At 38.0% G+C, this 72089-nt stretch overlaps 4 protein-coding genes across 4 annotated transcripts; 3 read left to right on the top strand and 1 right to left on the bottom strand.

The window, feature by feature from the left end:
- Positions 1-14318: 14318 nt before the first annotated feature.
- LOC131851587 (uncharacterized) lies at positions 14319-18350 on the top strand. Its single transcript, XM_059202099.1, has 2 exons — positions 14319-16862; positions 17868-18350. Exons 1-2 carry the CDS (start codon positions 14319-14321, stop codon positions 18348-18350), a joined length of 3027 nt encoding a protein of 1008 aa, XP_059058082.1.
- Positions 18351-19912: 1562 nt separating this feature from the next.
- Positions 19913-22967, bottom strand: LOC131851586 (uncharacterized protein K02A2.6-like). The gene is made up of 4 exons (XM_059202098.1): positions 21944-22967; positions 20993-21730; positions 20340-20470; positions 19913-20017 (listed from the first exon to the last, which is right to left on the bottom strand). Exons 1-4 carry the CDS (start codon positions 22965-22967, stop codon positions 19913-19915), a joined length of 1998 nt encoding a protein of 665 aa, XP_059058081.1.
- Positions 22968-27001: 4034 nt separating this feature from the next.
- Positions 27002-29559, top strand: LOC131851583 (sterol carrier protein 2-like). The gene is made up of 2 exons (XM_059202095.1): positions 27002-28151; positions 29335-29559. The coding sequence occupies exons 1-2, from the start codon at positions 27045-27047 to the stop codon at positions 29443-29445; spliced, it is 1218 nt and encodes a 405-aa protein (XP_059058078.1). The 5' UTR covers positions 27002-27044; the 3' UTR covers positions 29446-29559.
- Positions 29560-29660: 101 nt separating this feature from the next.
- On the top strand, positions 29661-32750 carry LOC131851584 (sterol carrier protein 2-like). Its single transcript, XM_059202096.1, has 2 exons — positions 29661-31129; positions 32632-32750. The coding sequence occupies exons 1-2, from the start codon at positions 30017-30019 to the stop codon at positions 32740-32742; spliced, it is 1224 nt and encodes a 407-aa protein (XP_059058079.1). The 5' UTR covers positions 29661-30016; the 3' UTR covers positions 32743-32750.
- The last annotated feature ends 39339 nt before the right edge of the window (positions 32751-72089 follow it).

The following is a 72089-nucleotide window of genomic DNA, read 5'->3' as shown; positions in this document are numbered from 1 at the left end:
TACCACCTATGCCTGCGCCATCTGGTGGAGGAAAACCCTCCAATCCACAGCCGCCACCAAGCTAAACAGCCTACAGAGAATTGCTTGTCTGATTATTACAGGAGCCATGAGCACCACGCCGGGAGCAGCTCTAGACGCATTATTGAACTTGACGCCCCTTCCTTTATTCATACAGGAAAAGGCGAAAGCCAATATGCTCAGAATAAGTTCCCAAAGGAGGATATCTTGGCATTCCCTGGCCATAAAAACTATACAAGACTCGATTATGAGTGATCCTATTCTGGGAATGCCTGAAGACAACATGGCACCAGAGTGTAACTTTGTACAATATTACAAAATCGAAATATCTGGAAGAGACGAATGGCAAAATAACCATACACCGTCTCACTCAGAGCATGACCTAGTCTGGTTTACAGACGGGTCCAAAATAGGAGATGATGTAGGATGTGGAATATGTGGTGTAAAACCCAAAATCTGCAACTATATAGGCTTAGGAAAATACGCCTCAATCTTTCAGGCAGAGACTTACGCCTTAATTAGATGTCTGGAAGTAATCCTAAGCCTCAACTACATCAATCAGAACATATACATTTATTCGGACAGTCAAGCTGCTCTACTAGCACTTAACTCGTACGAAATCCGTTCTAAACTTATTAGAAACTGTATCCTGCTACTAAATGAAGTAGGAAGCAGAAATAATATTATACTGAGATGGGTCCCCGGGCATTCAAATATTGAAGGCAATGAGAATGCCGACCATCTGGCAAAGTTAGGGGCAAAAACCGTCCAACTGGGCCCCGAACCCTTCTGTGGTGTGCCTCGTTGCCTAAAACTGGGACATCTCAAATTAATAACCAAACGAGAAGCACTGAATCACTGGCAAGAAATGCCAGGATTAATACACTCAAAAGACCTTATATCGGGCTTCTCGACCAAATACTCCAATAGATTACTGCTATTGAGTAAAAACAACATATGCATGATGACTAGGGCCCTCACAGGACACTGCAAATTGAACAAGCATATGGCTAAGCTAGGCCTATGCACGACAAGTATCTGCAGATTCTGCCAAACTGAAGAGGAAACGCCGCTTCACATCCTATGTGGTTGTAGCCCACTCATGCATAAACGAAATATCTCCTTTGGAAAGTTTACACTCTTTCCCGAGGAGATAAAAACGATCGCTCCTAAGAATATCCTTCAATTCTTGTCCCTGACGGGTCTAGGTAGCGAACTCTGAAAAGGGCGAGCACAATAGATCTATGTAGGTCGCAGTGCTACAGGTGCTACACATCTGACAATAGCCCAAACAACCCAATAAAAAAAAAAAAAAAAATACAAAAAGATCACAAGCTTGAACCGGCAATAACAATTAAACAAAACAGTATATACATGCGTGTGCGTGCCAATACAGGTGCCAGCAACATGGCAATGAAGTACAAAATTATTGATGTTCAAAATCTACCCTGTAACATCGTAAGCACAGATTATTAGAGCCCGTTAGTTTCTGTTCCCGCGCTTTCACTTCCCCTCCCTTACCTAGTACTGAACCGACTGTACGGCGGCCATGACGCGCGCGCATTGTGTTGTGAATTAAAATAAATTAGAACTGTGAAACCTACTGGGAAACTGGAAAGCTAGCGAAGATATCTTCGAGACCCTGAAGCCCAAGAAATCCGCAGAACCATACAGGTACGTGACTGACGCTTCTACTCATTTTTCACTATATATATACAAATAGTAAATTCCCTAACATTTTGGTGGCAGAGTAGTTTCCCAAACAATTGATGTTACAATTGCGTGGCCACAGTAACACTTGAACTCGCTAAATGTTGTATGTACGATACATATCAATCTATGTACTTGTTTTATTTTCAACTAGCAACTTCGTCTGCGTTTCATTTCCCCACCTTTTCAATATTTTTTATTGCAGCGTCGTAGTGTAATGTTACATAGCTTAAAACCTTCCTCGACAAGTGGACTATCCAACACAATAATAATTTTTCAATTCGAAGTATACCTAAGATTAGCGTTTTCAAACAAACAAACAAACTTCAGCTACAGATGTTAAGAATAGTTTATTATTTCATCATTGCTTACTTGTTTATTTATATATAACCTATTACCTGTATGTAGCGAACACAATGCATATGATTTATGCGGGTTGTCGTGAGTCAGTTAGTTCAACCACAGACACGTGTTGATCGAGTATCGTATGAGTGTATCGAGCTGCGAGCTCCATTACACATTCAAGGTGCAGATGATGTCAGTGCGCAGGCAAACGAGCTCCGCTCCGATCTATTTGTAGTAGTGCGGTGCGGTGCGGGGGGGGGGGGAGGTAGTAAATAATCAGGCGGCGTGTGTAGTGTACCGCGCCGCGCCGCACTAAATAATATATGGGGGTGGCGCGGGGCGGCCGTGATTCACTCGTATGAAGTGTGCCCTGCGTCGGCAGCGGAAAGTTTATTAAATCGCGTCCCAGTTTTTATTATAATTACGGACCTAGTTATCGACGAAAACAGCTGTCACGAGGTGTTTAGTTCGCCGCAGCCCCATTAATCCGTCCTTTCAGATGCGAGGCGGGCTCGCCCCGCGCCCCGCGCCCCGCGCCCCGCGTCCTCCCCCCGCCGGCTCCGCTGTGTCCCCGTTCGAGTTGGGGATTAACAACCTTCAGCGGAGATTACGGGATGGATTTACAGGTAAGCGGGCCCCCGACGGGAAGTAGTGAATTATTTAGACAACCGGCGGCGGACGAGGGACGCGCTGATCGTTTGGAAGGTGAGCGATGACGAGCTGATCGCGGCCGACGGCCCGCCGCCGCGCCCGCGCCGCCACGGGCCGGGCCGGGCTGGGCCGGGCCGGGCCGCGCCGGGCCGGGCGGACAACACGGGGCGGGCGGCGCGGCGCGGCGGCGGCCTGTATACTACACGCGTCTCAACCGCGCCAGAACTTACTTTAACTTTTCTCTAATTATTTCAAGTTGATTACATACTAAGATACTGTATCATACGGTGATTAGCGCTATACAATGTTTACAATTTTCTCTTGTGTTTCTGAAAATTGATGAATAATTATAATCATATTTATTTAAAAGAGCAACACACAAATTTCTTGCTCGTTCTTCTTGTGATGAGTCTGCGTTCCGAATGAGCGGTAGAATAAAAAAATGTATATATTGAATTTCACTAAAAACTATAGTTGTCAAAATTGTGTAGGTATATATTTTAGCTACCACGTTCGTAGTGACTAGCAGAATAGTAACAACTATAATATATGCCACTAATTTGTAACAGAAGTAGTACAATAATAATCATAATTTTTATTATTTATTTTAAAATAGTAAAATGTTAGTAAACTCAACAGCAGCGGTAAGTATTAGTGATGGTATCTACAAAAAAGTTACATTAAAAAAAATACACACCATGGCTGCGTTATTATCAGTTATATTATATTATATTATATTATATTATATTATATTATGTGTAAATGTACATTAATAAAACAGAGGAGTCCGCCGCACCGCGTGTCGGGCCGTGCACGTGTGAGTTGTGTAATGAATAAAGTTTTATGACGTCCCTTCATCACACCACAGTAACGATGTAGCGATTGTTGAAAAATATATATTTCATTGACCACACTTTAATTTGCTAAAATTGTACACTAGTAATGAAAGTAACGAAGGAAGCAACTGGTTCGGTGATGATGATGAGACCACTATCTATTTTTTAAAGCATTCGGATGCCATGGATGATGAAAAAAAAATAGGGCCGTTATGACTTATGTATCCGGTGTTCACCTGCTACAGGCAGCAGCAGGACAAGGGAGGTGAAAGGTGGTTTTGTATATATGTGTATTCTTATGTTATTTACAGTTGGCGAATGATAATAATAATATAAACAGAAATTATACAAGAAAAGAAGGGATTCGGTCCGCTATGACCACGTTGTTTTATTCCTCCCTGTATGTCGCTAGGCAACGGTGTCGCCGCGCGCTATCCGGAGACTCGCCACACTCTTATTATGTTGAGTCGCCGGCCATTTCAAAGGTTTTTAATTCATTCTAGTTCTTGTTTAATTTTTTTATTCCTATAGATGATAGTTATATAAATTCATGTGACACAGAGACGACCGACCGATGCGATGAGTCGCTATATATATATATATATATTCGGCTACAGTAAAACGAGCATCACACAATTGCCAATCGTCCGCTCAGCTCCGTTTTGGCTGCCACTTACAATAAATGCCATATTTTATCATTCAACCCGACCTTATGGAGTTAATCCGTCTTATCACTAAGAGTAATGACTACATATTAATTTGGGTCAGACTCCCTCGAAATGGCGGTCGCGCAGTGGTCTCGAAATCCGCAGGTACCTCGTGTACTCGTACATACCAATGTGAACGGTGGAATCAATGTTGACACAATGAGACTTGTACACATGTGTACATCAAACGGAGATATTGTATTCCAGTAATGAATATATGAGTACATTCATAATAATTAATTACTTTGCTTCCTTGTCGGTACTAGCAGTTAGTGTAGTTATTCAGGAAGTGATAGTGATGGGTATCAAATAACAAAACCAAGAAGATGTTATTCACTACTCTCAGTTTTTTAGCGACTCTTACACTTTGTATGAAGTCGTACGTTCCTATTTCGTCGTCGTAGAATTTCATGATGATCAGTTCAGTAGTTTCAGTGATTTCAGTTTCAACATTTATAACATTAGTAAAGATTTATCACTCACTGACACAAGTATAATAATTGAAAAAAAGAAATTAATTGATTAGGTAAAAGAATAATAATTGATATTTTAGTCGTGACTCTATTCAGAGTACTGTACATTATAATCACCTCATCAATAAAACTGTTAACAAGCGCGTTTAACTAAAACGTTTTGTGCCCATTATAATGTGAACAATTCTTTAGGACCAACCTCACAGCGTATGTGTGGCAGCCATATCGGCCATAAATACTGCAGCGGGTAGTGAAGTGTCACTTCCACTTGCCACTGACACGATCGGTAACTTAATAAGAACTTTATTGTTCACATGCGATTGTGAGCTCAACACAAACGATTTAGAATTAATATCGTACAGTTCAGAGTACACGGTACGATATGTCGGTATATCTTTCTTGTATCAAACGTGACTGATCACCGTAAATAATAACGTAGCCAAGATTTAATTTCTCGTACTTTGTCGGTTCTCATTTCTTCGTAGTGACTGCACGGCGTCATTGCTGCTCTTTATATTTCTCCGAGTCCTGTGTTCATCGCATGTGAACAACTCTGTAGCTCCTCATTGGTCGATCGTGTTGGTCTTTGTCCTCAATCTTCTTTTTCAATGTTTCTCTTTCTTTCTTTCTTTTCTTTAATACGATCTCTAACAAAGAGTTGTTTTAAATTACCGTCTTCAGGACTCCGTAGCTCCTCATTGGTCGATCGTGTTGGTCTTTGTCCTCAATCTTCTTTTTCAATGTTTCTCTTTATTTCTTTCTTTTCTTTAATACGATCTCTAACAAAGAGTTGTTTTAAATCACCGGCTTCAGGACTCCGTAGCTCCTCATTGGTCGATTGTGTTGGTCTATCAATCATTCTCCTCAATATTCTTGTGGCTAATTTACTATTATCGCGCGACAACGTCGCCCGTGCAGTTACGACGTTGATAATAAAATAACAGGTATGTCATTCGAGACTGATTCCTCTTGTAAATATGTGTCCTATGTACATTTATAATTGTAAATATTTCATCAATATACACAATGTAAACAGTCATCACTGGGCCCATCATTTCACCTCCTCCTTTCCTGCTGCTACTACAATGCAAGGAACACACAATATATATAAATAATAGCGGCTCCAACATAGCCGATTTTTTTTCTTTCATAAGATCTGCAATATAGAGTTTCTTTAAATTACAGGGTGTAATATAATATGCACAGTATCTGTTGTAGTAATAAGAAAAAAGACTTGGTAAAACGGAGAAAATATATTAATAATAGAGAACTAACATATTGACAACAAAAAGAATGAATTGAAGTATCAAAAAAAACAAGAATGTAATATAAAGGAACTATAAATTCAAATACAAATTTAGAATATAAAATACATATCTGATTAGCCAGTTACAACAGTATCATTTCGTAACTATTACATGTCTTCAATATCAAAATTTTGGACGTTTCAAGATCAAATTTCAAAATCAATAACTTATTAAAAATAATTTTAATAAGTTATTGATTTTGATGTCATTTACACCAGTGGAGGATGATAAAATGAGTATGGTGTCAGGTCAGTCAGCCCATCGTGGCAAATTCACCAAGAATTTTCACTATGATTTCCAGGGGGCACCGCGTGGAGGTCAACCTTACATGGTACATTGCTAGCAATAAGATCATCAGTCCACATTACTAACAGTCCATATTCCCAACAACAGTAGCAATTTTATACCGTATGTATGGAGCAGCATTTAATTGTTAATCGAAATGTCGGAAAACGACCGCGCTAGATTCAATGGGTCGAGGGATAGTGTGTCCCTGCAGCTCGCTGCCGGCCCGGCCCGGGACTGTACCTCAGGCCCATAGCGCACAGTGCCTACCAACAGTCAGGGCTGAGCTCATACACCCACGTACGTGTATTCAATGCCGTTATTTTGACGGTAAACGCTCACTGTTCTACTCGATTAAAGTTTAGTGTTATATTGAGCCAACAACTGAACTTTTTCCGATATGTGATTCAACGTGATGTCTTTGTAGATTTATGTCGTTTATTCTCCTGATATTTCAGACGCTAAAACACAGCATCTCGTTGGAGCATTATTTGAAATGGAATCTAATGTCACTTTCGATATATTATACGATAGGTGCTTCTATAATAATGTTAATCTCAAGACAGACAAAGAGAATTCACACAGCGCCATCTAGACCCAAATTAAGCTAGCTAAAGCTTGTGTTATAAGTACTAGACAACTGATACAAATACATAGACATTTTTTTTTCTTAAATACATACATATATTATACATAGAAAACAACCAGGCCGACACAAACAATCATACTCATGAATACAAACGTTTGTGCCGTGCGAGGAATCGAACCCGCGACCATCGGACGTAAAGCGATGTGCTAGACCGCTAGACCACTTAGGTCAAATGTCATCGTCTATGACATAGAAGTGTCTCAGGTATTTGAGATATGTTTGTGATGATTCACGACACGCCGCGGTCGTGTGGACACACCGACAGATGACTTCACTTTTGTTGAATGTATTTGCTTTATGGCCGTGACACTTCTTATAATGTGTGACGTGTGATAAATCTGAGCGCCATCTCTCATGCGGATAAAATTCAATGGAAATTGAATTAACTCTTTTGTTTCATGAAAAAATAAAATGTATAGGGAAATCTGGGAAACGAGGGGCGCGCTCGTTTATCATGCACAATTTGTGCGGGCGCGATGTCGCGGCGCGCCCTCATCACTCCGCCTCAGTCCGCCTCAGTCCGCCTCAGTCCGCCTCAGTCGTCACGCTGCGGTGGCGCACGCCTGGAGGGTTCCCGGTTCATTTAGATATATTTCAAACTAGCTACCCGCCCGGCCTCGCACGATTGTGCATGTCACTACACAGTATACAAAGTAAGTAAGAGTCGCTGTCTGTACGTCCCGATATATGCTTAATATTTTAAAACTATACAACGGATTTTGAAGCGGATTTTTTAATACATAGAATGATTCAAGAGGAAGGTTTATATATACAATACATGTACACCTGGGCGAAGCCGGGGCGAATAGATAGTGTAATATAAACTATTAACATTTGATTTCATTAGTCCTGCACTCATTGCAATGTTGACGAAAATGTACCTAATGTACAGCATGAGTGAAAGTGTTGCCATTCCTGGTGCTATTGATTGCCGTGAAGGTAGTCGCGAGCGGGGCCTCCCCCGCCTCCCCCGCCGCCCCCGCCTCCGTCGCCGATGGCACAATTTCCAATGAAGCAGCCATGATTCAATATTTACTCAGCTTTTTCAACTCTGGCCGACGTCTGATGTTTGTCTTTAAACGCTTTCCTTTTCGAGAGGAATGCAAATTGCGAAAATACACAACCCCCCGCAGGCCTCGGGCCGCCGCCCGTCGCCGGTCGCCGGTCGCCGGTCGCCGGCTCAACTCTCAATACACCCGATACAATAGCTCAGCGAAAGTTCAACTTTTTAACGAGCGTCCCCAAGGAAGTTTCGTAAATGATTTTTAACCGAATTCAACTATTAAATGAATCTCAATGTATTGTATTTCATGTATTTAATTTGCCGTAAGTTTATTATAATTTAATTGTTATGATTCATTTAGAAAATGGTTGGATTTTTTATGAAAATATACCGTAATGTGTTGTGGCGCGACGAAATTAGTAATTATTTGAATAAAGATTATTTCTATTTCTATTTCTATTCTGAGCGATCTACTATATGAGGAGTGGTGACTCATTAAGAGATAAATTCAAAGAGGCAAATAATCTTGAATTATTTCCAAAAAACACCATAATATTAATACTAGATTTAAAGACAAACTTGCTGTCCCCAAGTATCGTTTAGAAAAAGTCAATAGGTCTTTTATGGAAATAGGTATAAAAATTTACAATAAGACACCAAAGGATATGTTGGAATTACCCTTAAATAAATTCAAAACATCTGTTAAATCATATTTACTGAGCAAAGCCTATTACTTACTAAACGATTACTTGAATGACGAGCGTGCATGGCAATAGTTGTTCATGCACGGGATTTTCATTTAATGTTAACCATAGACACCTATATAAATATACATTGTAAATAAACTGGCTTTAAAAAAAAAAACTTATTCAAATGAGTCTTACCAGTTCTTCACAATTGGATCTATTTACTGAACTGGACGGTAGGGAAAAAAATTAAAATTATAGTATAAAAATTTAACGTTCATTAGCGGCCAAAGTGTCTTATATGAATAAATCATTTTTGAATTTGAATTTATTTAATTTAATTGATGTATCAGTGGCTGCTGGATATTTCAGTAGACAATTAGTTGCCTGAAATCGGAATAACGTCCTGAGGAGCACAGTCCTGCCTACCGAGACTATGTGTCGTTTTATTTACAGCTCAACAGGTCAGCAAGAAACTGTTAGAATTATGAAATAGTAAGTTGTAATATAAATTGAGAAATGTTTGTATAACTTACATGTTATGTTGTACTATATAAGATGTTTCATATTCACACGAGGTGTGGGCTAGTTACGTGAGGACTATTTCATCTTGGCATTGTTCTCACGACCCAGGCGACCTCTACCTTGGCCGCACTTTACTGAGTATGCACGTAGTGAAAAGCTTAGCTAATATACAGGACTCCAGGGAAATCACTGTAGCCCTGTACAACGCAGGCAGAATATAGAAATTATAAATAATTTAGAATTTTATTTATATTTTGACGGCCTCAGTGGTCTAGCAGTTTAACACTCCGCCTCACGATCCGATGGTGACGGGTTCAATACCTCGCCAGGCACAAACATTTGTATTCATGATTACGATTGTTTGTGTCGGTCTGGGTGTTTTCTATGTAATTATGTATGTATTTACGAAAAAATATATATCTATGTATTTGTATCAGTTATCTAGTACCCATAACACAAGCTTTAGCTAGCTTAACTTGGGTCTAGATGGTGCTGTGTGAATTGTCCTGAGATTTTATTATTATCGTTAACCGAGTCTTAACACGAATAATTTTATGGTAAATAAAGGTATTTACCTCTCGCCGTTTCGACTAGATTGCTGGCCCTCGACTGGCCATGGTCACGGGCTGACGAAAGTAAGTTTATACACATATTAAGCATCGAAGTCAATGTCGGTAGGTGTCAGTAGATTTTTTTCTATTAGCGGCACTAGTTTGTTTTACATATTTAATATATCTACGCACGTCTAGTACGATGTTTTAATATATTCTGTCAGAGTGTTTAAAATACTTAATTTATTATTTAGGTACAGTGAGATACTTCATAACATTATTGGTCTCGAATTAAAACTTAAGATTTTTGTTTCTCTTCAATTCACATAAATCTTTCGCCATTGACAGGGCAAAAAGCAAATAGTATATATTCATATTCATTTATTTGTTAAATACTAGCTACTCGCCCCGGCTTTGCCCGGGTGTACATGTATTATAGATATAAACCTTTCTTTTGAATCACTCTATCTATTAAAAAAACCGCCTTAAAATCCGTTGCATAGTTTTAAAGACTTAAGCATATGTACATAGGGACGGCGATTTTATCTTATACTATTTAATGGTATTGAATATATATTAACGTTTTCTTGTCATATCTTAATATATATTTTATATTTTGTAAGTGTTTGTATGTTTTATCTTTTTAAATACCCGCTAACTACCACCTCGGAAGATATCTCTATCAGGGATGAGCCCGCGCTTGCTCGCATTTTTGTACAACATATTTTTATTTCATAGTGTTACAAGTGTAACAACAAAGTATACATTATTGAACAGAATTTTAATGTCATAACATAAAAAAATCAGGTAAACATTCATAATGCGGCGTAATCTGTACATATAAATAAAATTGCAGTATTTATTTGTAATATTGAAATAACCGTTTTTTACTACATGCATACTATTGCATACATATATGAATTTACCAAATTATATTTTTTATCTGTCTGTCTGTCAGTCGTTCCTTCCGTGCTAATCTCTGAAACGGCTGGACCGATTTTGAGGCATTTTTTTAGTTTTATTTTAGAACAATAAAGTAAAATTCCACGCGGACGTAGTCGCGGGTACAACTGGTATGTAAATATAAATAGTATGCAATTCGACGTGACTGCTATCGTATAGGTATATAATGAACTATATTCGGTGGGTATGTGGAGATTATTGACGTTGCCGGGTGCCGAATGCCGGGTGCCGGGTGCCGGTACGGCGCGGCGAGGTGACTGCGATTGAGACGAGTTCGTTGGTTGCAGGCGGCGCTGTTTGACGGCGAACATGACACGTTGATCAATCAGGGAGCCAATGAGCATGTCGACGCGCGGCCGCTCACATTACTGTGGGGATGTCAACATTGTGACGTCATTGTCACTACTCTACCGACTCTACCGACCGACGCGACGCGACGCGACGTAACTGTAGTGTATTACAATTTTAAAAGTCTCAATACTACATTCTTTTAAAAAAGTGTATGGATGGTCATGGATACTTGAACAATGTTGGTAGTTGTAGTGTCCGGGCCGTCCGTGACACCTTGTGAATAAAATACAATTTCAAAATCAAATAGCCTTTTATATTTCTAAAAAAAACACACCATTTTAACCGTTTTACAAAATTCCTATTTACTGGTTCTTCCATAGATATCTTTTATTTTTACCATAGACAAATTACTTGTCTATTATAAAATAGACAAGTATACAATATTTTTAATATATATCAATACTCCCTGGTTACGCCATTTATAACATTTTTATTGTTAACAATTATATATATTGTTATTATTATTTCGCTGGTCTGTTGTATTTGCAGTCAAGGTTTGTATATTTGTAATTTAGCGGGTAAGTATGTACCTGTAAAGTGGCGCCTCTGTCGCGTCACTGCGAGTGCAATTGTGCATCTATTCACTTCGAAAACTCTCTGATTTGTACAATCAACCGCCGTGCACGCTGCTAAAAGTTAATCTCGAATTTGGACAATATTTTTGTGTTTTGTGCTTATATCATTGTGATCTGTGCGACAGCCGTTTAGAGGTGGTCTCCAGGAGTACGAGCCCAATATATTGCAGGTAACAAGCCTTGAATGTTTTAATCAGTCAGCGAATTAACATCATATTTCTGAACCAGCGACCGCGCCCTACCGCATGGTGGTGAAACCTTATTTGCTATATTTTTCCGCAATTTCCCACCATAATATTTGATCCGTTCGACCCGGATTGTAATTAGTAATCAATTATATAAAATTCTAATTACGAAATTGGTGTACGTTGACAGTTCCGCACAGTTGAAATTGAACCTTATTGTTATATGAATAGGGCTAAGTTCGATTGTATTCATTAGCTAGTTCCGTAACTCGAAATACAAAAGTGCATAGGTATTTTATATTAACTACGCATTATAGTAATTTCATATTATTAACTACATATACATTAAATTTCTTCATAAGAGATTAAACTTTATAAAAATTAAATCGCACGTAGCGTTGTACGGTTTTTATTTATGTACCCGCATATTTTTTGATAAACTCGTTTGCGTATAGTTCATGTCTCATTATCTCTGCATTTCAAAATAGTCTGGTATATAAGTGTATTCATTGTTTATTGTATTTGCAAAATTAATTGTATTATACTGCACCGCATTACGTTGTATGGGTTGTTTCGTGTTCGATTATAATTATTTCTCACCCCGCATCGACTCGAACCTCCTACTACTGCGTAATTGAATCGCTTATGTACCTACTGAGTTAGTAAATGTATTTAATTTGAAATAATTCAGATATGTATTTGGGCACATAATTATAGTATGTATATATATATATATATAATCATAGCCGTGATTACTTATTGTATTAGTACGCGGTTTGATAAATTGAATTTACTAGATTACATATTTAGGGTTTATCTATCTTTATATCTTCACGCTTAGGCCCATAAGGGGTAGGCAGAGATTATCTAATATAAATATTTAAATTTGGTTGTTTACCAATATTCGCAGTATAGTCTTATACTTAACCTCATATATAGGTCAAGGTTATACTGATAACTTGCAGGTGTCAGTCCGCGCGAATTTATGCAATATTTTTATAGTTGCATTTCTATTGTACAAATATTAAATGAATGTACCTACCGCTATAATTGTATCTAACTATTGTTTATAACAGTTAACTGTTGGTTAGATACAACTAACCGTTTGTTTTTGCATAAATACCTAATAGTAGGTTTATTGTAATTAATTTCTTAATATATTCACGCCTCTTTCTACTTGGGATTGGCAGAGTTTGGGTATAACATTTAGTACTATTGTTTATCTTATTTCCTAATATTGTATATCGATATAGTATATTATTGGAACATGGCTCAGGTTAATAAAATGGATATTAAGAAAAATCTTAAATTATCTGAAGCAAAACGTGCTCTTCTCTTTAGTCAGGTTCAATCTATATATCAATCGTCATCCAAATTAACGACAGATCGGACTACGGAGATCTTTTTAGTGAAAGCTCGTGAAGTAGACCACATACGATCGGAGTATGTGGATATCATCGATAAAATTAATTTATTGAATTTAGAATTAAATGACGATTACGTTGTAAATTATCAATACGTGAATGCGTTCGATGATATTTACTATCCAATTAAAACGGTTCTTGCGTCTTTAGAGAACATAACTCCACAATCTATCCCGAGCCACGAACCTAAACACGAAATAGATATTCCCCGCGTAATTTTACCCATGTTTGATGGGGAAATTTACAATTTTCCATTTTTTTATGAAACTTTCAAACGTTTAATTCATGAAAATAAAAGATTAACAGATTCTGAACGTATTCACCATTTGATGGGACACTTGTCCGGCCGTGCTAGGAACGTGTGTGCCGGTCTAGTGCCATGCGCTGAGAATTATACGGTCGTATGGAACGCCCTTATTGATAAATATCACGATAAGCGCGCGTTGGCAACGTCGTATTTAAATCAATTATTTTCTATGAAACCTCTTAACGGTCCTTCGGCAGTAAATTTAGAACGAACCATAGATAAATTCGCATCTTTAATCGCTGCATTAAAGCAGCTTAATATAAATGATCTGAGTGATTTTATTTTTGTCCATTTGGGATTAAAATTACTAGATTCTGATACCGCTAAATGTTTCGAAAATTCCATTCGTAGTTCAGAAGTACCTGACTATGATGAGTTTGTGAAATTTATCCGCGAGCATGTAAAAATATTACATCGTATCAATAACCGCACTGGTTCCGTCGGCGGGTCCGCCGCGACGGCGCCAGCTGCGAGCGCGCGCGCGCCCGCCCGCTGCTGCTGTTCGCCCGCCTCGCGCTTATTTAGCAGCAACTACTGCAGCTCCCGCACCCGTTTGTATGTCTGCGTCCGCGTTACCGGCTTCGTGTGATTTATGCAGGGAACCCTCGCCCTCGAAACTACATCTTTATAAATGCAAGCAATTTCTTGCACTCGCGCCTATTGATAGGTTTAAATTTATAAAAAGTAATCATTGCTGTGGCAACTGTTTAAGTCCACTGCATTCTACGTTGAAATGTAATTCAAAATCTTGTTGTAGTAAGTGCAATATGAAACATCATACGTTACTTCATTTTGGTAAGGACCAGTCGCAAGAGTCGCAACTAATCGATTCTACTGCTAATGTAGCATTAGTTGATGAGGACGAAAACCCGTCCTTTGATGACATTTCTGTACCTAACGTCGCCATTTGTAGTTTGTCAACTCAAGGAGTCATGTCGCCACGTGCCGTGCGTGCCTCGACAGAAGTGTTGGCTACTGCAAAGGTATATGCCATTGGTCGCGACGGTCGTGACGTCACAATTAGGTGTCTGTTAGACCCTGGTTCCCAAAAACATTATGTTACGGCTAGATGTTGTTCTAAATTAGGTCTCAATGTTAACCGTAGCGCACCTGTCGTTGTTAAAGGCATAGGTGGCGCTTCTCAAGTAATTAAGGGATCTGTAAATATGACTTTCAAATCACGGTTTAACACTAAATTTCAGTTTAATATTCAACCGCTAGTGTTAAACCAAATTACTTGTTCTCTCCCTACATGCCCTGTAGACGCAATTAATTTCGAGAATTTTAGAAATATCCCACTGGCTGATGACTCGTGGGACACACCGGGTGAAATTGATTTATTAATCGGTGTTAATTTGTTCGCAAGGATGTTATTGTCTGGTAAGGTAGTGAATCCTCCAGGCACGCCCGATGCCCTCGAGACTGTGTTGGGATATATCGTGCTCGGGGAAGCGCCTACGCTTGCGCAATCCCCGCGTTCATTAGCGTTGTGTACTACCGCTTCTTGTCAAATTGAGGCGTTAGTTAGAAAATTTTGGGAAATTGAGGAGGTAGAATCCAAATCTATTCTTAATGTAGATGATAAACATTGCGAGGAATTTTATACTGCCACGACTACTCGTGATTCAGCAGGCAAATATAAAGTGGCATTGCCATTTAAATGTAGCCCCGACTTACTTGGTAACTCCTTTGACGTCGCAAAACGCAGATTTTTATATTTGGAGCGAAAATTTATTGCACAACCTCAATTAAAGCTTTTATATGATGACGTTATACAGGATTATATAAATAAATTGTATTTGTCGCCGGTGCATAGTGCACAGGAACGAAGTGATCGCTGTTATTACATTCCACACCACGCTGTAGTGCGTGCAGATAAAAGTAGTACGAAGGTGAGACCCGTGCTAGACGCCAGTGCGAAGTCGAATAATGGATTGTCTTTAAACGATGTCCTGCACAGTGGTCCCAACTTACAAAGGGATCTTTTAACTATATTATTAAACTTACGTCTTTTTCCAATTGCCTTATCGGCTGATGTAAAACAAATGTATTTGAGAATAGAGGTACGTAAGGAAGATCGTTGCTTCCAACGTATCTTATATCGTTTTCGCCCTGACAATCCTGTTCAAATTTATGAATTTAATAGTGTTGCCTTTGGGCTTCGGTGTAGTCCATATTTGGCATTGCGCACCATAGCTCAACTTGCAATTGATGATGGCGCTCGCTTTCCTTTAGCTAAGGAAATCGTAAACAGAGATTTGTATATGGATGACATAGTAACTTCTATTATGAATCCTGAGTATGCTATAAATGCATCTCAAGAATTAATAGCATTATTTGCGGCAGGAGATTTCCAACTGGTTAAGTGGTCTAGTAACTGCAAGGAAGTTCTGTACAAAATTCCAGAAGATTATCGACTGTCACAACATGTAGAATTTGATAAAAATGATGTTTTAAAAATTTTGGGGCTCTGTTGGGACCCTAGTAATGATGTTTTCACATTCAATGTTATCCCAGACGAACGACCTTGTACTAAAAGAAATATATTATCTTCAGTCGCTCGTTTATTTGATGTTTTGGGTTTGGTAGCCCCGGTAATCCTATACGCAAAGCTTCTGATAAAAGAGTTATGGATTCTAAAGGTGGACTGGGATGCAACACCTCCTCCACATATAATAAAGTGTTGGTCTCAGTTCCAAACGGAACTACCGCTTATTTCGAAGTTATATTTTCCTCGTCACCTAGGGGTCGTAGATCAATGCACCGTCACTATTTTAGGTTTCGCCGATGCTAGTCAGAAGGCTTACGGTGGGGTAGTTTACGTTCATGTAACACATGCACAAGGTTCAAACCAAATATCTTTGGTTTGTGCGAAATCAAAGGTTGCGCCCTTAAAGGTAATTTCGCTTGCTCGCCTTGAGCTTTGCGCTGCTGTAATTCTATCCCAGCTGATTAAACGTGTCTATGAAACTTATTCAGCTAGGTACCCTATAGATGCAATTTATGCATTTTCGGACTCCACAGTTGCATTAAACTGGATTCATTCATCGCCTCATAGGTGGCATACTTTTGTAGCCAATCGGGTTACGAAAATTCAGGATAATTTACAACCTGAACATTTTTATCATATAAAGGGCAGTGAGAACCCTAGCGATTGCCTCTCACGGGGGTTAACGCCAGCTCAATTATTGAGTCATCCACTTTGGCTCCATGGTCCCCTATGGGCCTCGTCTTCAAGGGATAATTGGCCTGTTAAACCCTTCACTGTGATTGCTAACGTAGACATACCTGAATTGAAACCGGTCTCAATGGTAATAGTTACGTCTATTGAACCCTTTCTATGCGAACTTTCACACAGGTTTTCATTTTGGTCTAAATTTATACGCGTTGCCTGTTATATTTTTAAATTTATTAAAAAATTACCGCTAGGCCCTATCACTAGTTCTGACTTAGAATTTGCAGAAAACGAAGTGTTTCGTCAAGTGCAATTAAAATATTTTGGTGATGAATTTCAGAATTTGAGTAATGACAAGCCATGCTCAAATCGCATCGGTAAATTGAATCCATTTTTAAATAATAATATTATTCGTGTTGGTGGACGCTTAGCTAATTCAAATGAAACATATGATTACAAACATCCCATTCTGCTACCCGGAAGGGATCACATTATTGAACTTCTTGTATCTTATCATCATATTAGAAATTTGCATACTGGTACAGCACTTTTAATGTCAATTTTACGAACAAAGTATTGGATTTTGGCTGCCAGACGTATAATTCGGTCTGTGCTATCTAAATGTAATGTATGTTTTCGGTTTAAACCTCGTTCAACCTATCCGATTATGGGAAACTTACCAGAGGCTAGGGTGAGAGAAACGCAAAAGGCATTTCTCCATACTGGAAGTGACTTTGCAGGGCCTTTTTATGTAACCCCGTACCGTGGTCGTGGTATAAAAAGTTGTAAGGCTTACGTATGTTTGTTTACTTGTTTAACTACGCGTTGCGTTCATATTGAATTGACGAGCGAGATGAGCACGGTTTGTTTTTTAGCTGCATTCAAGCGTTTTCTTTCACGACGTGGTCCTGTACAATGCATGTATTCGGATCACGGGACAAATTATATTGGCGCTAGGTCGTATTTGCGTGAACTTTATACTTTTCTCACAAATGAATATGACGGACAGTTTAAGCAAGAGCTTGCAGAAAATAGGATACAATGGAAGCTCATTCCACCAAATGCTCCTCATTTCGGCGGATGCTGGGAGAGTAATATCAAATGCCTTAAATCTAATTTATATAAAGTTATTGGGTCACAGATTTTGACGTATGAAGAACTCTCAACCGTACTCACTCAAATAGAGTGTTTATTAAATTCACGGCCTTTAACTGTTTTAAGTTCTGATCCATCAGAGCTGGAGGCTTTGACTCCTGCGCATTTTTTAAATACTTCTCCGCTTAAAATGCTTCCCGCATTGGAACGATTAGAAGCCTCTCCTAATCTTCTTAAGAGATACGAACTTCTTGATCAACTTATTAGGTCTTTTTGGAAGCGTTGGCGTGGAGAATACTTACATACTTTGCAAGTTAGGCAGAAGTGGAACACTCCTGCTTTCCCTGTGCGTGAAGGTATGGTAGTTGTTGTAATGCAGGATAATGTTTTGCCATTACAATGGCCCCTTGGGCTTATTGTTGGAATTTATAAGGGCAAGGATAATGTAATACGTGTAGCTCAAGTGAAAACAAAGGCTGGTATTTTACAAAGGCCGGTGGTAAAACTGTGTCCGTTACCATCACAATAGCTATGACAAGCACAACATTAGGATTTAAGGTTTAATTTTATTTTATTACTTATTATTGCTAAGTTTTCTTTATACTATATTGTTAAGTTTATATTTATAATAAGGTTCAATTATCGCGAAACTGTCAATTTTGGTACTAGTTTTTACCTTTCTTCTTTGAAAGGGGTCCTTTCAAGGGCGGGGGAATGGTTACGCCATTTATAACATTTTTATTGTTAACAATTATATATATTGTTATTATTATTTCGCTGGTCTGTTGTATTTGCAGTCAAGGTTTGTATATTTGTAATTTAGCGGGTAAGTATGTACCTGTAAAGTGGCGCCTCTGTCGCGTCACTGCGAGTGCAATTGTGCATCTATTCACTTCGAAAACTCTCTGATTTGTACAATCAACCGCCGTGCACGCTGCTAAAAGTTAATCTCGAATTTGGACAATATTTTTGTGTTTTGTGCTTATATCATTGTGATCTGTGCGACAGCCGTTTAGAGGTGGTCTCCAGGAGTACGAGCCCAATATATTGCAGGTAACAAGCCTTGAATGTTTTAATCAGTCAGCGAATTAACATCATATTTCTGAACCAGCGACCGCGCCCTACCGCATGGTGGTGAAACCTTATTTGCTATATTTTTCCGCAATTTCCCACCACTCCCCCCTTATAAATTTAATCGCTGGGGTTGTTTAACCACTCTGTGTGACCTTCTGACTGTAACCCCATTACCTGTATTAACAAGAGGGCTACTAGGAACAACAGACTGAAGAGCCTCAATCACAGTCTCATCAGTTTGAGGAAATTTAAGCTCTACCTGTCTGCGAATTGTTTCATGATCATAATAATTATCACTGCAACTAATTATATCATTACCACTTACAGTATTTTTAATTAAACTATCATCTTGATCCTGGGAAGAACAACTTATAATTTGATCTATATGTCTCCTCCAAACTAAATTTTCATTAATTACTTTGCAAAGATATGTTCTTCTTCCAAGGACTTCCTCAATTACAGCTTTTACAAATATTTTCTTATTTGGATGTCTATAATCTCGACAATAAACTCTGTCTCCCTCTTTAAACGTTATTTCTCTTTTTCCTCCACCATTTATATTACTAACTTTCCCTTTACAATTTTTATTACTTAACAAATCAAATCTGGTTCTTAATTTCCTTTGAAACATTAATGTTGCTGGAGCACTGCCTGTAGTACTATGTATAGAGTTTCTATAGTGAAATAAATATCGATTCATTAATGTTTCAAAAGTTACATTATTTTTTTCTTTCAGTGTCTTTAGCAATCCTGACTTAAAACTTCTTACAGCGTTTTCGGCAAGACCATTTGTAGCAGGATGAAATGGAGGTGATGTTTGGTGTCTTACTCCATTTTTATATAAGAATTCTGAAAATTCCTTACTACAAAAGGTTGCTGCGTTATCAGTTACAACCATTTTTGGCAAACCATACCTACTAAAACATTCTCTGAATTTTTCCACTGTTAATCTAGCTTCTAAATTTTTCATTATAAATGTTTCTGGCCATTTTGTATAAGAATCAATGATAATTAATATTATTTTGCCATCAATAGGCCCAAGAAAATCTGCATGAACTCTTTCATAGGGATAGCTACAACTTGGCCATGAAATGACATTTGACTTTGGTGGTTCTGGTCGAGCTGACAAACAAATATCACATGTTTTAACTACATTTTCAATACAACTATCTAGTCCCGGCCACCAAAAGTAAGATCTGGCATTGGTTTTCATTTTAACTATTCCTTCATGAGTTGAATGTAACTCCTTAAGTAAACTTGATCTTAATTTATCAGGGACAACTACCCTATAACCCCACATAATTATATTTTGATCTAGGTATAATTCATCCTTTCTTTGGAAATATGGTTTAATATATTCATTTATTACTTTCTTTGGGAATCCGTATCTTATCATATTAAAAACAGAACTTAATATTGGATCTTTTCTGGTCTCTGATCTAACCATGTTTAAGTCAATAACATTTTGTTGTTCTACAAAATTAATGTAATCACACTCTTTTAAATTTATTTCATTTTCACTAAAAGAACTAACAGGCAATCTGGACATACAATCAGCCATTACATTTTCAGAGCCTTTAATATGTTTAAAAATATAATCAAAATTAGCTAAGTATAGAGACCATCGTTGTAGTCTGCCAGCAGCCATTTGAGGCAAACTTTTGTTTTCCCCAAACAGTGCTAACAAAGGTTTGTGATCTGATTGTAGTTCAAATTGTGTACCTACCAGATATTGATAAAATGTTTTTACTGCCCAATAAATGGCTAAAGCCTCCTTGTGAATCATTGAATAATTATTTTCTGTTGGCTTATAAACCCTAGAAATGAAACTTATTGGCCTATTAGAACCATCTGGCATGACATGGCTAAGCACCGCTCCTATGCCATTTTGTGAAGCATCACAAGACAATTTCAAAGGTAATTTTCTATTAAAATGAACTAAAATATTTTCTGAAACAATCTCCTTTTTAATTAATTTAAAACTGTCATCACAATCTTTAGACCATATAAATTTGGCATCTTTTTGCAAAAGCTTATACAGTGGTTTCAATTTAACTGACAAATGCGGAATAAATTTTGAATAATAATTGACCATACCAATCCAAGCACGGACTTCTGTGACAGTACTTGGTGGTGGTGCATAAATTATGCCATTTAATTTAGAATTATCCTTCCTTAAACCCTCTTTTGAAATTATGTGGCCTAAATACTTGACCTCTTTCTCAAAAAATAGGCATTTTGATTTGTTTAATCGAATACCAACCTTTTGAAATCGTCTTAAAACTTCTTCTAAATTTTGCAAATGTTCCTCATCATTTGCCCCTGTAACTATAGTATCATCAATAAAATTTATAACTCCTTTTGCGCCTAACAAAACTTTTTCCAATTTTGCCTGAAAAATCGCACTGGCAGGCTTAGTGCCATATGGTAGCCTATTCAATCTGTAAATACCCCTGGGTGTAGACCATGCCAGAAGGTTTCCTGTCTCATTATCACATATCAAATGATTGAATGCATTGCGTAAATCTAACTTAGAGAATTTATCACCCCCCTGTAAAGCTGCAAAAATGTCCTCAATACGAGGTAGAGGATGGTTAACATCTTTTAAATATTTATTTATTGTTATTTTATAATTCGCACAAAGTCTTAATTGACCATTTTCTTTCATAACAGGAACTAACGGTGTTTCTTCTCTCTCCTTTTCTAATTTCAATAACTCCTCATCTATTTTGTCCTTGTAAGCATATGGAATGGGCCTAGGTTTGTGAAATACTGGTTTAACCTTTTCATCTAATAATTCTAATTTAATTATTTCTCCTTCAATTTCACCTAAGCCTGGTTTGAAAACCTCATAATATTTTTGCAATACATAATCTAAGTTACTCAACTTTACATTTTCAACAATATTTAATGGAATACAATTTTTAATATTTAATTTAAATTTTTCAATTAAATCCCTTCCAAATAAACATTTACTACCATTTTTTACAACTAGTAATTCACAATTCAATGTTTTGTTATTATATTTTAATGGCACAAAAATCTTACCTATAGGTTTAACTACTTCACCATTATATGTCTTCAACTCACAGTTGACAGCTTGACATTGAAAGTTTGTAAAGCACCTGTTGTAAACACTATCCGGAATACAAGAGACAGCCGCACCGGTGTCCTGTTCCATCTTAACTGCTTTTGAGCCGATTATACACTCAATGCTGTATGGAGAAATATAATTTAATTGTGGCACCGTGTCCATTTCCATAGTAAAAATGCTAACCGAACCATTCTCCTCTTCTTTATCTTGCATTTCCACTGTGTGCGCAGTGTGAGTAGTCTTGCTTTTACATATTGCTGCTAAATGCCCTATCTTCCCACACAATTTACATTTATAGGTCTTATATTTGCATCTTGCAAAAGAGTGATTTGACTTTCCACAGTGAATGCATTTTAAAATAGTTTCCTTAGATGAGTCCTTAGCCTTATCTGGATCATATTTTGAAATTTTAGAATATTGAGGTTTCTTGACTACTTGCACCTTGTTTACAAAACTCTTTTGCCTCTCTTGTAACACTGACTCTTTGGCTAAAGCAATTTCTAATAATTCTGACACATTCCGTGTCGTGGATTCCTCACATAATCTTTCAAAAATTGGACCAAATCTAATACCTGTAACAAATTTGTCCTTGACTCTGTCTTCAAATGTTTTGCCGAAATCACAATCAGCTGCCATTTCTCTTACCCTTGTGTACCACGTCGAAATGTTTTCGTTGTCGTTTTTTGATATTTTGTCGAATAGTGTTCTAGTTCTATAGTAAGAAACTCTTTGTCTAAAGCGTAATTTTAGAGCTTCGCATAGCTCTTTATAGGCTTTTTCTTTTGGTAGCGTAGGGTGAAATATACTTTTTAACGTTTTGTATGTCTTTTCATCCAAAGACATGAGCAATACTGAAACTTGCTTCGTTTGTTCCACTGCATATGCCACCATGTATTGGTCCATACGTTCTAAAAAACAGTCAATATCATCTCCTTCTTCAAAATACTTGATTTGCGAGGTATTTGTTCTCGTCGCCATTTTTGTAGTGTCCGGGCCGTCCGTGACACCTTGTGAATAAAATACAATTTCAAAATCAAATAGCCTTTTATATTTCTAAAAAAAACACACCATTTTAACCGTTTTACAAAATTCCTATTTTTTGGTTCTTCCATAGATATCTTTTATTTTTACCATAGACAAATTACTTGTCTATTATAAAATAGACAAGTATACAATATTTTTAATATATATCAAATAACATTCAATTAATGAATTACTTACTGACAAATAACGGCCAGTAATGTGATTGTGATGTATTTAAGTAAAATATTTACAATTAATTAAATATTGACATTCTGTTATAATGTTTTTAAAGTAAGAAGTTATGATGTATGACTACTGTTTATAATTTATAATGCTTGGATTACATAATTAATATTTGTAGGCTGGAAATAGCAGAATATGATGAAACATACATCTAAATATATAACTCAAAGGTGACTGACTGACATAGTGATCTATCAACGCACAGCCCAAACCACTGGACGGATCGGACTGAAATTTGGCATGCAGGTAGATGTTATGACGTAGGCATCCGCTAAGAAAGGATTTTGATAAATTCCACCCCTAAGGGGATAAATTAACGCGAGCGAAGCCGCGGGTATAATTACCACCATTGTACATACCATATACCTGACAAATAAATATATTATTATTATTACTATTTATGTATATATTAGTTTTATACTTTGTAGGTAATAAGATATTTGTAAGTAATAGGTGGCTTGTAGAATTTAAGACAAACAGATTTTGTTGAAGGCATTCCGAAATATAACAGATAAGTGAACGGTTGCTTTATTATTTATCTCCGTATCTCGCAGTAACCGACCGTCACATTAATTACAGTTTCAATTCTATATTAAAATACAATATACTATTCAGTTTGAGTGGATGTGATTGTGTATTGGACAAACTGTATGATTTCTATTAAAACTGGTGAAGGTTTATTATGGACTGTATATTTTATATTAATAATTTTAATTCAAATAGAAAATGCGGTCGCCGGTCGCTGGTAGTAATAGACATATTAATATTTCATAATTGACAATAAAAATGGAACTAAGCATAAAATATTAAAAGTGTGTGTATAAAAAATAAATTGTCATATAAATAGTTTTATTACTATGGAGTAACAAATATTTTATACAAAATATGCTGCAAGTAAGACATAATAGTATAATTCTGAAGAGTTTATGATAAAATTGTTAATTTCTAGTATTATCTTATGGTGATATTTATATATTGACGGCCTCGGTAGTTCATCGGTTTAGCACACCGCTTTACTTCCGATGGTCGCGGGTTCGATTCCTCGCACGGCACAAACATTTGTATTCATGAGTATGATTGTTTGTGTCGGTCTGGGTGTTTTCTATGTATAATATCTATTTATTTACAAAACAAAATCTAAGTATTTATATCATTTGTTAGTATATATGTAATGTATAAGACGATCTCTGCTTACCGTGTGTTGCTGGCAGCTTGTCTACCATCTGTTTTTTATATCTCATTATTGACTAATTGTTGTTAATTTGTTCGCTGTAAGCCCTTTTGGGAAATATATACATTTATCGCTATTATGAAATATTTTTATTAAGATAGTCGTTGTGTCCTCGCTCCAGTCACAGCGTGAGACTAGATGGCGCTGTGTGAATTGTCCAGGATTATTTATTTATTATGATTATTAATACCAACTAAGTAATTATGTCCACACAACATCTGGAACGTTAAGAGCTCATTAAGTACATGAAGTGAGGTTCAGTTGGGGCCGGATTAAGTTAATGGTTGTCGCGCGAGATGTTTTCATTAACTCGCACAGATATCCAATTTCCTGTTGTTGTTAGACTAATTTTAAATGACAAATTAATAAATTGCTTTCAAGTTCTAAAGGCAGACAGTTAATTATAGTGACGGTTCGAGATGAAGCGAAATCCTAATAAATAGAGACAGTTCACAAGTAGCCAAGGAGCCCGTTTTAATGGGCCGACTTTAGGAAACACGCCACCAATCAAGACTGCGACACTCCACGGCGACTCTTGTCCTCCCGCCACAATTCAATATATCTGATTTGTTTCTACATCGTGAAATAATGTTAAACTTTTGTTAATTTGCAAAGGCAATGAGAAAAAATTGATATTTATATAGATATTGTGAAATATATATATAGTTATGTATATACATCCTATTAATATTATAAACGCGAAAGTTTACAAGTATCGATGCTTGTTACTCTTTCAAGCAGACAGACACTACTGAACGGATTTTGATGAAACTTTACAGTGACATAGTTTATGTATACAGCAGAATAACACATAAAAAAATTCACGTAGGTGAAACCGCGTGCACAGAGCTAGTATTATTTATTTATTTATTTATATAACTTTAATGCACACAGTACAAAAGTAACAGTACATTTGGCGGACTTAACACCATGCGGTATTTTCTACCAGTCAACCATAGGCAGTACAGAGAAATATTGTTGGCGGTGCAAAGATAATCAACATACATACAAAATACTTACATATTTTCAGATACATATAGTATTGTACTACATGTATCTGAAAATATGTAAGTATTCAATTTTTGTATATACGTACTGTACAGGTTGGTTAGTGTCAGTAGTTGTTCCTTATTCCTCTAGTTTGTTAATAACATCAGGCGTCGGTTTATCATTCCTACTGTTGCTGGCAGCTCGTCTAACATTCTTTTTATAAACTTTATATTGTTGATATCTCTTTTTTATATATATATGTGGGTCCTTTTGGGAAATATATCACTACTATTGTGATTTTCAATAAAATAATGGTCGTGTTCCCGTCGTGCTCCCGTCGTGCTCCCGCTCCAGTCACAACTACCTTCAAGCAACTCCCGGCCACATCGCGCAGCTACTTTGACAATAATACAATAACAATTGCAGAGTTACAGTATCAATTTCAAGTTTGTAGATACATAGTTACACGATAATTTGTTAATGCGTGAATGTATTATATATATGTATATATAATGATAATATCTCAGGACAATTTACACAGCGCCAAGTAGCCCAAACTAAGCAGAGCTTGTGTGGGTGGTGGCTCTATGGGTACTAGACAACTGATATGGATACATGGATACATTTTTTTTGTAAATAAATACATATTATACATAGAAAACACCCAGACCGATACAAACAATCATACTCATGAATACAAATGTTTGTACCGCGCGAGGAATCGAACCCGCGACCATCGGATAGTAAAGCGGAGTGCTAAACCACTAGACCACCGAGGCTGTATAATAATATAATTACTATTTAGTCCTGTACTGTATATATTCATACGTTCTCAATATCATAATAGCAATATTTTATACATTAAATTAGCAATGGTGACTAAAATATATTATTAAAAGGGGTCCCTTTAGGCAAAGTTCCGAAGATATTGGCAGCGCTCCCTCTTTGAATGGCTACACTAATTCTTTGTCCGAGGTAGCTGCCAGTTCTTCGGTCTATTGAATTGTATGCTGTATGTTCTTGTCATTGAACGTATATATAACGAACACGACATTATTGCGCGGAACTATTTCAAACTTGAGTCTGTCATATCTAAAAAAAAAAAAACAAATCATAAACCACTGAATTCCATTTATAAATAAATAACAGTTTAAACTTTTGTTTTCTTCAAATAGTCTGTGAATAATATGACGTCTAAGGTCAAAGTCCCCGCAAACAATGAAAGATAATCTAGGTCCGGGGATAACGCGGGAGAGCGAGCTCAGTAATTGAGTCGGCCGATACGGAGGATAATGTGAAACACAAATGTAAGTGGTCCATCTATTCGTAGGTGTTTGACCTCTAATCGCTTTTATTATCAACTCTCTGCTCTCACATATTGGAACTTCTTATCTTTTCCACATTATTATATCTCGTATTTTGCTCAGAGTTCAGGTACAATTTATCTGGGACATGATAATGTTATCAGTCTGTTTACAATGATAAATGAATACAAACTAAATATAACAAACACATTGACGAGTGCATTAGTATCTCACTGTAAATGAACCAGCGCGCACGTATTCATCATGTTACGGAAGGTGTTCGTGGTTGGAGTGGGCATGACGAAGTTTGCCAAACCGGGCTCCATAGGAGACTACCCTGATTTTGGGAAGCAAGCAGTGCTGGAAGCTCTACAGGACGCCGGCCTCAAGTATGACGTGATACAGCAGGCGGTGTGCGCATACGCCGCCGGAGACTCCACCAGCGGGCAGCGGGTGCTGTACCAGGTCGGGATGACCGGCATTCCCATTTACAATGTCAACAACAACTGCTCGACGGGTTCTAGTGGCCTATTTCTCGGGAAACAACTCATTGAAGGGGGCATAGTGGATGTCGCTCTAGTGCTGGGCTTTGAGAAAATGGCTTCGGGAGCGCTCAAAGGATCTCGTTTCCCCGATAGAGCTCCGGCTACCGGTGTACATCAGGAGAAAATGAGGGAAATGACAGAGGTACCTCCTGGTCCTCTGACACCGCAATATTTTGGAAACGCTGGTATAGAACATATGAAGAAATACGGCACCACCGAGGTACATTTCGCAAAAGTAGCAGCAAAAAATCACAGACATGGTGCAAAGAATCCTAGAGCTCAGAGTACGAGAGCATATACGGTCGAAGAAGTACTGAGTTCTAGAAAGATCTTCGGACCGCTGACTAAGCTGCAGTGCTGCCCCACCAGCGACGGCGCGGCGGCTGCGATAATCATGTCGGAGGATGCCGTCATCCGTAACGGTCTCCAAAACAATGCCGTCGAAATAATTGGCATGGAAATGGCTACGGACCCATCGAGTACGTTTCAAGACAAGAGTTTTATGAAACTAGCTGGTTACGACATGACGCGCCTGGCGTCTTCACGTCTGTATGCGAAAACTGGAATCACTCCGAAACAAATCGATGTGGTGGAGCTTCACGACTGCTTTTCTTGTAACGAACTGATCACCTACGAAGGTTTGCAGTTGTGCGCAGAGGGCGAGGCTGGCAAGTTCATCGATGCGGGAGCCAATACTTATGGCGGGCAAGTGGTCGTGAACCCGAGTGGAGGACTGATCGCTAAAGGGCATCCGCTCGGAGCCACTGGCCTGGCGCAGTGTGCTGAGCTTTGCTGGCAGTTGCGGGGGAAAGCTGGCGCTAGACAAGTAAGTAATTTTATATAATTCAAGTAATCACTACATGATATAAATCAAAGTCGCTGTCGCTGTCTGTCCGTCCCTATGTATGCTTAAATCTTTAAAACTACGCAACGGATTATGATGCGGTTTTTTTATGTAAATAGATAGAGTGATTCAAGAGGAAGGTTTATATGTACAATACATGTACACCCGGGCGAAGCCGGGACGAGTATCTAGTTTAATAATATGTCAAATGACTTAAAAACATAAAAAATATTTATTCTAAAATGTAACTGGAAGCCAAATTTAGCAATGAATACAACGGTGCATGGGCGACAGCTACTTACAAGTATTTTTCCTATAAACGTTGTAATGAATAACAATAGATCAGTACCGAATACAAAAGATATACGTGTAAGTATAAATACAATAAGAAGCCTTACAGCTGAGAGAAATCTTTCAAGACAGGTTCTGTGTGTAGATTTAATTATAGACGCGGTCTGTATACATGTACAAGCCGGGAATAATGTAATGTTCTATTAGTAACGTCGCTAGTACCTACATAATATTTAGAAACAAGCTTCGGCCCGTGACATCGTTCAGACGATCTGGATGTATGAATTATGCTGGACAAAATACAAACTCCTATTTCTCTTCCATATGTCAGATAATATACTGATTCGTTGATATCTAGAGATAATCGTAGAACCTATGTATGAATAGAATAAGAATAGAAATCATTTATTCAAATAAACTTACATTGAAACACTTTTGAATGATAAACATTTTTTTTCAATCTACCGCTCATTCGGAAAGCTGTCTCATCATAAGAAGAATGCGATATGTGATATTATATGCAATTTTATTTTCATATAACATAATAGTTCTCTATGAAAACACAATGGTCATTGTTTCCCACAGTCTCGATCAGCACAGGAAAGACTAGACGAACCATTGGCGAAACTCTAACAGAATTATTATACACAAGAGTCGACATAAAATGTTTATTAATTTCTTTTTATAATTTTGAACCATTCTAATATTAGTAGTTCTAATTTACAATAATAGAATTAATATAAGATAACACAATACTGTTGTATTGGTACAATCTCGATTTTGTTTGTATTTATCGCAATTGATTTTGGAATTAAATATGGATTGTTGCCTTTTATATGGACTGAACTGACTGTTGTTCTTGTATACAATGCAGGTGCCGGACGCTCGCATCGCGCTGCAGCACAACCTGGGCCTGGGGGGAGCTGTCGTCATAGCGCTGTACAGGAAAGGATTCACGGACTACGCCGGCCTCTCCAAACTCTGAACCGATCTGAATAAAGCAGCCAACAAAAACAGGGAGTGTGATATTTCAAAATGTTATAAAAAATATTGTGATCAGCTAACATTCATATTTGGCGAACAATGATATCAAAATGTTCTCATTTTTTCTATTTATATATTAAACAATATCGTAAATTGCTTATTTAATTTTCCACATTGAATGCTTGTAGCGTTGAGTGGTAATTGTATACGTATAGGAAAACATTTAATGAAATATAATAATGTAGGTTATTCTTTATTTATGACACCGTTTTTAGTATTTTCATCCAACTTCTAAAAAGAAGGTTCTCAGGTCATTTTGGTATATATATCTTTCCTTTATTACATAAAAAAAGACAAAGTCATATTCGTATAATTATTGGTATATCTTATCACATATATAATAACAATATTATGATGCTGCATGTCATGACAAGATCTTTTAATAAGAATCATGGAACATTTAGAGATAATTGTTATCATTTTTAGTGTTATAACCGAGTAATAATTATAAAAATACGTTCACAAGTACATCAGTAATTAAATATAATTCAGTGGGCGCGCACATATCTACAATGGGCAGGAAAGTGTACGTGGTAGGAGTTGGTGTTACAAAGTTTGCCAAGCCGGGCACCATCGGAGACTATCCGGAATTTGGCAAGCAAGCGGTGGTAGAGGCGCTGCGAGACGCCGGCGTGGAGTACGAGGCGGTGCAGCAGGCGGTGTGTGCGTACGTCGCCGGCGACTCCACCAGCGGCCAGCGGGTCCTCTACCAGGTCGGAATGACGGGCGTGCCCATCTACAACATCAACAACAGCGGAGCTACCGGTGGCAGCGCTCTCTTCCTCGCCAAACAGCTCGTGGAGGGAGGTATCATTGATGTAGCACTAGTTCTGGGCTTTGAGAAAATGAATCCTGGAGCACTGAAAGTCTCTGTCTTTGATGATAGAGCTTCCTCTTTTGATATACACATGGAAAAAATTATAGATTTAGTAAAGAATAAAGTACCTCGTGTACCAATGGCGGCGCTTATTTTTGGTAATTCTGGAATAGAACACATGAAAAAATATGGAACTACCGAAGTACATTTTGCCAAAATAGCGGCCAAAAATCATAGTCATGCATTGAAAAACCCGAAAGCTTTTAATACAAAAGCGTATACAGTTAAAGACATACTGAATTCTAAAAAAATTCATGGGCCACTTACAAAACTGCAGTGTTGTCCTACGAACGACGGCGCATCAGCAGCCGTCCTCATGTCGGAGGCTGCGGTGGTACGTTACGGGCTCCAACACAAAGCGGTTGAAATCGTTGGCATAGAGATGGCGACGGATACACCAAACGTATTTCAAGAGCCGAGTTTTATGAGAATAGCCGGTTCGGATATGACTCGTCTAGCGGCGAGGCGGCTCTACACAAAGACCGGAATTAGTCCAAAGCAGATAGACGTGGTCGAACTCCACGACTGCTTCTCTTGTAACGAGCTCGTCACCTACGAGGACCTGCAGCTGTGCGGGCAGGGCGAAGGCGGTAAATTCGTGGATGCTGGCGCGAACACTTACGGCGGACAAGTGGTTGTGAACCCGAGCGGGGGTCTGATCGGTAAAGGACACCCGCTGGCCGCCACCGGCGTGGCGCAGTGCGCCGAGCTGTGTTGGCAGCTGCGCGGGGAAGCCGGCGCCAGACAAGTAAGCTATACCTACACAGTTGTTTGTCTGAAGCGCAATCTATTTGTTACACACAAATTTAAACAGTAATTATCTTATCTATGTACTGATTATCGAACTGCATCTATTTACTTCTGAGATTAAATACGATATTTTGCAGCAAACACTAGTTACTGTTACGTTTTGTCATGAAACTGTTCCTGACATGGTTAAACATATAGTCATGTAATATAAATGACCGTACACAAACTTTACAAGAATTAATATATTAATGAATGAATTCTTATTTTCAAAATATGTACTATCTTTTATTGGGCATTACTTATGAAACGCCTTTTCAATATTAGTTGTTTGATCAGTTTTATTCCTTAATTCTATGTTTATCAAGTATAATTATTTGTTTATATAAAATTTTAATCACCAAATAAATAAATAACCCAGGACAATTAACATAGCGCCATCTAGTCTCACGGTAAGCAAAGCTCGTGTTATGGGTACTAGACAACTGATATGAATGTTTAGATTTTTTTGTAAATACATACTTATTATACATAGAAAACACCCAGACTGATACAAACAGTCATACTCATGAATAAAAATGTTTGCACCGTGCGAGGAATCGAACCGGCGACCATCGGAAGTAAAGCGGTGTATGAAACCGCTAGACCACTGAGGCCATCTAATGTTTAGAAAACAATTTTCATCATTATCATCATCATCATTACATAGTATAAAACAAAGTCGCTGTCGCCGTCTGTCCCTATGTATGATTAAATCTTTAAAACTACGCAACGGATTTTGAAGCGGATTTTTTAATAGATAGAGTGATTCTAGAGGAAGGTTTATATATATAATAATGAGTGCGTAGCGATTTCTATGTTGATTATCGCATGCCTCTTACTTGTTATACTGTAATTACTTATATAAAAAAAACATCTATTCAAAAGAGCAACACACAAGTTTCTTGCTCATTCTTCTTGTGATGAATCTGCATTCCGAATGAGTGGTAGAATCAAAATATGACTATTCATAAGTGCTGGTAATGAGTTTATTTGAATTAAGATTATTTATATTTTTAATACATGTACACCCGTGCAAAGTTATCATAATATAACGACAGTAAAGAAGACAAAGGTTATCTATCACTTAAAGCAGTGGGCGGTGAGTTTCGTTGGGTCGTGTATGTTCAGTGCCTACTGTCGCCTGTACTCTCACATTACCTACCGATACGTTCTCGGTGTGTTCTCATGAACACAAATAGAATAAAATATAAAATAATTTATTCAAATAAACTTATATTTAATCACTTTTGAATAGTCATCACATTTTTTTTCAATCTACCGCTCATTCGGAAAGCTGTAATGGCTACTCTTTTAAATAATTTTGAGGTTATTTTACACTAGCTGTACCCGCGACTTCGTCCGCGTGATATAAAACTTTATTTTTCTAAAATAAAAGCAGCCTCGTATGAGTCTGTAATAGACCTACGTGAATAAAGATGTTGAATGAATATATCGTTTCAGGTGCCGAATGCGCGTCTCGGTCTGCAGCACAACCTGGGACTGGGCGGCGCTGCTGTCGTGGCACTGTACCGTAGGGGGTTCACCGACCACACTTCACACTCCAAACTTTAAAACATCAATTTGTAAAGTGCTAATTAAATATTTTCTCTCTATCATCAATTATTACGTGAGCCAAAAACTTTGTATCGCTGTATACAAAAATTGTGCTGCTCCGTCCGCACAATTTTAATACGTTTTCGTTCCTTTCCGCACTTTTCGTTTTATTTGTTATGAGTATTAAACAACTGATATAAATACTTAGTTTTTTTTGTAAATACATACACAATGTACATAGAAAGTACTCAGAAAGATACAAACAATCATACTCATAAATACAAATGTTTGTGCCGTGCGAGGAATCGAATCCGCAACCATCGGAAGTAAAACGTGCTAAACCGCTAGACTAACGAAGCCGTCGTAAAATATTGAGAAAATTCCCAGTTAGAGTTTATAATTTATCTGCCACCTCTTATTATATATATAAATTTCAGCTTTATTAAAGTAACGTAAGTTTATTCATAAAATAGTATAGTTTAGGGGTCCGGCGGGGGGTTGGAACCACACTACGTGTCTGGCAATGAGCAGCGCAAGTTATAATACTGCTACGAACAATATATAAAAAAATAGACTTTCTTAAAATAACGAATTGGATACGAAAATTTTTACACCTTTGCTACCTGGTACCTGCCAAAGGAACCACGATCCAGGTTTCATGTTTGGGGATCGTTCTTACCTGTGTTGGGGACACACATATAAGAACTTACACGTTTACTAAAATGACGTATGTCTGGCCGTCGTGGACTCTTTCTCTATACATAGATAAACAATTTTTTTTCTTAAAAACGAACTAAATTAAATATTTACATTATAATATAGATATAATAATTTTTACAATTGTATAATATTATAATGTAATATGCTATCTGAAAGACAGAATAATGTAATTATTCAAACAATATATAATTTTGTATGTCTGCACAAGGCGGATTGTAACTATATGTACCACTTTATAACCTCTGTGCACACCACATTCCTCGCAAAATAAACAATTTCATTTCACTGTATATGAAAGCAAATACATTTTTATCTCAATAATTCTACCATCACTTTGATCTATCTCCAAATAGTTGGTACTGTCGTGCTCCCGCTTGGCATTTAATGCATTACAAGTTACTCGTATTTGAAATAACGAAATTCGTAGTGCGGTCAGGTTGGGCACGAGGCGGCCGCGCGGGATATTTCCCGAGGGAACGCGCTCTCTTATCAACTTGAATCTTAACAGCTTATTGAATATCCCACGTCTTGCGACCTGACTCCCTCGCAACCCGCCAGCCTTCCACTTTCATGCAACTCTTCATCCATTACTTATAGTGATTCACACCATAGAAATATGTTAAGTTTTTAAGGTATATCGAATGATAAACGAGCTGGCCTCCCATCTGATGGTAAACAGTAACTGCCGTCTATATATATGAACAACAATACGGACTTATTATCACACTCAATGACATATGAATGTGGATGGCTATAAGGGCAGAGGAAGGCCGAAAAAGAGATAGATGACTGTGTGAAAGATGATATGGTGAGAAAGGGAGTACATAACTAGATGACTGCGAACAGGGATGAATGGAAGCGAAAAACATATTACGACGACCACAAATAAATGAGATAAGGAAGAAGCAGATGATGATGACTAATATTATCTGACCAACAACCGAATTACAGGACTTTACAGCAATTATATACTAAAGGATGTTTTTCAGGAATGGTTTATTAAGATTTCCTAAGTGTCAGCAACGCGCACGTGACACCCCGGTGTCTCAGGTGTCTACAGTCTACGGTAACCACTGCCATCAAATAGACTATGTGCCCGATTGCCATCTTTGTGACATAAAAAGAACATTGTTTGATTTTTTTATAAGATGAGAATCTTGATTGTATTGTTGGAAGTATAATGCTGGCCATCGTAGAATTAGTTGTTTGTACATTTTTATAGAATATGTCACTATACAATAAATCCTGATCTTTTAAAGTGTAAAAGATCAGGATTTTTTTGTAATGTCAACCTGTAAACTTTATCATTTTAATATTTAACCCACTGCTGCTTTCTCTTATTTCCAAAATGTATATCAAAAATAGGTGATTCCCATCTAATTGTTATTAATACAATAACTTAAATAATTACTAGCAGCGCCTGCGGTTTCATCCGCACGACATTTATAGCCTAGATGTTATTCTGATATATACATTACTGTAAAACTTCATCAAAATCTGTTTAGTAGTTTTTGCGTGAAAGTGTAACAAATTTCCATCCATACTCACAAACTAATGTATTTATAATATTAATAACAAGATGTGTAATGCATTCGTTAGCGAATCTGAAACTGAATCTGTGACCATTCACGTTTTGTCTCTGACCCCTGAAACCCTTGCGTTGCAGTGTTGCAGTCTTAACATTTTATATTGGGCCACAGATTCATACTGCGCCTGAACAACATACTTCATAATGATTACATTCAAAACATTATAACAAACTATATATGTGCCAAGTGGAGAAGTTTAATGTTACTCGGATGTGTATCAACACTTGCTGCACTCATATATGTGCTAGTAACGTTGACGTGAGACACATCCCAAACTCACTTTATTAGGGAGTTGTTCACGTTTACATTCCAAATGAGCTAGCCCCCCCCCCTCCCACTCCTCTGCCCCCTCAGTCCCCGCGTTCATCCCCGGCGCCACTACAGCGATGCACAATAGCAGCGGCAACACAACGAGCCGACTCTTTGTTCTCACAGCGCCGTGCCATGTTTAATTAAACTGATGCAGTGTACCCACTCACATCTTACACTGAATGCAAAGATGGACGTGCCGGTACAGTTCATTGTAATCGCCACGACTTTGCGCAATGAAGTACATATTATTTAATTAATCATTAAACAACAGTTAGTTTTAAAGATTTAAGCATACATAGGGACAGACAGCGACAGTGACTTTGTTTTATACTATGTAGTGATGTAACAGTAAGCAAATCAAGAAACGGATAATTAGAATTCGTCCGCGCAGTCACAACTAAAACGGAGATGTTTATTTGATGACAAATTTTGAAACATACGCATCCCTTCAGGCTGTAATAGCTGTGTCACACTGTCGGGTCGACTGGTAGAGATCTCTTATAGAGATATGTCCACTTTTGCTCACTCTGTATATAATTAAGTTTACTACTGTATTTAAAGTGTAATAAAATATATATTAGGTCCTAATATATGAAATCGACGTTTCGTAAGGGAGTAACCTAAAGTCGAATCTTTCAAAATATAATATATTTATTTAAACAAAGTATAATGTACCATTGCTATTTATGCACTTTTGCCATCTCATAGGTAGTTCATTGATCTCTTTACTAAAAAAACATTCGGACGGGAATCAATAAAATCTTTGAAGGCGCTTTGGACTGCCCCATCGGAAATGATTCAAATCAAATCGAAATTTGGAGAACTTCTTGAAGTTCTCCAAATTTTGAAGTTATAAAAAAAAACCCGACGTGACGACAGTGACCCAAAGTTCGAGCTCCTAGCGGTGCCCCCAGAGTAAAGTCGTATCCGTCAGGCGAGAGTTGCCCTTCAGCCGCTCCACAAGTCCTTCCTTGGTTTGGAGTGCTATCTGCCCTCGCCCCCTATCGTCCGGTGAAGCTGTAAAGGCCAGATGCGGCCAACAGTATTAGAGTAGTCCGAAAAAAAAAACCATGACACTATGCAGATGTTCAAAAGATTCTCTAGCCGTTTAACACCATACCATATCTCGAATAAGAAATATCGCTGTAGCTGTCTGTCCGTCCCTATGTAGGCTTAAATCTTTAAAAGTACGCAACGGATTTTGAAGCGGTTTTTTAGTAGATAAAGTGATTCAAGAAGTTTATATGTATAATACATGTATACCCGTGCGATGCCGGGGCGAGTGGCTAGTATTTCATTAAACTATATATCCAAATGAACAATAATGTCGATAAGCAACATTAAATATAAAATACGCGTTACAGCAGCGGTCCATCTCGTACAGGTAGTGGGGTAGTGGGGTAGCAGGTGGTACGCAGGGCTGCAATAAAGCTTACATAGCCCTTACGGCGCGGCGGCGTGTCAGTTCCATTATAGGCTTTTATTTTACGGCTCGCATCTAATGATGGCAACCGGAAACAACGAATTTGTGTAGCCTTTACGCATCCGCGCCCAACGATTTTCATACGATTCCAATATAAGTACAACAAAATTGGAAACAAAAATGGTGAACTATATTGGAATTTGTTTTTTAAGGGAGTGTGTACACGTCCCTTTAAGGTTTAGGTCTAAGACCTACTTTGTTGAGAACTTGGGAGCTCGTAATTAAACAGTCGACAGACAGAATGGAAGTGTGTTTATTATATTTTTTTTTCGGACTACTCTAATGCTGTTGACCGCAGCTGGCCATTACAGCTTCTTGGACGATAGGGGGCGAGTGCAGATGGCACTCCAAACCAAAGGAAGGATTTATGGAGCGGCTGAAGGCCAACTCCCGCTTGACGGATACGACTTTAGTCTGTGGACACCGCTAGGGGTTCGAACCTCGGCTTAGGCCGTCGTAATATCGATCCCCGTTTGAATTGGATGGGGGATCGATCGGTGTGGCTTTATTATAGAAATATTCGGGTCTTATATACGATATTACACGTGTCGCTTTTAAGCGCAGCTGCGTTTCTAATGTACACGTGCCGTGCGAATAAAGATTCTAGGAAGTTGCGTGGACGTGGACGGTGGCACGTGTAGAAAGTGTGTTGCTACTGTTTAAAAATGTTGGACCGGATTAGTTCGAGTTGTGAACGTAGGTATTGTGACCTAAAAATAATACTGGTGAACAGAAGGTTTGTTTTCTTCATTTCTTTTTTCTATTTTTAGTATTTATATGTCTCCGAGTATGAAGAAAATACTGGGAGATTGCTAATAGCTTCAATTTTTTATATGCACACAGTTTTATCATTTTGACGAAAAAGTATCGAGCTCGATATAGGTTGTCGTAATTTTTCACACACATATTCACTACAAATATAGCAAAAATAATCGGGATTAATTAATAATTTATAATTACACAACATATTATTGACGGAGCGATGTCGAAAACAACAGCAGAATATATATTAAATCACAAATAAGTTGAACATTTGCTATGTTCAACTTATTTGTGATTATGAGGGAAGTTAGATGGAACTCAAAAACTAAAGCTGTGAGATAAAAATCATTGTTATATTCAAAGAATTAATAATAATTAATTCGAGGTAGAAACGGAATAAAATCGAAGGAAATAATCAATTATTATTTTTTTGGTGGCCATGAATATAAAGATCTGATTAAAAGTGCTGTGTGTTGAACATTACGAGTACAATGGAACTGTGCTGTAATTATCAATTTAGTCCAATACAATATCACATATGTACCAGAATGTTCCAATCGAATGACCTCAAGGAATACAACTCAAGAAGAATCTAAACTGTATGAGATGTTTCCGTGCGGAGTAAAGATGTACGGACCGAGTATTTACTAGTTTGATCGATTGGAAGAGATCTCCTCTAGATATATGTGCACCTTTACAACTACATAACGTTGTACCATATCAGGTTCCCCTAGAAACTATCGTGATAAATTCATGGTGAATTTAGCACGATGGGCTAACCTGATCTGGTGCCCCGCCAGCGTAAACCGTTAGCGCAGGCGGGTGTACCATTCCATTATGATATGAAAAAAAAACTACATAAAATTTGTTAATTTAGAGTGCTATAAAGAATGTTTAACATCGAATAATATCAATATATGACAGCGACACTTGTCTGCAATTTATCAAGTCTCCAGCGTGACCGGGTCAACGTCCAGTCCGGCGAAGCTGTAAAGATTCATCAAATATTATTAATATTGCGCTCCAACTGATCGTGTGCCGCGATGTCGTGCCCAACTGTTTATTTGCCCTAAATTTATGAAGGTACATAAAGTCTACATGTACACACATATAGTAGTATATAGTAAGCCTCTTCGTACACTAGGCTACTCAAATCTTCTATACTGATGTTGTATAGTACATTAGTATCGAGTAGCGCACGGTCCGTACACACGACATTGTATTGCAAGATGCAAATCGGCTAGTCAGTCACTAATAGGCGTACCGGCTAAACAGATCACACGTTTACAAAATGTGTAATACTCCGCCATCTAGGAATACGCCGCGACTTATGTAGCGCTAATCTCGGCCGACAGGGAGCGCACGTCGCGCGCGACGTTACGGGACAACCGTCGGCGACGCGACTCGTGAACGAATCTAAGTGGATTTATATGGCGGTAGTCGCTTGGAGACTAAAATCGTAGTGCAGCAAGGGTCCTTCTGCGAGCCGCCGGGTTCGAGCCTCGAGCTTGTACTCCTTACCCGGCCATACTGCTGGGGTGAACCAACCCAGCGTCGTTCTTTTACGCCGTTAGTTGGCGAGGCCGGCTACTGCTATGTAACCGGCTGATGGAATAGTGTGGCGTTGAGGGGAATTAGTGTCGCTTGTCCGGCCAACTTTGTACGCCGCTCTGCCGCGAATGACGTGTTTCCACGATGGAGAAAAGGTCGCACGGGAGCGCGCGAGTTGCGTCCGGTGGGCGCGCATGAAGTGGGGCGAGTCCGCGAAGGTGTGCCTGTCGACAATTTGCTCCACCGTGAGGACCTTGAGATGGCTGGCGATCACGACATTGCGGACGTACCGTCCAGCATTTGTGCACGACACGCGATATTTTAAAATCGTGGAGTATCCAAGATTTGTGTAGCCTTGTGTACGAAGGGCCTTAGCTGGAGCCGGCGACGTTTCGTGCCACGGCATTTAATAGGGATTGTAATGGTTAATTAGGTGCGATACATTAAGATAATACTCTAACTTAGTAGTTTGTGTAAGAAAGTTGTTGTGGCGGGAATGTGTCAGCAGATACGGAGAAGACTGCGCACCGACGGTACACCTGTTTACTTACGAAGTATTATGAAGATGTAATTAACTATGTTCTTTATATTATTGTACAATGATATGAGTAGCATGTCTCAGATAACAAATATTATAAATGTGAAAGTAGGGACGTTTGTTACGCTTTCACCCAAAAACTACTGAACCGAACATCATGAAATTTGAGTGAATATGTTCACTCAAAAGTATCCTATGGGACATAGGACACTTTTGATTAAAAACAAACAAATATTTTTTATAAAACCAAAATAAAAAATTAAAATATCAATATTTTGCTACTTCAGCGCCATTTAAAAGTCAGTAATGAAGTTATGCAGCGTAGCCGCGGACAAAATCTAGTTTATATATATTTGCAATTAGATTGCTTAGATTTGTAGATAAGCTAGCGACTCAACTGATGAAACAGGTAACGCTGACTACCTTATGAACACAATAAAAATTATAAACAAAAAACTCTTTTGCACTGAACAAATTACAAAATATTAATTGGTCATAAGACCGATTGAATGACCGAAGAGAGTGAATACAAGAAAAAACTAAAGTGGTCATAGAACTTAACCGTCCACAGGCAGACCAGCAGACGTACCTACATGAGACAATGGAGACTATATTGGCCTTAATATTTGTATTAAGGGACTTTGGTCCCTTTTACAAAACTCTTATTTCACGAACACTTTAACATAGTATGGAGCGTTGGACATAGTCTGTGGTATGGTTCCGCAACATGCCGCTTCATTGCAGTCTCATTTAGCCAAACTGTACCTGCAGTTACCAGTTTAAATTTGGACAGCATTTAGACATTTCCAAATAGGGCAGGACTTTTGGTTACATGCAGAGAACTCTTCTTGTATTATATTATAGGGGACGAGTAAGATGTTTTAAAATACAACGGTTTACGATGCTCACCAAGATGGTCAACAATGAGTTTGATATAGTGGTTTAGGGTACCTTTATTTTACAAAATAAAGTTAAATTCCACGCGGATGAAGTGGCGAGAACAGCTAGTTTTTCTATAAACCGAAAAGTTCCGAACTGATACGATATTGAAACCATTTTCAGAATACTTTCTTAAAAGGTCGGCAATGCACTTGCGTTGCGGGTGCTTATGGGCGGCAGTAATCACCTACCATCACAGTACGACAGTACGTCCTTCTAATGGCGTGTAAATATTGCGCGGTAAGGAATCTCTGTGCAATACGTGGCGATGTGGACATCTGTAATTGAGTATTCAAGTCTCGCAGCGTGACGTCGCACCCCCGCCCTCGCTCTCCACCCACCCCCCCGCGCGGGCCTCACACCACACTACAAGAATGTACTATTATATTAAATTTTTACATGTGAACACGGCTGTTACCGGGATACTTGTATGTTGTATTATACACCGATCCACGCCATGTTCAGTATATTATTTATGAAACGTTACATTGGTATTCTACTGTTCTGTAAGGATGAATATGTACTTTATCATCTCAGACCGGAACACGTCCACTTCTGAACAAAGGCCTCCCTCAAAGATCTCCACGACGATCGGTCCTGCGCTGCTCGCATCCTCTACTTACTAAGTACATTTTCATCCTTACAATTCTTATTCTTCTCCTTCTTCTGGTTTCATCCCATTTCCATTTGGGGTCGGCTCTCCTAATTTCCCATCTCCAATGGTGTTTTGGACTGTTGCCGGCTCTATATTGCCGTTGTCCTTAAGGTCCTTACTAACATTGGTATTGTTCTATGTCCCATAGAATTATTTAACCTTCTACGACATTCTAATTTTATTCTATCAGAGAAGCATGTCTAGTGTGTTCTCTTAAAAGAAATATTAAAACATAATGTAGTGTTCATTTCAACTGAACCCACTAGATGCGTAGCCCAGTTTAAAAGAGAACGTTTATCGAACGAGAATATTATAAACGCGAAAGTTAGTAAGTATGGGTTAAATATAAGTATACAATAAGAATAGATCAGTCGTAGTGATAAGAGCAGACCAATCCCTACAAGCAACACTCGTTCACGAGTATGACGGATGAGCCAGTCATCACTGCGCTCGACCATATTTTAGGGAGCCCAATGACCCTATATATTTATAGGTATTGTGATTTTGACATCTCTTCTTCTATGTCTCACACAGCGGTAAAAATATTTGTGTTTTAATGAATGCTTAGCGTTTCTACGAATATTCTGGTGTATTGTGTGCGCTGTAGCTATGTTATGAGAGTCGAAGCAATTTCTTCATTAAACTGCCGCTATGCCGGGTGTCGGCTATATAAAGTGCTTTGTGTGAATTGTTAAGATGTGTAGGCGCGCGGAAGGGACCACTACGTTACATACTGCTCTGTACATGTATGTATGTACATGTACATAGGCTACAAGTGACAGGGCCGGCTCCGCTGACCAGGGCAAGGGGTGCGGGGGTCATGTGTGTCGAGTCCTTAAAGGTTCATATATTGTAGTAATCAATTAATACAGGACACTAGTAATACTTTGTTAATTATTTTAAAAATTTTAAAGCGGAAGTGAGGAAGTACCGTTCGCAGCTCTTCATTTTTCATTCACACAAAACGAAGGGCATGCAAAAGTAGAATCTTTGGTAGCGCCACCTCACGATTATTCTCAGCCCCTTAAGATTGAGAATATTTAACCGGGGGTTCTAGTTCAGGTTACGTAATACGTCTTTAACTTTTTGCACCCCGGCAAAGACTTTTAGAGCCGGCCCTCATATCCACAAAATATGCAGTATCTAAATGATACGATACTATATATAATATACTATATATATATATAATATAATATACTTATATATATCATTATATAACCAATATTTTATTTTTTTAGAGGATGATAATGGAATGGTGCACCCGCCTGCGCTAATGGAGACTTCATCACGATGGTTTCCAGGGGGAATCGCGTGGAGGTCGACCCGAAATGAATTAAATTTTTAAAACGGATTTTGAAGCGGTTCTTTTAATAGACAGAGTGATTCAAGAGGAAATATATAATACATGTACATCCGTGCGAAGCCGGGGCGAGTAGCTAGTATAAAATATTCGATACATTAGTCAAATTGTAGTTAAAGTTTAGATACTTAAGTAAGATTTCTAACTAAAGAAGATCAAAATTATATACACGCAATCAACTAGAGCTGGTGATGTTGTATATACATCTAGGTGTACTGGGGTCGAGTGCGACGGGGTGGGGGTCAGTGTAGTGAACATGCGGTTTTCGGTGCTGATTAATTGTGTTGTGTGCGGTGGGGCTGCAGGGGGCTGCGGCGGCCGGCCTTCATTACAGTTGCGAGAGCCCCGGCCCGGGCCCCTCGCAGACGACCGCTGCTGATTGCAGGGACCCACTACGTCCAGTCACTTCTAAAAGATTTGCTCTTTATATTGAATAGAAAAGAAAATCATTTATTCACATAAACTTGATTTAAGCAGTTTTGAATTAATAGTTATGATTTTTTTAATCTACCGTTCATTCGGAAAGCTGTCTCATCACAAGAAGAACGAGCAAAAACTTGCGTGTTGCTCTTTTAAATAAACATTGTAACTTTACATTTCCAAGTCGAAACGTGCGAATGTAAACCACCAACTAACAATAATTTATTATGGTCAGATATTAAATACACAGTGTTCAATACTGTAGGTAGGCATATAACCCCATTGCTAGCAATGGCATGTCACCCTAAATTCCCTGAATTTGTCCCTACCGGGGCACGTCTTATCATCCTCCACTGGTGCCCCGCCATTGTAATCTGTAATGTGGATTGATAACCCACAAAAAAATCTATCAATTTTTTTTTCCTCTTTTTTCCCTACCATGACGTGGACTGTTGCAAAGATCTCCTTACCGAGCCGACACACGCGAGAGACGCTCATAACCTAAAAGTAATAACGTATTATAAACCTAACGAGTATAAATAGAAACAGACTAATTCTAAAAATTTACGTCGCTATATATAAAGGCAACTACACATTATGAAATGAACAAAATATGAAATTAATTAACAAGAGTATAGTAACAAATAGTGAATATACAAATATATACCATAAATTAATTGATTAGAAGCTTAATGAATGCCAGTACAGGACTGCATCAAACTGTACGCTGATAAAGTATAAATAATAATAATTATTTAGGACAACAAGTATTTGACACATTCAGGGCATTTAATAAATCCAGAGGCAATTTAAATAATTTCGCTCACGTAATGCTTTTTATAAATCTCGGTTGATATCTCATTAATATTTAACATATCTGTAAAGTTATATATTAGTAACTTTGAAAGTAGCATTACAAAATTCAATCATGTTGTAGTTTTTTTTTATAACACGTAGGTGGCAAAAAGCATACGGCCCATCTGATGGTAAACGGTTACCGTAGCATATGAACGCCTGAAACACCAGGGGTGACACATGCACGTTGCCGACCCTTAAGAAACCTTAATATACCCTTCTTGAAAACCCCCATGCTGTAGTCTCGTGAGAAAATCTCGGCAGGTAGTTAATTCCACAATGTAATTCCCGCGTACACGCGGGCGGATGCTCCTCTGAAACCGCACTGTCAGAGACCACCTAGGTTGCAGCGTGTGGGGATGAATTCCCTGTCGATGGCGAGCGGTGCGATGGTAAAAGGTAGCCGTAGGCATCACGTCGAACAATTCATCAGAACACATTCCGTTATATATTCGGTAGAACACACGTAAAGTACTCAGCTATTGTTGACACGAGGTCGCAAGTTACGCTAATGATACAGTAACGGTATTTCTTTATTAGCATCAATAAAAATATCGTAACAAAGTGTGGGTGTACTTGACTGTAATATATCTTCGCCTTGTTACTTTGACATTTATTAATCCGGACTCCAGACAGACAAATAGCAGTATTTTTTATTGAAATAAACATTTGAATATATTTTTTTTTATTCTTATACTATCTCTGGAATGGGAATATACTCGGATAACGCGCTGTTATCAAACACAAGTTATATAATTTTAAATGATTATAATTGTGTAAATACAAACTAACACATTTTTTTTAACATATATGCTCATTCTTCTTGTGATGAGTCTGCGTTCCGAATGAGCGGTAGAATAAAAAAAATTGAAAAGTGCTTATATTAAGTTTTGTTGAATGAAGATTAATTTTATTTCTATTTTATGAAATCCACTTGTATTTTATAATGAATGTTGTAGGTTGTAAATATTTTTGTCTTATCTGTATTTAGCACAGAATAATTTATGAAACTAGAAATAGTATGGCTCAGTCAAATTTTGACCTACGCTTGAACAAAGCACATTATTTTCATTTAAAAAGATACAAATATGCGATTTTGCAGTGCAAACTAAAAATGTATCGAAAGGCGGTATATCTTATCATCGGTAAGTACAATTTTATGTTCTAATAATAAAAAATTACGTTGAGTTATATATATTTAGATGTGCAAATTAAAAAAATGAATGGTCGCGTGGTGTCATACAGCGCAGAGCACGACCAAACACAAACACCATCATGTAGTACTAACTACATGATGGAGTTTGTGTTTGTGTGAAGAAAAATAAATTATGTTTTTTTTTTGTATGGAGCGAATCACGTTTTAATTTTTTTCTTCAATTGTACAAATATGTTGGGTGTATGGCGTTGGTATATAATAGTTAGGGTCATTCTCTGTCCACTAAAAAATAAATCAGCCGCGGCCACTTGCAGCCGCGCGAGAAATCGCTCCATACAAAAAAAACATATTTTTTTTTTCAGACAATCTATCAAGTTTAGAAGAAATTTTACAAGAGTAAAAGTTGTCAGCAATGTCATAACACGTGATATAAAAAAAAATCGTATCGATATTGGAACTTTGTTGCCTATGTCCACCAATTTTCAATTTGGGCCGCCCGGCCGCCCTACTACTTGCACATCAGACCCGTTTCATTGGACTAATCTCGTGACAGACGTGTTAATTAAACGATAACGCACACTTAATGGACGCAACCAGACCAATTTGGTACCTAGAACACAAACTGTTTTTCTTTATCGTTAGTTACAAGTTACATTTATTTAGTCATGGATTCCACTTTCCTCTTTATTTTCGTATTTATTAACTGCAAATCTATATATATAAATATATATAACTCGAGAACGGCTGAACCGATTTGGCTAATTTTAGTCTTGAAATATTCGTGGAAGTCCAGGGAAGTTTTAAATGGTGATAAAATATAAATAAATGAAAATATTTATTTTCCCCAGAACGTTGTGACGCAATGACTTTTGCGCATTCTGTCGCACCTTTAGACGACCTCGGTGGTCTAGCGGTCTAGCACACCGCTTTACGTCCGATGGTCGCGGGTTCGATTCCTCGCACGGCACAAACATTTGTATTCATGAGTATGTATTGTTTGTATCGGTCTGGGTGTTTTCTATGTGTTATTCCCGTAACACAAGCTTTAGCTAGCTTAACTCGGGTCTAGATGGCGCTGTGTGAATTGTTATTAGATTATTATTATTATTATTATTAGATCTTACTTTGTGCAGGATGTTGGGCACAAACGACAGGTCAATAGATGGCCCATAGTCTGGGATGGCGCTCCGCAGTCACGAGCTGTCAAGTGTCGCTTCAAGGTATGAAGCGACACCCCATTTTACCATGTAAAATAGTAAAAACTACACTATTATTTTCCCATACAAACTGCTGATCTGTCAAACAGGGTGCGTTCAGAAATGTATTGCGAAACTAACCAAACTTCAAAAAACCTTTAACATATATAATTTTGAGGCGGAACGGAGCTCGAGGGGTCAGTTAGTCTATACATATAAACAAAATTGGAATGTCTGTTTGTAACATTGAAATAACCGTTTTTTACTAATGCATATGAATGTAAATACGGTACATACACCAAAATAACATTTTTTACTATTTTTGTCTGTCTGTTTGTTCCGGCTAATCTCTGAAATGGCCGGACCTATTTTGACGAGACTTTTTTTGGCAGGTGTCGCGTGTACAGCTAGTAATATAAATATAGACTGTATTTTTTTATTATTATATCATTTAGATGTAATAAGAATGATTCCTAACCTTTGAGTGAGGCTACTTTTATTTTAGAAAAATAAAGTTGAATGTAAGTTTCTTTGAATAATTGATTTTCTATTCTATTCTATTCCAAGAAAGAAGTCCACGGTGAAGGACTATGGAGATAACCATAGATAAATTATTATAATGTGTATCTAGATACATTAAATTTTAACTTTCAGTATACAATATTAACATAGTTTGTTGGGTCTCGTCACTAATCACTAATAATTGAATGGTAAATAAAGTATTTGCCTGAGTCGACGTTCGAGCTATCTTGTTAGTCATTATAATGTTAATTTCGAGCCAAGTTAATAAAGTTAGTCAAGAATTTCGCGACCGTAATTAAAACTTGTACCACGGCCAACTACCGACACCTAACAGTGAGTAATATCACCAGTGTCATTTCTGATCAGTTGTTCTTAATCATTACTAGCTGCGCCTGCGACTTCGTCCGCTTGGAACATAACAACAAAGTTAGTTAAAGACAAGAACAGCGCTGTCACAGTTTGAGAATAATTGAAGCAGTTTAAGAAGACTATTGTCTTGCACACCACCTGGGACACCACGGGCCTACAATGAATAAGTATCTATGAACTGCGACTTCGTTCGCGTGGACTTTATTTTAGCCTAAGTTACTCCTTATTCATAATATTATACATCAGCTACCTGCCAAAAAGAGTCCCGTAAAATAGATCCTGTCATTTTAGAGATTAGCCGGAATAAACAGACAGAATGACAGACAAACAGAGAGACAGACAAAAATTGTAAAAAATGTTATTTTTATGTCTGTACCGTATTTATATTCATGTGCATGTAATAAAAAGCGGTTATTTCAATATTACAAACAGAAACTTCAATTTTATTCATATGTATAGATTCTTGCGAGTGATCTTTGTATACCCGGACCGGATGCTGGGTGCCGGATGCCGGCGCGGCGAGCACTGCGGCCGCGTCACTCCTAATATTGTTCTAATTTACAATGTGAAAAATTACATCGACGATACGGAAAGGCAAAGGGAATTTATTTTGAATCCTAATGACGCGGAGTGATGCCATACAAGTTGTGTAATTTTTGTCTGTCTGTCTGTTTGTTCCCGCTAATCTCTGCAATGGCTGGACCGATTTCGACTGGTCTTTTATTGGCAGGTAGGTGATGTAATAAGGAGTAACTTAGACTATTTTAATTTTGAAAAATAAAGTTGAATTCTACGTGGACGAAATCACGGGAACAGCTAGTACAAAATATCTTAATTTTAATCTTATTATTAATATTATAAACTAGAAAGTTTGTGAGTATGGATGGATGTTTGTTACTCTTTCACGCAAAAACTACTGAACGGATTTTGATGAAACTTTACAATAACATAGCTTATACATCCAAATAACATAATAGGCTATAAATTTCAGGCGGGCACAGCTAGTAATTTTATATAATTCGAAAGTATTTCAGTTACTTTATATTGCTGATGTACACTGAAATAATAGTGAGCTTGTGGCACGTGTCACGTGGGTCGTGGCCTGTAGTAAGACTATTGTAAACCAAATTTTGTAAAAATATTATGTTGCTGTATGTACCGTATTTATATTCGTATGCATGTAGTAAACAACGGTTATTTCAATATTACAAGCAGACACTCCAATTTTATTTATATATTTATGTATAGATATCAATATGTCATGTCTCTCAATGTAGGTCAGTTACAGACACCTGTATATGACGCATCTTACTGCGATGCAATAGACCAACATACAGCAGCGATACATATACCTATATACGTGTATGTATGTGTGTATGTATGTGTAGGCAGCGATTCATATTTCAGCGTCATCATCAATCAACCCCGTGCGCGGGGCGCGGGGGCTGACCGCGACCCTTCCACGGCACGCGCCCTGACCCGCCCTGACCCGCACCTGGCTCTACATTATTCAGTCTTACTCAACTAGTCATGGAAAAATGTTTAAAATTTATAAAAGCGATACCTTAATTTTTAACAAAAACAATGATTATTACATAGTATAAAACAAAGTCGCTGTCGCTGTCTATCCGTCCCTATGTATGATTAAATCTTTACGCAACGGATTTTGAAGCGGTTTTTTTAGATAGAGTGATTCAAGAGGAAGGTTTGTACACCCAGGCAAAGCCTGGCTAGTTAAGAACACAAAACTTAAACTTTTAAATTTTTTATGGTATTTCACTGAGACTCTTATAATTATAATAGTTTATTACTATTTTTTTTATACTACGATGTCGGTAAACTAGCATACGGCCCATCTGATGGTAAACGGTTACCGCAGCCTATGGACGCCTGAGACACCAGGGGTGTCACGTGCGCGTTGCCGAAACTTTAATGTACCCTTCTTGAAAAAGCCCCACGCTTTAGTTTTGCGAGAAAAACTTTAGTTCAGTTAGCCCAAATGTATTTAGGATAGTTACTTTTTAACGTTTTTAATGATCATTGTAACAAGTAAGCAACGTTATGGGGTAGTTTCGTTTATTTTTGTAAGACTATAATATTAAAATATTAAATAGGTTCTACTTAACTGAATAGAAGAAGAATTTGTAAATTTTACATTACTGTTAAAGTTATTTTCACTGATAAAAGTTCAAGGTGATTTATTAACTGACGTTCTTAACTACCCACAAAGTGAATATACAAGCTTCTATTAATTCCAGCATACATACGTAAGATATTATTGCGTTAAAATAATAATATTGTTTTTGTAATCTTATTAATTTAAAAATCTTGTATTCATGAGTATGATTGTTTGTGTCGGTCTGGGTATTTTCTATGTATAATATGTATGTATTTAAAAAAAAAAACTATGTATATGTATCAGTTATCTAGTACTCATAACACAAGCTTTAACTAGTTTAACTTGGGTCTAGATGGCACTGTGTGAATTGTCCTGAGACTATTATTATTATATTATGAAACGCGAAAGTTTGTAAACGCAAAAACCACTGAACGAATTTTGATGAAACTCTACAGTAAAATAGCTTACTAGCTACCCACCCCGGCTTCGCACGGGTGTACATATATTATACCTACATATAAACCTTCCTCTTGAATCACTCTATCCATTAAAAGAAACGGCTTCAAAATCCGTTGCGTAGTTTTAAAGATTTAAGCATACATAGGGACAGACAGCGACAGCGACTTTGTTGTATACTATGTAATGATGTATCAGAATAACACACGCGCCATATTTTTAATTGAAATTTAGCGCGGATATAACCGCGGGCTCAGCCAGTACAAGTTAGTAAGTAAGTAAGTAGTCTTATAATTAAGTCGTTTATTTGCATTACTTGCATTAGTCGTTTATTAGTATTACTAAGCCTAAAAATTACATTGTTAGAAAGTAAAGTTATAATAGAAAATTATGTTAATCAATTACTTTCGTAAACGATTTTCGTTTAACCAAATCTAAATTCTAAATTAACATTTATATTGTGACGGCACTCACAGTGTCTGCTACACACGATGCTCGTAACTCATATAAAAATAATGTATACATTTCCGAGATCTCTCCGTGTACAAGAACATTTCTTTGACAATCAAAAGTCAATGGAGGCGCGAATATACGAGTATGAATGTACGAGTATGTACCGGTACCGGTACCGGTACTGTACAATAAGAGTGCGAGCGGAGCACAGGCGGATGTGTAAAGTAGAGATGGGATAACTCCTAACAAACATGACTCGAGTTACATCGAGATGAAATTCAGGTAACTCGAAATAACTAGAGATCAAATTCAAAAATAATTTATTCATGTAGGACATTTTAGCCGCTTATGAACGTCAAGTTTTACATTATAATTTCATTTTTTCCCTACCGTCCAGTTCGGTGTATAGATCTAATTGAGAAAATCTGGCAAGGAACTCAATTGAATCTTTCGAATAATATGGTTTGATATGGTTGGAAAACTTTATGTCATTGTCGATTTAATTCGGTCGATGCAATGGCGGGAGTAGTATGTATGTATGTAAGCACGAATCCAACGACCGAATCACGCTCGCGCTCTTTCACTTGGTTCGTTTATTTACCAGTAGAAATCTCCCAACTCGAGTTGGGATTCAACTCGGGTTACCTCGAACGAACTCGAACATCTCTAAGTGAATATTCCTGTGAACAATAAGCGAGGTTTGCTCTCAGAGTGTGTACATCAAACACTTATATAGGTACTTTTTTGGAAATAAATATCACGGGGAGTGGTCTGAGGAATTGTTCGTATTAATACCAGCTGCTGAGTTTCACCACCGTACCACCCGCCAGAAACTGAAATACCATCCTGATCATCTGGATGAATGGCGGTCTTCCACAGTGCGGATTCTACAAACTTTTTGCGACGCACAACTACATTGTGGAATCTCCTTCCAGCAATGGTATATCCGAACCGATACGATAATGGAACCTTCAAGAAATGAGCTTATTCCTTTTTAAAAGGCCGACAACGTACTTGCAATTCCCCTGGTGTTGCGGGTGCTCATGGGAGGCGGTAATCAGTGAGCCGCATACTCGTAAATAAAAATATCGTTATATAAAAAAAATAACAGATTTCAGCAGTAAATTAAATATTAAAATGATAATGATTAGACTATATTATTATTATTATTACATCTGTGTTTCACTGCCGTATCTCACCACTCACCCTTCAACTTGTACACTTGTACACTCGCGGTCGTTCTCAATGACCACTACATTGTATACAAGTATACTTACAATACTCAACACACTAATGACATCATTCTTCATGTCATTCTTATGACTGTAAAGTAATATTGAAGAGGCGAAACTATTGTAGGGCTCCATGTAACGTCCCGGGCTCCACACAATACAGATAGGGTATTGTAATCCGCTACATTGTCCGGACGGAGAGGTAAGTACGTATGTATCCATACAATACAATCTTATTTAGTAACGTAATAGAATCTTAGCAATTTCGTTCGACAAATGTCCAAAGTAAATTAATAATAGTAAGTTGCCATCTCCTCTCCTTAAGAGAGGAGATGAGATTTTTTAAGTTAAAGTAATAATAATAAAAGAGGTAAAACACAATGGCGAGCTGAAACTCTACATACTGTACCTATTGTACTTTCTACTACGGGTATTGTACCCAAAACACTTCAAAATAGTTTGCAAACATTAAATATTTACCCTAGTAAAACATATCTCCTACAAAAAGCCACAATACTAAATACACGTCGCATAACTCGAAAATTCTTGACCTCCTCAACAATATCATCACACAGCACAACCTCTCCCACACTCGGCTAAGGCTCGTGTACGTGAGTATTAGCTTCTTTTCAACTTGTAAAGGAAGAGAAAGAAAGAGAAAAGATAATAATAATAAGAGGAGAGATGAGAATTTAAGTTTAATTTAATAATTTAATTTAATTTTTAAGTTTAATTTTTAAAAAATAATAATAATAATAATCTCAGGACAATTCACACAGCGCCATCTAGGCCCAAGTTAAGCTAGCTAAAGCCTGTGTTATGGGTACTAGACAACTGATACAAATACATGTATAATTTTTCTTTCGTAAATACATACATATTATACATAGAAAACACCCAGACCGATACAAACAATCATGAATACAAATGTTTCTGCCTTGCGAGGAATCGAACCCGCAACCATCGGACGTAAACGGTATACTAGACCGCTAGACCACCGAGGTTAAAATGCCCCTTTCTCTTTAAAACTAACATGTTTTTATTTATGTTTCATCGCACAATTATAATATACTCACTCATAAGTAATTGTAAATTCACATCATAACAAGGACTGTCTTGGGTATAACAAAATCGGCATCCGTTCTGAGCTCCGTCAAAGTCGCAGTAATACTCCGCCCCTTTTATTTATTTAAATAATAAAAATAAATATTTTTCTTCCTCTTAGCTCTGTCCCACTGTATGTGTGTTCGGCTCTCTTAATTTATCGGTGCTAGGACAGTCTGTCCTGGGTTGTCGGGTCGGGCAATTTTTCCGCACCGACTAGCTTGCCATTCTGGTCCACCAGGTGGCTGGAGGACGTCCTCTGCCTCTTTTGCGTTCGGATAAACTTAAGGCTTTTTTAATAATAATAATAATAAGTTTTATTCAACATATCATCAATCATAAATTGTTATTTATATATTTCCTTAAGCCGGGGCTGGAATCTCTTTGTAAGCATAATTAAATACTTGTGATAGGAGATCACGCTATTTTACGGTTATTTATTATTATATTAAGAATTTGTTTCTACTGTAAATGACGTGTTTGTGTGTGTGTGTATGTATATGTGTGGAAGGGTGATGCGAATGTATGAATGAAAATATTATAATCGTTGTATATATTGAAACCTTCAAGAAAAGAGCTTATTCCTTTTTAAAAGGCCGACAACGTACTTGCAATTCCCCTGGTGTTGCGGGTGCTCATGGGCGGCGGTAATCACTTACCATCAGGTGAGCCGCATGCTCGTTTGTCCCCTGTGTTATAAAAAAAAATATATATATTACATTGTGAGCACATTCCTCAGGACTGCAATACAATTGCATATAGACAATGCCTGTCATCCAGAACTGTACTTTTTTGACCACGTAATGCTCAGCACTATGCATTACATGGCTCTACCATCTGAAACGGGTTTCGGTAAGTTTGTCTGTTATTGGGATTTAAATTTAAATTAAAAAGGAAGGATTATTTAAAAGAGCAACACAAGTTTCTTGCTCGTTCTTCTTGTGATGAGACAGCTTTCCGAACGAGTGGTGGATAAAAAAACAAATTGTTATGACTGTTCAAAAGTGCTTAAATTAAGTTTATTTGAATAAATGATATTCTATTCTTTCTATTCAATTCTATTCTATGGGGGCCACTTTGAAATAATAAAAATAATTAAAAATAAATATTTTTTTGCAATTATAGATCACCTTCTATTCAGATCTGCTGAATACAATGTGATATATAAGTTGAATACACACAAATTTAATAAGAATTGGTCCAGCCATTTCGGAGGAGTGTTGTTATAAACACTGTGACACGAAAATATAAATTTAGTGGCGGGAAGAGCTAGTATCTAACTAGCTGTACCCGCGACTTCGTCCGCGTGGAATTTAACCTTATTTTTCTAAAATAAAAGTAGCCTAAGTCAAGTAAGTTATTACATTAGCTACCTGCCAAAAGTCCCGTCAAAATTGGTCCAGCCTTTTCAGTTTATTTGGTGTATGTTTTGTATTTATATTCATATGCAAGTAGTAAAAAACGGTTATTTCAATATTACAAACAGTCTAATTTTATTTATATGTATAGATAACGACTGTTTGTTGCCAAAATAAAGACAAGAAAAAATCTGCTGAATGGTACAGCCAAGTCTTGTGATGACTTACTTAGTAATTCAATGTGCTTAAACAGATCGCAATTCAGGCAGCATCGGTGCGGTGAGGGGGGGGGGGGTGGACTCTAGGGCGGGGGCGCAAGCCACTTCCGAATTTAATTATTCTATTTGAACATAGACAAGTGGCGGAACATTCGTTCAAAGGCTTCGGGCCCGCCCGGTGAACAGGCAGCCCCGCGCCGCGCCGCCGCGCCGCCGCGCCGCCGCACTCATTACTGAACAGTTTTAAAAATAACTCGGGTACAGTCAATGTAGTAATTTATTTATAAGTTTAGTATTGGTTGCGTGTACTTTGTTTAATCTAAATTTAGAAATGCCAATTTGTCCCAACTTATATAATATATACTTTGTATCTATTTGAAATATTATAGAATAACTAACTTTTGCCCGCGGCTTCGCTCGCGTAGTAGTAAGTATTATTATTAATTAGGTGTAGTTTTTGCGGCTTTACTTGATTATAATATTTAACGTGTATAGAAAATTAGGGCCTACAAAATCTAAGAAGATTTATACAAACTTTCATCCCCTATTTGATCCCCTTAGGGGTTTTGCCCGCGATTTCGCTCGCGTTAATTTATCGCCTTAGGGGTGGAATTTATCAAAATCCTTTCTTAGGGGATGGCCACGTCATAGTAGCTTTATGCATGCAAAGTCTCAGCCCGATCGGTTTAAAAATGACAAAGTTTCATACAAACATTCAATCCCTGTTTTATCCCTTTGGGGGCAGAATTAATCAAAATCCTTTCTTACCCGATGCTTACGTCATAACATCTACCTGGATGCCAAATTTCAGCCCGATCCGTCCAGTGGTTTGGGCTGTGCGTTGATAGATCACTATGTCAGTCAGTCACCTTTGAGTTATATATACTTAGATTCTATTTATATGTAACTACTTCTATTTATACTTATAGCCTATGCGGTATTCAGATATATAAGCTACTAGCTTTTATCCGCGGCTTCGCTTGCATGTTTTTTTAAATAAAGAGTATCCTATGTTCATTCTAATACCTCCAAGAACATGTGTACAAAATTTCATGATGTTCGGTTCAGTAGTTTTTGCGTGATAGCGAAACAAACATCTCTACTTTCACAGTATAATATCATCAAAATCCGTTAAGATTTTTTTATGTGAAGTGTAACAAACAGCCATCGATACATACTACTAAACTTAATGTATATAATATTAGTAAAATAATGTATTTATTCATTTACGTCATACTAAGCGAGCTTTACGGTTTCCCAATATGCCCACTAAGGAAGATTGTATACATATATATATATATATATATATATATACACATATAAAACACTAGTTACTAATACATACACTAAGTACACAAGATAAATTATAATAATACACACACACATTGCAATTACTTGGTTTTGCCCCGTAAGTGAGGTATACGCCACAAAGCGTAAAAACACAGCAAAAAAGGCTGAGAAAGTGAAACACAAATAATAATAATAATAATGATACATGTGCAATGGTCCGTCGCTTCCTAAATGCCACAGAATAAACCATCCAGCAAAATAAAGTAACGAGAGACTTGGCAGGTCCCGTCCTCGGTACTAGTCACCAGCTGAAGCTGTGAAAAGGAGAGTAAGAAGATATAATAATAATCTTAATTTTCCATACTACATAAATAATATACTGTCATCCTACGAAACTCCAGCAAATTAACAGATTAACTACACCGTTGAGTAGACTCACGGTGTAGTTAGTCAGTCTCAGATTATAGTACAATCACTTCAAAAAGGCTAAACAGATCAACGAAATTTTTAACACAGTGCAGGATTCGAACCTTTGAACTTAAAAATAAAATGATAAACCCTTTGCACTGCTAAACCACTGTATTTCATTATCATTACATAGTATAAAACAAAGTCGCTGTCGCTGTCTGTCCGTCCCTATGTATGCTTAAATCTTTAAAACTACGCAACGGATTTTGAAGCGGTTTTATTTAAATAAATAATTCAACAGGAAGGTTTATATGTATAATATATGTAAACCCGGGCGAAGACGGGGTAAGTGGCTAGTATAAAATAAATTCAAAGAATAAACACCGCTTTTGCCACAACCGAGCCAGCGAGTACATCGGTATGCAGCATTGTGTGCCCGTCGTAGTGGAGCGGCCTCCTGCGGCGCCGTACTGAGCGTCGCGCGCCGTGACGACAAGCGAACCAGTGTGAAATGTGCCATCATTGTTCAGGGAATAATTTGCAGAATTGTGAATTGTGCCGGGGGGAGGGTGGCAACGAGGGGGGAGCGTTGTGCGACGTGATAACAGCCCATCACGACATATATATGGAGGGGGACGCCGCGTGTCCGTGTTATGCGTGATACGCGCTGCATATCGCACTCATCACGTCGGTTATGCCGCGGCAAACACTGCGCGGCCCATTTTACTCGACGCGAGCTCTTCACGTTCAAATAGCTCTGGACCAGTGTTTCCCAACGTGGGGCCCACGACCCACGGGAGACAATTTGATTGTTAAGCAGGGCTATTCGTAAATGGACTCGTTATATATATAGCATATAGTACGACCATTTCGCACCGGACTATTTAAATGTAATGCCATATTTAACGAGAAAAGAAATTATATAAATTATTGTTTTATATCAAAATTAAAATAGAAAAATCTTTATTAAAATTATTTGGCATTTTAATTTCATTTTTTATATTATTAATCGGGTCTTAACACGAATAATTTTATGGCAAATAAATGTATTTAAATTTACCTCTCTCGAGGTTTCACGAGCGAGAGAGACGACCACGAGAGGTGGTCACGAGCCGTCTGGAGTAACAGCTATCAATGTAGATACATGTGACAGCAATTATTTCATCTACCGTCACTAGATTGTTCATTGAATGTTGGCAACCTACTATTTTAATTTCAGTTTTTCATTATATTTTTTAAAATTTACTTATTGTCACTTTATCAACAATTTTCTAGTGATTTTTTCCTAAAACTTCTATTATTTAAGTATTTTAAGAGAAAAAAACAATTTTATTGTATTAAAAATTATGTATGTTACATAAGGATGGGGGGCATGTTACGTGCCGCTACACCGAACACGGCAATGTACCTATCCTACCTACACTACGGTACCAAGGAACAGGACATGGTCGACTATATCCGGACCAAAAGTAACCTGACACTGAGGGTGACGCAGTGGAATCGAGTCACAAGGTCCGTGGCCCGGGTCCCCATCAACATGCTAATATTGTCTGTGTCTGTCTGTCAGACTGCGAAGGTGGGCCTTCACGAAGGAGGACTACTGGCCGAAGTGGGTGGTGTATCGGCGCTACCGTAGCAGATTGCCGTCGTCAGTGCCGTGACCACACAGACAATATTATTTACATATTTTATTATTATTTCGTATGTATATTAGTCTATAAGGTATTTATAATATGGGCCACGTAGCCTGAATTAAATAAATGAATCAAAATAAGAATTTTAGAAAGGCCAAAGTGGGCCAATTCTCAGGAAAGTTTGGGAAACACTGCCGTAAAGAGAAACGCTCACGTGGCATACAATATATTCCGTTTGCTGCTATCACACACGTTTGAAACTGCACAAACGTCGTGCGCTATGAAATCATAAACTTAATTGAATACTCAAAAGCATTTCATATATTCTAGTGCCACTATGTTATTCATTTATATTATATTTCTACTCCTGAGATGCATATATATACAGTATGCTTTACCTGAATTCCGTTTAACTAAAGTTATTATTCCTTTTATAGGTCATGCGTATTTTTTTTATTGGGTTGTTTGGGCTATTGTTAGATGTTTTTTTTTATGGATGATAATGGAATGGTGCACCCGCCTGCGCTAACGGTTTACGCTGGCGGGGCACCAGTGGAGGATGATAAGATGAACATGAGAATAGAATAGAATAGAAAATCATTTATTCAAATAAACTTAATTTAAGCACTTTTGAATAGTCGTAACATTTTTTTAAATCTACCGCTTATTCGGAAAGCTGTCTCATCACAAGAAGAATAAGCAAGAAACTTGTGTGTTGCTCTTTTAAACAATCCTTGTAAGTTCACATTTTACAAGTCGAAACGTGTGAATACAAACTAGTTTGTTTGTATCGGTCTGAGTGTTTTCAATAGAATAGAATAGAATAGAATAGAAAATCATTTATTCGAATAAACTTCATTTAAGCACTTTTGAATAGTCATAACAATTTTTTTTAACTACCGCTCATTCGGAATACGACTCATCACAAGAAGAACGAGCAAGAAACTTGTGTGTTGCTCTTTTAAACAATCCTTGTAAGTCCACATTTTACAAGTCGAAACGTGTGAATACAAACTACCAACCAGCACTAATTTATTTAGGCTCAAATATAAAAACACAATAAGATTAAATCAGTCGTAGTGATAAGAGCAGACCAGTCCCTACAAGCAGCACTCGTTCACGAGTATGACGGATGAGCCAGCCATCACTGCGCTCGACTATATTTTATTTAAAAATAACATTAGTTTTTAACTTAGTGTTTATAAGGTTCAGAACGGAAACTTATTTAGTAAGCCATTAGTCCCAGACGGTTCATAAAACTAGGAAAATTTAGATATTCAGTGCAGGTGTTACAATGTTACATGTATGCATTTTAATTCAGCCTGATACCACAATATATAAAAAATACATCGGAAAAAAACCTACTGAAATAATAAACCTGAGATTACAATAGAGAAAATAAATTAATATTTTTTTTATAACACAGGGGACAAACGAGCATGCGGCTCACCTGATGGTAAGTGTTCACCGCCGCCCATGAGCACCCGCAACACCAGGGGAATTGCGAGTACGTTGTCGGCCTTTTAAAAAGGAATAAGCTCTTTTCTTGAAGGTTTCAATATCGTATCGGTTCGGAAATACCATTGCTGGAAGGTGATTCCACAATGTGGTTGTGCGAGCCAAAAAGTTTCTAGAAAACCGCACTGTGGAAGACCGCCATTCATCCAGATGATCAGGATGGTATTTCAGTTTCTGGCGGGTGGTACGGTGGTGAAACTCAGCAGCTGGTATTAATCCGAACAATTCCTCAGAACACTCCCCGTGATATATGCGGTAGAAAATGCACAGAGATGCAATAATTCGCCGCAGAGCCCATGGGCGATTATCAATGATGACATTACCAATGATTCTGACGGCTCGGTTCTGAATGCGGTACCACCCACTTGTACATATTTGTGCAAAAACAAGCTTCTTCCACAAATAAAACCACTGAAAATGTACAACATAAACATTATTTCATTAATTTCCGTTTGTGAGTAGACAGCTGAAGCCAAAATTCAAACATCTCAATGCAAAAGTGACCGCAGGACAGCGGCCAGACAGCGCCGGCCGCCTCTGATCCTTTTCTGATTAAACATCAAATGGTCTGTCGTTATTCATTCGTGTTGTGTTGACGAGCGGTTTCGTGCCCGTGCTTACGTGCTCGCATGCTGCGTGCTCGCGTGCCGCGTGCTCGCGTGCCGCGTGCTCGCGTGCCGCGTGCTCGCGTGCCGCGTGCTCGCGTGCCGCGTGCTCGCGTGCCGCGTGCTCGCGTGCCGCGTGCTCGCGTGCCGCGTGCTCGCGTGCCGCGTGCTCGCGTGCCGCGTGCTCGCGTGCCGCGTGCTCGCGTGCCGCGTGCTCGCGTGCCGCGTGCTCGCGTGCCGCGTGCTCGCGTGCCGCGTGCTCGCGTGCCGCGTGCTCGCGTGCCGCGTGCTCGCGTGCCGCGTGCTCGCGTGCCGCGTGCTCGCGTGCCGCGTGCTCGCGTGCCGCGTGCTCGCGTGCCGCGTGCTCGCGTGCCGCGTGCTCGCGTGCCGCGTGCTCGCGTGCCGCGTGCTCGCGTGCCGCGTGCTCGCGTGCCGCGTGCTCGCGTGCCGCGTGCTCGCGTGCTGCGTGCTCGCGTGCCGCGTGCTCGCGTGCCGGCACGCTTGCACGTATCTCAATTGCATGACTGCCGCTGAGCGGCGCGCCGCTAAAACAAACGCTGGACGGGTTTTGTACCACCATTATTCAGCTATCAACTTTACAACTCTATTTATAACGCTATCGCCGATGGTACAATGTATTATGATAAATAACTGTCGCAAATTGAACGTGAAACAGAAATAAATAGAGTTGTTACACTTATGACTTCAACTGATATTACGTCGATGCAGTTGTGTACGTACAGTGGACTGTATAATTACGACAATAACGTTCTGAGCAAGAGATTGATAATTTTGAAAGCACCTTGTACTGCGAGGATTGCCGGTTCGATTTCGGCAAGGCTTCCTAGAACTTCGGGCTTGTCCGAACTTACCTTTTGAATGGGTTACCTGTTTACCGCCAAAACTGACAATAGATGCTTCCGGCATATCAACTCATGCGTTAGTTATTATTTCGTAAATACACTTATAATATACTAGCTTTTGCCCGCGTCTTCGCTCGCGTTAATTTATCCCCTTACGGGGTTGAATTTATCAAAATGCTTTCTTAGGGGATGCCTACGTCATAGTAGCTTTATGCATGCAAAGTCTTAGCCCGATCTGTTTATAATTGACAAAGTTTCAGACAAACTTTTATCCCTTTGGGGGTAGAATTAATTAAAATCCTTTCATAACGGATACCTACGTCATAATATCTACCTGCATGCCAAATTTCAGCCCGATCCATCCAGTGGTTTGGGCTGTGCGTTGATAGATCACTATGTCAGTCAGTCACCTTTGAGTTATATATTTATTTATTAAACAAACATATATAAAAAATGAACAATTACGACAAGAAAACACGCCGAACACTTTTCAAACTACAAAACAACTCCCACCGTCGTAACTTATTTTTTTATTATTTTAACGGCGTTGGATACAATATTCTTCTAGCGATAGTGTTGTCGTGCGTGTCGTGATCACTGAACGATAGTGAACAGTTACAGTTCCTTGTAATCCCAATTTCGAAATTTGTTATCTTATATTAGATATATTAAATGTGTTATGTACAATAATTATTATTTAAACATAATTTAGTTTTATATATGTCCTTCTTTTCATTCCCAAGATATTGTCTTAGAAACTTTCGCCACGCAACCACATTGTGGAATCACCTTCCAGCAATGGTATTTCCGAACCGATACGATATTGAAACCTTCAAGGAAAGAGATTGTTCCTCTTTAAAAGGCCGACAACGAACTGGCGGTAATCACTTACCATCAGGTGACCTGTACGCTGGTTTGTACCCTGTGTTATATAAAAAAATGGTAGTGGGTGACATCCACCATCCCGCATGATCACCGTGCTAATAGTAACCTAAATCCTTATCTGCTAAGAAGATAATCATATCTTCTAACTTAAGTTTCTTGCTCGTTCGTCTTGTGATGAGTCTGCGTTCAGAATGAACGGTAGAATAAAAAAAAATACGACTATTCAAAAGTGCTCATATTAAGTTTATTTGAATATTCAAGTAAACTTTGAATAGTCTGTTTTTTACAAGATTATTTATATTCTCAAAATTGCACACATATATTTTCGGTCAATTTTAACGGAAATTTCAACGTATGCAACTTCCATAAGTTGCAACTTTGTCCGCGTGGAATTTAACTTTATTTTTCTAATATAAAAGTAGCCTAAATTACCCTTTATTACATCAGCTATCTACTAAAAAAAGTCCCGTCGAAATCAGTCCAGCCATTTTAGAGATTAGCCGGAACAAACAGACAGAGAGACAGACAAAAATTTAAAAATATGTTATTTTGGTGCATGTACCATATTTATATCCATATGCGTGTAGGTAAAAAACGGTTATTTTAATATTACAAACAGACACTTCAATTTTATTTATATGTATAGATGTATCATGCTTTGGGAGTACTTTTCAAGTAAAAAATCGACATCCAGTCGTTTGTGTCGGCAAACAGGTCGTCAGACAGGTCGTCAGCGTGAATTCAAAGACGGTCGGCATTGAATTTCTAGACATAAATTAGAGCTCAGATACAAAGCAGAACTTCAAGTTGAAACCGAGAGCGTTTCTTCATTTTCTGCCGAGTGAGTGATGGCAGCCAATTAATTATTTTTTTTTATATAAATTTCTTCCTCTAATACTGAAATTTTTATTTATTGTAAACGTGATAGAAGGTTACCTAAAATATTATTTAGTTATTCAAATGTACTCGTGCTTCGTTGTCTTGTTATGGCGTAGTTTTTTATCGTCTACTAGCTGCACTCGCGACTTTGTCCGCGTGAAATTTAACTATATTTTTCTAAAACAAAAAGAATTTTTCTAAAATAAAAGTAGCCTATGTTACACCTTATTACGTCAGCTATCTACTAAAAAAGTCCCGTCGAAATCAGTCCAGCCATTTTAGAGATTAGCCGGAATAAACAGACAGATAAAAATTGTAAAAAATACTATTTCGGTGTATGCACCGTATATATATTCATATGCATGTAGTAAAAAACGGTTATTTCAATATTACAAACAGACACTCCAATTTTATTTATATGTACAGATAATCTGTCTATTTGGAAATAGTAAAGTTTATTTTCAAGCCAAGTTAGCCATCTAAAAAGCTGCTTCTTCTCGTATAAAATCAATGTTTATATCTCTATAATATTTAAGTGGCTACAAATAGGAGATATCAGTACTTGAATTCTAATTCTAAACTATTTGCCACGAGTACCATCATCATCGACATAATCATCATCATCGACGACCTCGGTGGTCTAGCGATCTGGCACACCGCTTTACGTTCAATGGTCGCGGGTTCGATTCCTCGCACGGCACAAACATTTATATCATGAGTGTGATGGTATGTATCGGTCTGTATTTATGAAAAATAAATATCTATGTATTTGTATCAGTTATCTAGTACTCGTAACACAAGCTTTAACTAGCTTAACTTGGGTCTAGATGGCGCTGTGTGAATTGTCCCGAAATTATTATTCATTTCAGTCGGGAAGATGTCCACTGCTGAACAAAGGCCTCTAATTTTGGGGGGATTGCAATAATCGCCACACTTGGCATGCGGGTTGGTGATCGCAGTGTGATGGTAGATACTCAGTAGAACCCTGCTGCCCGTCCACTGGTCGATGAGTCCCTTAGTCACCTTTAACGATACCCACGGGAAGAGATGGAGTGGTGGTGGCTATTCTTATGAGGACACCACACGTGTGTTTTTGATGTGTAATCTACAAAACTATATACTAACTGTGCCCGCGATTTCATGCATGAAATTTATAGCCTATGTGTTATTCTAATGTATACACTATATTACTGCAAAATTTCATTAAGATCTGTTCAGTAGTTTTTGCGTGAAAGAGTAACAAACATACATCGATCCTCACGAAACTTTCGCGTTTATAATATTATTAAAATGCACTGTTACAAAAACAAATCTTCAGCTTATAAAGTGTCGTCTGTAACAATATATAACGTCATGTAGGGTAATTCTTATACTAATGTGTGCACGCGGCTGTTGCCGCACGCGCCTCACAATGCGGCCGATTAAACTCGATTTATTCGTATGGTAACGATTTTCGATTGAACACGTACAGTGCGGAAATCGATGGGAACGAGAGAAACGAGGGGAATTAGTCGATTCTACTGCACACAACAATGAGCCCGTAATGTTGGCCCGGCCGACCACCTCCCCCGCTTCCCATGGCCACCCCTCGCCCCACCGAACATCCGATTATGTTTTACGATGCTCTCATTACGATACTGTAAACCATCAACATTTTGTATAAAAAAATACCCTTCAATCTTAACTATGAGCTTCCTCCCGCGTACACTTACATTGTGGAATGTACTGCCTGCAGAGGTTTTCCCACGAGACTACAGCATGGGGTTTTGCAAGAAGGGTATAAGGTTTCTTAAGGGTCGGCAACGCGCACGTGATACCCCTGGTGTTTCAGGTGACTATAGGCTACGGTAACCGTTTACCATCAGATGGGCCGTATGCTTGCCACCTACGTGGTATAAAGAAAACTAACTTTCAGATTATGTATTGGCATGTTTTATTTAATTTTATTAAACTTTAATATAGTCTGGCTAAGCTACTAACCAAGGCAATGTACCTGTCCTGTCGACACTACGCCACCAAGGAACAGGACATGGTCCGGATATGGATACTATATCCGGACCAAAAGTAACGTGACATTGAGGGTGACGCAGCTGGAATCGAGTCACAACGTGAGCTTCAAAGCGTTCGTGGACCGGGTCCCCACCAACATGCTGCCCACCTTCATGAAGGAGGACTACTGGCCGAAGGGTGTGGTGTACCGGCGCTACCGTGGCAGATTGCCGTCGTCAGTGCCGTGACCATAGAGACAATTTGAATTTATATGTTACTAGCTTTCGACGAGCGAATAGCTAGTTAATTAATTTACTATGATTATGTAAATTAATATTCAAACGTCGAGAATAGAAAATGGAATAAACTTGTCTAGTTACGGAACTCGTTACATACTAGTTGGGGCTTCGTTGTGTTCACACAAGGTAATGAAACAATATTAACTTAATAATAATAAATAAACACTCTACTTATTATATTCTTCACTAGCTACTCGCCCCGGCTGCGCACGGGTATACATGTATCATTACATAGTATAAAACAGTGGCTATCGCTGTCTGTCCGTCCCTATGTATGCTTAAATCTTTAAAACTACGCAACGGATTTTGAATATATAACATCTAATGTAACCTTAATGTAGGAATGTAAAAACGAAGGAATTCAATTCTCCTTCGTTTTCTATCTAACCGTTACCTACGACTTTGTCTGTTTGTTTTTAGATAAAAGATAGCGTACATCTGTCCTCGAGATTGGATTGATCTGTCCTTGAGAAGGTAACAAACCAAAAGATGTCTCTCTCCCACTCTTACAAATGATTACATACTAGCTATTCACCCCGGCTTCGCACGGGTGTACATGTATTGTACATATGAACCGTCCTCTTGAATCACTCTATCTATTAAAAAAACCTGCTTCATAATCCGTTGTGTAGTTTTAAAGATTTAAGCACACATAAGGAGGGACAGACAGCGACAGCGACTTTGTTTTATACTATGTAATGATACCTATTACATGCTTCAAGTGCCATAAAATACGGAGCTAAGTTACAAATCAATCGTATTGTTTGCACTCTAGTGGGCACAACTCTAGTGGTCACTCAAGGTCGAAAGGAAGCTATTCACCGCCTTATATGAACATATTACATGTCCTATAAATTTATATATATATCTATATACTAGCTGTCCCACGACTTCGTCCGCGTGGAATTTAATTTATTTTTCTAAAATAAAAGTAGCCTTCGTTACTCCTTATTACATCAGTTACCTGTCAAAAAAAGTCGCGTTAAAATCGGTCCAGCCATTTCAGAGATTAGCCGGAACAAACAGACAGACAGACAGACAAAAATTGTTAAAAATGTTATTTTGTTGGTAGCATATTTGTATTCATATGCATGTAGTAAAAAACGGTAATTTCAATATGACAAACAGACACACCAATTTTATTTATATTTTTCAAACCACTGGACGGATCGGGCTGAAATTTGGCATGCAGGTAGATGTTATGATGTAGGCATCCGCTAAGAAAGGATTTTAATTAATTTTACCCCCAAAGTGATAAAATAGAGGATGAAAGTTTGTATGAAACTTTGTCAATTTTAAACCGATGGGGCTGAGACTTCGACATAAAGCTACTATGACGTAGGCATCCCCTAAGAAAGAATTTTGATTAATTTTACCCCCAGTGATAAAATAGGGGATGAAAGTTTGTATGAAACTTTGTCAATTTTAAACCGATAGGGCTGAGACTTCGACATGAAGCTACTATGACGTAGGCATCCCCTAAGAAAAATTTTGATTAATTTTACCCCCAGTGATAAAATAGGGGATGAAAGTTTGTATGAAACTTTGTCCATTTTAAACCGATCGGGCTAAGACTTTGACATAAAGCTACTATGACTTAGGCATCCCCTAAGAAACGATTTTGATAAATACCACCCCTAAGGGGATAAATTAACGCGAGCGAAGCCGCGGGCAAAAGCTGTATAAAGGCTGTGTTAACCGTACAGTGGTATAAGGGAATGGTGGGGCACTATTAATTTGTTTATAGCGTGCAGCGATAGGGAACAAACTATAGTAAAACGACCTGAAAGCTTACTGAACCGCAAAACCACGATATTACAGTCAAACCAGCTCAGTAAACATTCAGAAACATGGAGACCTGTGGCATTTCGTTTAATCAGTTTTTAATCAGGTTACAAACTTCAGCAGGCAAAAAATTGGAAAAATAATAAGACTGCGACCCGTCGACTGCGGCTCGTCGGCGCTCACTAACGAACCTCGGGTATTACGAGGTCCATTTTATAAATGTAAAAATGTAATTGCAAGATGTCAGCAGAACGGAAGTGGGAGTGAACCCGCTCGCGAGTACGCCGGCCTGCCACCGCGCCGCCCGGCCATGGGGGCTGCGCACTTTCACTTAATTACCAACGGAAATCAAAAACGTACATTATGAATATATACTAGCCGTAACTAGCGGTTTCATCTGTTGTTTTTTAAAAAGATACAAACAGCAGATATCCTGCTCCTCCTAGATAGATCCTCAGACTAGCATAGCGTGATATTTCGTTGTCCTATAGCTTTCCTTCTGCTTTACCTTCTATAATCTCCCTTAAGAATGTTCTACAGAAGAGTACAAAAGTTTTTTTTTAAATAACATATTTTTCAGGCGCGGTTATACGAATGTGTGGCCCAAGATATTATTTTACTGCAGCAACACTGCACCGGGACTCGGGATTTCAGCGGGCCAGAGACAAAACGACGCCAGCTACAGTACAGATTCGAAATTCGCTAACGAACAAATACACATATCATACGCAACCACTTTCATTAAATTAAAAAACTAACCAGGAACCTTCGATTTTCATGACACCTTCAAGATCCTCTTCTCACGAAAAGGCGCAAACTTGTTAGGTGTATATACGACCTTATGGATTGTAGTTTTAACATACAGTTTTAGTGTCAAATATAGATTGACATAATTGTAAGAAATTATTTAAAGGCAATACAATACTTCTGCTGCAAACAACGTATTAACAAATCATTTCAACACAAAAAGAACCCCACAACACTACTTATAACTTTAGAATTTAAGCAAACATTAAGATTAAGGGCACATAGCTCGTAGGGCAGATGGCCGTTGGGGCAGTAAAGTCCTCGAGTGGCGACCGCAGACCAGAAGACGCAGCGTGGGAAGGCCTCCAACAAGGTGGACCGAGGATCTGATCAAGATCGCTGGAAGGCATTGCATGCGAGCAGCGCAGGACCGATCGTCGTGGAGATCTTTGGGGGAGGCCTATGTCCAGCAGTGGACGTCTTCCGGGCTGCGATGATGATGATGATTAAGATTAATTTGTTAAATGATGTTACGTACTTATTTTTTAAACAATATTACAAAATTGACAGAAATCTACACAATATACAAAAAAAAAATCCAAGCATATCTACACTAGATACATCGTATAATACATCGGATTGAGCTATTATACTTCTCACTTTATACTCTTGAATTATACTATATACACTATTTAATGTATAAAAATGTATCTGACATTATTATCGATTTATTCGAACGAACATTGTGGAATCACCTTCCAGCAATGGTATTTCCGAACGGATACGATATTAAAACCTTCAAGAAAAGAGCTTATTCCTTTTTAAAAGGCCGACAACGTACTTGCAATTCCCCTGGTGTTGCGGGTGCTAGTGGGCGGCGGTAATCACTTACCATCAGGCGAGGAGCATGCTCGTTTGTCCCCTGTATTGTAAAAAAAAATGTCAATATGAATAATCAAAATAGATATTAGCATTCTGCACTTCTATATATCTTATTAATATTATAAATGCGAAAGTTTGTAAATATGGATGTCCGTTACTGTTTCACGCAAACTACGGTACGAATTTCGATGACAGTTTGCAGTAATATAACTTATGCATCATATTTCGATGAATAAGCTATATTTTATTAATATATAATACAGTTTACTAGCTGTGCCAGCTAATAAACTATGTGTGCGAAATTTTCTTAATATAAATATTATGCTTCACCTATTAAAACATTGATTAGTGTTGATTACGTTTCCATAGGATAGTATAAATCTAGACAAGATGGAAATGGATATTTAGAGTAGACTCCAGATTAGACCTGCAGTGAACATTGACAGAAATTAATTTCAAACACGAGCAAAGCTTTCCGTCTACAGGAAGCTCTGTTCCCGCCCAGCGGCCGCCGCCCGCCGCCCGCCGCCCGCCGCCCGCCGCTCTCCTTTCCAGGCTATACCGTTAATTATAATATTTTATAATTACAAGTAATAGAGCAGTTAGTTGCCGCTACCGACATCATGCTATTCATACATTCTTACTTCTCGTTCTATTCATTCATACTTAGTATTTAATTAAACTCAACATTTACTTTGAGTGAGACTATTAACGAGATAAAATATCAAAGACAGAGTTGAATAAGTTTCTAGTAAGCAACTTATATTTATTACTATTAATTTATTATTATTGAATTTAACTTTAACTTTAATTTTTCTAAAAAAAAAGATATTATCTAAACTAAAAGTAGCCTAAGTTGCGTAACTTAGGCTTTTAGAAATCACAGTTTTTTACTACATGCAATGAATATAAATGCGGTACATACACCTAAATAACATTATTTACAGTTTTTGTCTATTTGTTTGTTCAGGTTAATCTCTGAAATGGTTGGACCAACTTTAACGGGACTTTTTTTGGCAGGTAGCTGATGTAATAAGAAGTAACATAGGCTACTTTAATTTTAGAAAAATAAAGTTAAATTCCACGCGAGGACAGCAAGTAATATAAATAAATTTAGTAATAATAGTTCAATGAACATAATAATGTTGTATATAGATAGTGGTGCCACCTACTAACCAATGTGCTGCAGGTACTATTAGAAGATTTTATTCAGCCCGTTAAAACTTTAAAACTTTTGCACTCGATGCTCATCTCATCATTGCTTTTTTCATTGATTTCTCTCTTTCTTCTCTTTCATCATATATTTGTCCACTGCTGGATGTATGCCTCTTGCATAGTTTTCCACTTAGTTCTGTCTGTGGCGTCTCTTGTCCAGGTCGGTCCTGCCGTATTCATCACACTGGCAGTTGGTCTGCCTACGCTTCTGCTTCCCATCCTAAGTCGCCACATTAGGGATCTGTATGTCCATCTGTCGTCTTTGCTTCGGTATACATGACCATACGAGCAGCTAACGAGTGGAACTCTCTACCATCGTCTATTTTTCCTGCCACTTACAACATTGGGTCTTTCAAGTCAAGAGTGAAGGCACTATTTGAGCTTGCGTGTAACAGCTTAGACCACATCATCACTTAACATCAGGTGAGATTGCGGTCAAACGCGATCAAATTTTAATAAAAAAAAAAACGAATATCCAGTGCGCCTTCTGATCTCAGTGTTCCGCAGTCTGCGTCTGTCTCGTAGGGAGATACCGAGCATAGATCGCTCCATTGCTCTTTGGGTGAACTGTAGCTTGTTCACCCTTTCGGTGGTTAGCGTCCATGTTTCGCAAGCGTATGTTGCCACTGGAAGAACGCATTGGTTGTCTTGTTTTTAATGTTTGCGGGATCTTAGATTAAAAATATCTTTTAGTTTTCCAAAAGATGATCCACTGATCTCTATAGGTCGTCATATCTGAGCATACTCTCCTTTTATTTATATCATCTTTCGCACAATCCATCCATCTCTTTTTGGGCGTCCTCTCCCTTGCCCCATAGAAATAGAAATAATCTTTATTCAAATAAACTCATTACAAGCACTTTTGAATAGTCATATTTTGATTCTACCACTCATTCGGAATGCAGATTCATCACAAGAAGAATGAGCAAGAAACTTGTGTGTTGCTCTTTTGAATAGACGATGATGCATCCACGTTCATATCAGTTGATTCCTATCACTCGATGCCTATCTGTCGATGTAAATAAACAAATGAATCGTTACGGAATTAACTGAGCTCGTATTGCACGAAGTAAATTAATATTGTAACAATTTCACGGTGCTCTATCGCGAACTTTGGAATAATGGAAGGCTTATCAACTGAAAACTATATTCTATTTAACTCGTGCTGAAGTTCCGTACACCGCCGCGCTATGTCGAGTAAAATAATATATCTACGATGCGAGTGTTATATCTTCTAAGTTTGTATTCGAGAATTTTTATAGCTTCATTACATGTATGTTTGCACATATTGCAACTCAGTTTTGAACGTTTCCCTAAAATATATCATTACATAATATAAAACAAAGTCACTGTCTGTCCGTCCCTATGTATGCTTAAATCTGTAGCAACACACTTTCTACACGTGCCACTTCCTAGAATCCTTATCGCACGGCACGTGTGTAGAAACACAGCTGCGCGACCTTCGAGCCGTCGTTGCCTGCAGCTGCGCTTAAAAGCGACACGTGTAAAGTCGTATATAAGGCCGGAATATTTTTACAATAAACACACACACACGACACCGTCCTAGCCGGCGAAGACGACGACCTCAAACACACAATATCGCGCATTCAACCGGGCGCCTGAGCGCGCCCGGGCGCTCCACACCGGCGCCCCCGGGCGCCACTCCGATCGATCCCCCGTCCAATTCAAACGGGGATCGAAATTACGACGGCCTGAGCCGAGGTTCGATCCCCTAGTGGTGCCCTCAGACTAAAGTCGTATCCGTCGGGCAGGAGTTGGCCTTCAGCCGCTCCATAAGTCCTTCCGCGGGTTTGGAGTGCCATCTGCACTCGCCCCTAACGTCCGGTGAAGCTGTAAAGGCCAGCTACGGCCAACAGCATTAGAGTAGTCCGAAAAAGAAAAAAAGAATACAATAAAAACACTTATATTCTGTCTCTCGGCTGTATCATTACAAGCTCCCAGGTTCTCAACAAAGTATAAACCTAACCCTAAAGGGGCGTGTACATATACCTCCTTAAATCTTTACAACTACGCAACGGATCTTGAAGCGGATTATTTTAATAGATAGAGTGATTCAAGAGGAAGGTTTATATATATAATACATGTACACCCGTGCGAATCCGGGGCGAATAGCTAGTAACTACTATAATGTAATTAACAAATTCTTAATTCACTTTGCTCTGTAATGTTACACATTGTATCCTTATGCATCTTGTGATGCATTTCACATGTAACAATGACTTTGTTTTATAACTCAATCTTGATTCAGATAAATTATTTAACAGTAATCACACAATAAATAATTTTCCTTTTGTGACTTCTTTTAAAACCTCACCGCACGTTTCAAATTGGAAATGTAAAGTTACAATGATTGTTTAAAAGAGCAACACGCAAGTTTTTGCTCGTTCTTCTTGTGATGAGACAGCTTTCCGAATGAGCGGTAGATTAAAAGAATGATAACTTTTTTCAAATATGCTTAAATTAAGTATATTTGAATAAATGATTTTCTATTCTATTCTTACCGAAACTTACGTTTTATATAAAATTCTATAGTAATTTTAATTTAATAAAGTTTTTAAAAATATCGAAACCGACTATTACAATATTTGATAATTTATATTATACTTTTTTTGGTAGTTGCAAAACTACTTGGGCTTAATAATAATTTTGTAAACCAAATATTGAATGGTATAGCTATTACTTGGAAATTAATGTGGAAAATGGTCGTTTTGTGCATGCCGGTGGGTGGTGGGTGGTGGACGGCTGCAGCACGGAGCTCGTTACTTTGCAGCCTGACACTTCGCTTTCAATAACTTCACCTACACTTTTGTTCCACGACGCCGACGAAATTTTCAAGTATTACCACAGTTATTGTATTGTTACATTTGTATTTTGTATTTGAATGTTTTCCAATTAAAAGAATCGAAGTAGTTATTTTTAAAATATCATTTTTAGAACCACCTATTTTAGTCAATACTTTGACGAAGGTAGCTATATAT

Source organism: Achroia grisella, unplaced genomic scaffold (genome assembly GCF_030625045.1).
Source record: "Achroia grisella isolate CSIRO2021 unplaced genomic scaffold, CSIRO_AGI_Agris_v1 utg786, whole genome shotgun sequence".
Classification (NCBI taxonomy): Eukaryota; Metazoa; Arthropoda; class Insecta; order Lepidoptera; family Pyralidae; genus Achroia; species Achroia grisella.
Note: the sequence above shows the minus strand (reverse complement) of the source record. Positions and strands in the feature narration are given on the sequence as shown.

Coding starts and splice junctions, on each gene's coding strand:
- LOC131851587 (XM_059202099.1), top strand. CDS start 14,319: ATGAAACATCATACGTTACTTCATTTTGGTAAGGACCAGTCGCAAGAG. Junction 16,863..17,867: donor AATTGAAACCGGTCTCAATG/GTAATAGTTACG, acceptor ATTGGGTCACAG/ATTTTGACGTATGAAGAACT.
- LOC131851586 (XM_059202098.1), bottom strand. CDS start 22,967: ATGGCGACGAGAACAAATACCTCGCAAATCAAGTATTTTGAAGAAGGA. Junction 21,731..21,943: donor TGAAGTAGTTAAACCTATAG/GTAAGATTTTTG, acceptor TTTTCAAACCAG/GCTTAGGTGAAATTGAAGGA. Junction 20,018..20,339: donor ATGTTATTGACTTAAACATG/GTTAGATCAGAG, acceptor TTTGTTTGTCAG/CTCGACCAGAACCACCAAAG.
- LOC131851583 (XM_059202095.1), top strand. CDS start 27,045: ATGTTACGGAAGGTGTTCGTGGTTGGAGTGGGCATGACGAAGTTTGCC. Junction 28,152..29,334: donor GGAAAGCTGGCGCTAGACAA/GTAAGTAATTTT, acceptor TATACAATGCAG/GTGCCGGACGCTCGCATCGC.
- LOC131851584 (XM_059202096.1), top strand. CDS start 30,017: ATGGGCAGGAAAGTGTACGTGGTAGGAGTTGGTGTTACAAAGTTTGCC. Junction 31,130..32,631: donor GGGAAGCCGGCGCCAGACAA/GTAAGCTATACC, acceptor ATATCGTTTCAG/GTGCCGAATGCGCGTCTCGG.